The 61,934-nt window shown below is 44.0% G+C and overlaps 2 protein-coding genes, 1 long non-coding RNA gene and 1 pseudogene across 5 annotated transcripts in view; 1 reads left to right on the forward strand and 3 right to left on the reverse strand.

Annotated features, from left to right (window-relative positions):
- The window catches only part of LOC105241421, a 94,305-nt gene extending 78,716 nt beyond the window's left edge, over positions 1-15,589 (reverse strand). The window contains exons 1-3 of one of the 2 annotated variants that reach the window (XR_004625665.1): positions 14,374-15,589; positions 13,512-13,784; positions 7,111-7,193 (exon numbers count right to left, since the gene is read on the reverse strand). This is a non-coding gene — a long non-coding RNA (uncharacterized LOC105241421). The remainder of the gene's footprint in view (positions 1-7,110; positions 7,194-13,511; positions 13,785-14,373) is intronic. The other variant, XR_860473.3, reaches the window with a different exon arrangement.
- Positions 15,590-18,213: 2,624 nt separating this feature from the next.
- LOC100467774 lies at positions 18,214-19,240 on the forward strand (annotated as a pseudogene).
- A 5,691-nt stretch (positions 19,241-24,931) lies between these two features.
- On the reverse strand, positions 24,932-28,780 carry C5H15orf48 (chromosome 5 C15orf48 homolog). The gene is made up of 5 exons (XM_002927899.4): positions 28,665-28,780; positions 28,492-28,553; positions 28,237-28,322; positions 27,035-27,095; positions 24,932-25,325 (listed from the first exon to the last, which is right to left on the reverse strand). The coding sequence occupies exons 2-5, from the start codon at positions 28,525-28,527 to the stop codon at positions 25,257-25,259; spliced, it is 252 nt and encodes an 83-aa protein (XP_002927945.1). The 5' UTR covers positions 28,528-28,553; positions 28,665-28,780; the 3' UTR covers positions 24,932-25,256.
- Positions 28,781-33,987: 5,207 nt separating this feature from the next.
- On the reverse strand, positions 33,988-55,981 carry SPATA5L1 (spermatogenesis associated 5 like 1). 2 transcript variants are annotated; one of them, XM_002927900.4, is made up of 8 exons: positions 54,734-55,976; positions 52,919-53,104; positions 46,015-46,173; positions 42,482-42,691; positions 41,779-41,971; positions 37,312-37,442; positions 35,886-36,011; positions 33,988-34,295 (listed from the first exon to the last, which is right to left on the reverse strand). In XM_002927900.4, exons 1-8 carry the CDS (start codon positions 55,829-55,831, stop codon positions 34,128-34,130), a joined length of 2,271 nt encoding a protein of 756 aa, XP_002927946.3. In that variant the 5' UTR covers positions 55,832-55,976; the 3' UTR covers positions 33,988-34,127. The 2 variants fall into 2 exon arrangements, 1 of the variants encoding a protein (XP_002927946.3); XR_004625667.1 differs by lacking the exon at positions 33,988-34,295 and having other exon boundaries at positions 41,747-41,971; positions 54,734-55,981.
- Positions 55,982-61,934: the final 5,953 nt, after the last annotated feature.

Here is a 61,934-nt window from a genome sequence, read left to right on the forward strand (position 1 = left end):
CTCTTTCCCATAATGTAACTGAAACCCTAGCATAAAACTGCTCCTCTGAAGAAACAGTTCCAGACTGGCCATCTCCCAATAACTAAGAATTGGTTTCTTTATACTTAGGGTATGTATAATTACAGGACAGCTTTTCAAGAATTTCTGGTCATTTTCTGTATCTCTTTAAGATTACAACAGAAATGCGACACCCTTCTGAAACACCCCAATTACACGATTAACTGCAACTTAATTGCTGTTAACAGCGAGCGGTTATCATCACTTACAGAACCTGAGCTTCTCCTGAGCCCTGGTAGCACCGAGCCAGCTCCTGTCGGCTCCAGACTTGCTGGTGACAGCTTGGTCTTTTAACAAGACGCTTTATGTTTAGAAGATGAACGGGAACTATGTTTAGCCTGAAATCGGGGAACAGCTCACGCTACTTGGAAAGTATTGGTGGAGTTTAAATCAATCTTTATTCTCGCTGTTAAAATGTATAATGAAGTATACACAAGTTCACTGGAGTAAGAGGCAGAAGGGATTCTGGTCTCAGCTTTGCTAGGCGTGTCTCACTGGACAAGTGACTCTGTTTGGCTGGGCCTCAGTCTGACTGTCTGAATAATAATAATATTAATAATAATAATAAAACGCTGACTGAATGCTTAGCACTGTATATGCCAGGCACTGCTCTAAAAGCTTTTCGGGTATTCGGGAATCCTACCAACAACCCTATGAGTCATTATTGCCCCAGTTTTACAGATGCGGAGACTGAGACAAGGAGAGCTTAAGAAACTTGCCCAAGGTCAGCCAATAAGTGGCAGAGCTGGGACCCAAATCCAGGCAGGTTGGCTCCAGCATCCATGCTCTTTGCCCTTCTGGCGAGAATGGAGCTGGGACTGGACCTTCTGAATTAGCTACTACAGAATTTCGTGAGCTCTCGGAGCGTCCGCAGTGGCCGCTCTGGACCGCAGTGGGAGCCTGCCTGCATGCTCAGCGGTGTGGGTGGGATGACAGTGAAGAGGACCACAGCCGGGATGTGCCTGCTTCATCAATAATTGTGCAGCTCGATGGACAGGTTACCTTAACTCCGACCTCACCTCCCCCAGAACTGCCTGAGGCTTACTAACATTTTTTGCAAATGAAGACCCCTGGGGGCTATGCCCTTACTGCCTCTCCTCTCATGTATGTCATCGGTGAGGAGTTAAGGAGAGGCGGCACAGTGCAACGGCAAGAAGGTTTGGGTGCAGCCTGTGGGTGTTCAAATTCAGCTCTGTGAACTTAATCGCTGGGTGATCTTAGCAAGCATCTAGATCTCCCAGCTGTACAAGGTAACACCCTGGATGTCACAGGCTTGCTAACTTAGGGGTGAACTGTTCTGATGTCCATAAAATGTCTAGCATGATGCTTGCTTTTCAACAGATTGTCATCTCCTTCCCCCGCTCCCTGCTCCGTGAGAACTTGCAAGTGTCCCTACTGGACACAGCTCTTTAGTATAATTAAGGTAGACTCACACCAGGGATTCATCTAAGGATGGAAAGCAACTAACTGTTATCTGAGATTTTATGTCAGGTCATTTCATACCCATCAGCCTCTTCTCACTGGGGTGGAAGTGACCCCGAGTTTACATTCAGGTTCCATCAGAATGAACTTGGGTAAATTACTTGACCTCTTTGGGCTCCGTTTTTTCATCGTTAAATTGGGGGGGGGTCTTACCGTTAGCTGGTCTCAGGACTGTTGTGAGAACTACAAGAGGTAATGCACATGCTGGGTGCTCGCTGAACCGTGACTGCAGCTGCCATTCTTTCTATTTTGGTTTCCTGAGCTTGCCTGGCCTCCCTAGAAGCTTTCCTGACACCCTACAAACAACTTCCAAGTCATAACTTCATTACACAATTGAGACGCAGCACCCGCTTCCCAAGTGAGTCGGTCATAGCCACCCCAGCGCAGACCACGCCCTCAGTTCAAGGACATCTTACTGCGCCACGCTTCCTTCCACCAAAATCCTGGGCCCGGGGCTGCTTCTGGGCAAAGCCTCCACAGGCAGAAACTGTGAGTCATGAGCAGAAGGACCTAAAAATTCTTAGGAAGATTCTTGGTTCAGTACACCCACACCCACTAAATCAGGACCTAAAAATAGTTTTTCCCTAGCGGGAAACATCAGCAGAGATGTGTCTATATGCTGTCGTGGTGCCAGAGTGAAGGCTCAGATTCTGGGGAGTTCCCATGAGCTGATCGCTCCCTGTAGGGCTCCCACCATGTGCCTAGGACAGGCACAATTAGTCCTAGCACAGCACGGGCCTCCCTCTCCCTTCCCAATGCAGCCAACGTCCCCCACTACCTGAAACACCAAATTCACCTACTGGCCCCCTATTTGCCAAACACACCATCATCCCTGTACTTGCTTCTGATTTTCACAGGCTCCATCAGCAGGAGAGGGAGAGGCTTCATCCTTCACCCTAACCCCACACCCCTTGTGGGGCCATCCCAACAGCCTAAACAGACTTGAACTACTCTACTCTACAATCACACTGGGTTCTTCCTCTCACTCCTCAGTGGACTCCATACACCCATAACCCAGCCAAACGGAGCCCACTAGACTGTAAGCACCTCAAGGGCAGGGTCCACTCCACCCTGCCCCGTCCCATCCTGTGTGTCCAGCACAATGAGTGACTCAAAGGGGTTCTCAGATTTTCACTGACCAAATGATGAATGAATAAATTCTGATATTAGAGAAGGAGTGAAAGTCTCTCCTGGTACAGAATCACGGGAATAATAGATACCTTCTAGAACTGTGCTGCCCAATGTGTTAGCCACTAGCTACATTTGGCCATTTAAATTTTAATTATTATTAATTAAAATTAAATAACACTGTCAAGTTACACCTGCCATATGCTACAGCCATTGCTTTCCTAGATATATACCTAAGAAAAATGAAAGCATATGTCCACACACAGACTTGTATAATGATGTACATAGTAACTTTATTTGCATTGGCTCAAAACTGGAGGAAAGAAGCAAATGTTCATCTACAGATGAATGGATAAAAAAAATTGTAGTCTATCCATACAAGAGAATACTACTGAGTGATAAAGAGGAATGAACTCTTAATACGCAGGACATGGATGACTCGTTGAATAATTATGCTGAGCAAGTAAAGTAGACAGAAAAGAAATATTGTATAATTCCACTTACATAAAATTCAAATGAATCTATACTGACTGAAAGCAGGTCAGCGGTTGCCTGGCGACGGACAGAACAGTGCAGGGCAGGGCAGGGGCACCTGGGTGGCTCAGTTGTTAAGCACCTGCTTCCATTCAGGTCATGATCCCAGGGTCCTAGGATTAAGTCCCGCATCAGGCTCCCTGCTCAGTGGGGAGTCTGCTTCTCCCTCTGCCCCTCTCCCTGACTTGCGCTCTCTCTCTCTCTGGCAAATAAATAAATAAACATAACCTTTTTAAAAAAAAGAACAGCAAAGGGCAAGAGGGAAGGATTTCAAAGGCACGTGAGGAGACCCCGGGCTCAGAGATATGCTATCTCAACTGTGGTGATTGTCTCCCAGGTATGGGGGTCAAATCCATACCAAATATTATTAAACTGTACTTTTTAAATATGTGCAGGGTATTGCTTGTCAACTATATCTCAATTAAAATTGAGCGTTAAAAAAATTCAATGAAACTAAAAATTCAGTTCCTAAGTCAGTTTAGCCACATTTGAAGCACTCGATAGCTTTATGTGGCTTGTGGCACCACACTGGACAGCAAAGATATAGAACATTTCCATCATTGCAGAAAGTATCTGATTTGCAAGGACCTCAGAGGCTATCTGCGCACCCCGCCCGGAGCATAGATCGGCTGCAAAATTCCTGGGCGGCCCCTAGGGCCTCACCTGTACCCTGGGCTCACCACGCCCCAGCGTGCTTGGCCCCTGGGCAGAGCTCAGCAAGCTCTTGGTTCCCAGCCTCCTGGCCTTCCACCTCCCCTCCCCTGGATTCCTTCCCTTTCACCCCTTTACCCTGAGTAGATATCTCAAATTCTCTCCCCGGCTAAACGGCAAGGTAAACATCCCTTGATCTGTCCCTGCCTCTGGCTACTGCCTACTTCCCTCCNTCCCTCCCTCCCTCGCATGCAAGCCTATGGAGTCTGTCTGCTTCTCCTTCTCACCCAAGTTTATTCGACTTTGGATTTTACTGCCTCCTCTTGACCAAATCTCTCCCCCGCCCTGGTACTCTTCTAAGTCACAACGCCACTGTACATATTTCAGCCTTTGAAGTTCCTAGGTTTCAAACTTTCTCTAATTTTAATACATAAGCCGTCAAAAGGTTCAAAATGCAAAGCCATACAGAAAGCACCACGGCAACCATCTCACTCTTTGGCTCTCACCAGTCTCACTGCCCATCCACCAATAAGAAACCACCTATCTCAGCTGCTTGGGTGTCTCCTTCCAGAACTACCCCCAACCTCCACAAACATCCCACGTCCCTCTCCCCCCCAGGGCTCCACTCATCCAGGAACTGCTCTCTGACCTTTCCTGCCTGTGACAGTGCTTCCTCTGGATTTCTTCAGCTGACTGCTCACTGGACCTGCAAGGGTTTTTCTTAAGGCTTTATTTTTGCCAGAGCAGTTTTACGTTCTCAGCAAAACGGAGTGGAAGGTACAGATTTCCCACCCCCAACACACACAACCAGTATCAACATCCCGAGTCACAGTGGTGACAATTTGTTACAGTTAATGAGCTTACACTGACACATCGTTGTCATCCCAAGTCTGTGGCTTACATGAGGCTTCGCTCTTTACGTTAAACCTTCTACCGGTTCGGACTAATTTATAGTGACATGTATCCTCCGTTATCGTCTCATCTAGAGTAGGGTCGCTGCCACAAAAGTCCTCTGGGCTCCACATCTTCATCCTGCCCTCCTCGACCACGGATCCTTTTACTAACTGTCTCCCTAGTTCAGCCTTTTCCAGAACATCACACCATTGGAGTCATACAGTGTGTTGACTTCTCAGATTAGTTTCTTTCATTGAGTCATGTGTATTCAAGTTTCCTCTATGTCTTTTCATGGCCTGCGAGCTCATTTCTTTTAGCACCGAATACATTCCATGGTCTTGAGGCACCACAGTTTCTTTATCCACTCGCCTACTGACAGACCAACCCTGTTTTAAAAATCTACTGTTGGAAGGCCTGAGGAAACATGCCCTTCGGGGCGATGCTGGGTTGCTATAAGTTGTTCTGGAGGACATTCTGGCAAAGTTTATGAAACAAGACATTGAAATAGCTGTACCCTTTGACCAAATTATTCCATTTGTAGACATTTTCCCCACCGAAAGAATTCAAAAGAAAAAAAGTCAAAACAGAATGTTTGCCTAAGGCCAGAATTCTCTTGGGAAAAGGACTGGGAGTGGGGTGGGGGGCAGATCCCCTAGAGGGTAGAATCGGAATAGCCTGGGGATTGTTTCACAGCCAACACCTATGTCTGTCCTGTCCTGAGTTTCTGGTGTCTCCTTTCCACACTCTTGCCTCAACCGAGGTTCCTGGTTAAGCACCCCACCTTACACTTCCACTTTATAATTTTTACTTTTTAACTTCATAACTGAAGTGTTAAATATATTTTCAAGTGCTCAAATCAAAGATAATTTATCACTAAGTCCACACACTCCTATAAGCACACAGGTGAAGAAACCTAACATTACCAAACCCAGAAGGCCTTCTGAAGCTGGGTCCCAATCCCTGCTCCACCCTCCATGCCTGAGGTCACCATTATCCTGACATCTACGGTAAAGCTAGTATCATACAGTACGCATTATTTTATGTCTCACTTCCTTTGAAGCCCAGTTTTTTGTTTGTTTTTGTTGTTGTTGTTTTGTTGTTAGGGATTCCATTGCATTAAAATATCACAATTTATTTATCCAGGCTATTTTTCATGGACATTTGGGGTTTCCAGTTTTTGGCTACTACCAATAATGCTGTTACAAGCAGTCCTGCACACCTCTTCCCGTCCATGTGCACGCGTTTGTGTTGGCTGTATACCAAGGAGTTGGGTTGCTGTGTTCTAGGGTATGTCAATGTTCAACCTTTTTTAGATAACGTTGAACAATTTTTCAAAGTTGTGTCCATTTGCATTTTCTCCAGCAGTGTGTGAGAGTAGCTGTTGCCCCACGTTTTCGCCCAATTCAGCATTGTTAGCCTTTCCGTTTTAACTATTATGGAGGGATGTGGTGGTAGTTCATGGTGGTTTTAATTTGCATCTCCCTGGTGCAAACTGAGGTGAATTTCCCCCCCTAGTGGGTAAAATCTGAATTACTTGGGAGATTTTTCTTTTTTTTTTTTAAACATATTCAGTCTTCCACTATACTTGGGCCTTTCTCCACCTCTCTCCTCCCCCAAGAGACTAAGATATAAGAAGTTGACCATCTTTCATAAATCTATTGTCCATTGGATATCCTCTTTCATGAAGTACCCCCTTAAAAGTCTCTTGCTCGATTTTCTCTTTTTAAGATACACATGTATGTATGTATGTATTTACTTGAGAGAGAGACAGATACAGAGAGAGTGAGATAGAAAGTGCGAGCAGGGGGAGGAGCAGAGGGAGAGGGACAAGCAGACTCCAAGCTGAGCACAGAGGCTGTCTCGGGGCTTGATCCCAGAACCCCAAGATTACTACTCGAGCTGAAACCAAGAGTCAGATGCTTACACAACTGAGCCACCCAGGCACCCCTCTTGCTCATTTTTCTATTGTATTCTTTATATTAATTTTTAAGAGTTCTTTATGGACTCTGATGCAAATCCTTTGTTAGTTACACCTGTTGTTGCATGCATCTTTTCCACCTTTTAACTTTCAAGTCAACTCATTTTCACCTATGTGAGCAGACGGCTCAATGCAAGTTCCATTTTGTCCTACTCATAAGTGACCAGTAGATGGCAACCTAGTCCCACATCTGAGCCTCCCATGGACTATGCCTGCTTTTCAGCTAAATCTCCCAAGATATTCTACAAGTAAGCAACATTAAAGGGTGAGAAATCAAACTTTAAACCATTATGCAGCTACATGGAATACAGATAGGACTGGGTTTCTTGAAGGGAACAACACATTAATCTTTTTTGCTCAGAATAAAGGAATAAAAATGTCTTTACCAGAAGGCAGAAAAGCAGGGATGAGGCTGTCCTCAGGCAGGGGAGCACCAAGCCAAATCCTGGAAATACCCTCTGAAAGTAACCTGCAGGCAGAAAAAAAAAAAGAATAAGTACCATGCATGGCATTCGGATACTGTCTCACTCTTTACAGAAGACATGTACCCACTAGCACAGGGTCTGGGAGGACAGCAGGACTGGGATTGGTGGAGAGGTGGAGAGATTTCTCCACCTCCTCTCCCTTATTCCTTTTTTTTTTTTTTTCATTAGTTATACCTTATGATTGCTGAAAACTGCTGTGATGGGTCTCAGAAACCTGGTGGGAAATGAGCCCACTCGCTGTGATGGAAACGGCGTTTGTAGAGTGAAACTGTTTGAACCATGAGGCCTCGAAGGTGATGAGGGGCCGGCCCACTCTGCCTCACTCAGAGTGGATGCTCCCCCTCGAGCTGCCCACACTCCGTCCGTCTTGGAGAGACCTTCCATCTTCCTTCTCCTCCCCAACCCCCCTCCCAGTGAATGAATGAATGAATGAATGAATGAATGAGTGAATGACAAGGTCCCAGCCTTCCTGAGCTTAAAAAGCAGAGCGTATAAACCCCACGCTCAAAGGAAGGCCCCAGCGAGAATGCAGAAGCCCTACTAGTAAGAAGAGCAGCTCCTCCGAGAGGGAGCTAGGAGGGAGCCTGGTGATGAGCTGTGATTTTGGACATGGGGAAGGCACCTTTAGCCAAATGAAAGACATCAACCAGGGACTGAGACATATTTGGGATGTGGTAGGTAACCCCTTTCCTTCAGCCTCCACAATGGTCACTGACAGGAACAAGGAGCATCAGGCTAGAGAGTCGCCTCATTTCCTGGGGTAGCCAAGACTGCTGCATGTCATCACCCCTGATGTCACCAAGACCTAGGGCAAAGACTGACACCTTCAGAATGTGTCCAATGATCTCACCAGTGCTTTTCATTCTCGCTGTTGCGAAGTGAGCCCAGGTTGAGTTAGCAGCCCTGAAGCTGTCTTCTGTCCAACAGCCAGTCAGACCCAGCACTACCCACCTTGCATTGCAGCCCATAATAAACACACAAAAGGAGGCTCTATTCTCTTTTGTTTTCTTCATTGCTCAGAAAGCAGGCTTGCCCCATCATCCCCAATGTGGAAGTCCCAGCCTTCACGAGATTTCACATCTTCAAAAACAGAGGGCATTGCGTCACTCAACCTTCCTGGCTCTGGGCTGCCTGGGTTGGAGTCCCGAGACCAGGCTCTGGGTAAGCACAGGGCCCAGGGGTCCAGGACCAGGAAAGCACACGTCTGCAGGTGGGAAGGGTGCTGAGGCTCTGCTCCCTCTGGGTCTTACTATAAACAGGGTTGCTGAGACTCACTGCCCATCACCTGCCACCCAGACTGACGGTGCCCAAGGGAGAGGATGCCGGAGGAGATCCACAGTGGTGGAAATGTCATCCCCTAAAATTTGGCGTTTGGAGTCTCCCCCTTTCCTCCTGGCCCAGGTAGCACTTAGTGGTTTGCTGGGGCCAGTCTGTACTGCCTCCCAGAGCTAAGGAATTTGGCAAACCAGTTGTTAAACAGCCATTATTTTAAAAATTAAATTATAAAAACTTACAAGAAAATAAGTTATACTTTTTAAAAAGCAATAAATACTCAAAATTCCTCATTTCCTACTTAATTATAGGTTGTAATTATACACGCTCTTGAGACTAGCTCCACCTATCGTGTCTGCGTGGCGGGAGTATTACAGGAAAGTGTGATACTGTGTGCTCTATACTGCACGTCTCGTCCCAATTCTGCATTCAGCCATGTCATGTTAGTAGCCTGAAATTGGTCACAGCGGGAATAGTTACACCACAGAAATCAATAAATGCCACCCATCAGGGCTTTTTGCCCCAAGTGCCTGTTAGACATTTGCTGGCACCCCACCGTACCCCCCCAACAGCTTGTGGAAGCTGGTGTGCAATGGGGGACAGCCAGCTGGCTGGGTGTCCCCCGCTGCTGCCAGCCTGGGACCGGACTGTCCTCTCAGCCAGACCTGAAGGGAAAGAAGTGGAAGGGAACCCACAAACATCCTTGACTCTCCCCAGGGCACCGCAGGGAGGGGCCTGGCTCCCTTGGGTGGTGCCCCTGGACTATCTCCGGAACTCGGGAGGGTGAGGAGGTCATGAGGGTGATAAGCAGAAAAGAAAGATGATGGAGTTGAGGAGAGAGTCCAGCACGGCCCACCGGAGTAGAACCCTGGGGAGCTGCGGTTTCAGGGAAGGCTCTCCGGAGCTGGTGGCTCTCCCTGGCAGTAACAGTGGGTAATAATAATGAGGAGGGTGGTGGGGACAAGAGGAAGTCACAGGACCCCTCCCCCCCCCCCCCCGCAGTGCTGAGGGAGGAGCTGCTGGTGCTTCTCCAGCCCTCACTCATCCCTCAAGTCCCCTCCTTAAAAGTCCTTTTCTCTGGGGCATCTTGGCCCTCCTTTCCACATCTAGCCACACTCTTGTTCTTTCCAGAACCTGCCATGGCTGGAGACACCTGATTTCTTTCTTTTCTTTTTTAAGTAGGCTCCACACCCAGTGTGGAGCTCAGTGCGGGGCTTGAACTCATGACCCTGAGATCAAGATCTGAGCTGCGATCAAGTAGGTGCTTAACCGCCTGAGGCATCCAGGCGCCCCCCCAACCCCCCAACCAATTTCTGTCACGAACCGGATGTCCCACAGATAACCAAACTTATCGCCTAGTCCTCCAAACCTGCTGCTCCCCACAGGCTCCCATCTCAGGGAGAGGCAGCACTGAACGTCAGCTGCCAAACCTAGAAGGCCTTCCTTGCTCAGCAGTCCTCACCGCCCAGGGAGCACCCCCCCTTCATGCCCCCCACATCCCTCTTCCTTCCCCAGCCTGCCTCCCAGGCCTCCAAACACTGCTCCCCAAACTTAAATGTCTTTTTCTTGCATGTGCCCCATGTTTTAAGAGATACCCATCACACTGCATTTATTAAATAGTAATAGCACCCACCGTTAGAGTTGTACGTACAATTTCCAATCAGAATTTCATCCATTAAACACCCACCGAGGAGTGCTGTGTGCTGGGCACTGTGCCAGGCACGAGGGATGCAAAGGTGACTAGAGCCTGCTCCTGGCCCCCCAGGGCTCACGGCCTACTTAGCGGAGAGTCACATAAAGACATCATAAATCGTAACAATGCCTGGAGGTAAGGATGGTGATGGCGTGTGCGCGCAGTCTTACGGGACTTCCGTGGTAAACCTCTGCCAGTCTGGGCACCCCGCCGACCACCTCAGTCTCCCTCACTCCTAATGTCCACGTGCTCCCAGCCTCCCTGACCTCTCAAGGCTGTGCAGTCCCCTCACCTCCACAGCCGTAGCTGGATTCAGGGCATCAGCCTCTGCCACTTGGACTCTGTCTCCAGCCATTCTCCAGGCAAAGCCAAAAAGGGATTCCTAGAGCACAACGCCGCTGACCAAGGACTGAGTCGTTCCCCTATTTAAAACCTTCAGTGGCTCCCTATTGCCAAGATAACATCCAAACTCATTAGCACAGCTTCACAGCCCTTTCTGACTTGATCTCACATTAACATGAGAATTATTTCCCATTTACTTGTTACCATAATACCGGTTTCCTTGACCACTTGGTCTGTGCTAGGCGTTGTTCGGGATGTGGGAATTCTGCAGAGAATCTAACACGCACCACTCCCTCTCCTGGAGCTTGTGGTCTCGCAGGGGTACAGATAGTAAACAGAGACGTATACGGATAATTGCGTGCTGTCGTTGTGAGTGCAGGAAAAGGAACGTTTCCATGTCAGCTGTCTGCTCCCGCCACAATTGCGTCTCTGCCTTCTGCCTACGCATTTTCTTTTCCTGAAATGCCTCTCTCCTTCAGTTGGTCAAATCCCTCTAGCTGTCCAGGTCTCAGCTCAGGGTACCCTCCCCTCTGAGAGTCTTCCCCGAAACTTCCAGCTGGTTGCATGAGATCCTGCTCTCACTCCCATGAGAGTGCAGAGCCCAGAGTGAGATCAGGACTCAGCGCTGTCAGCTCTCAGTAAGTGCTTGCTGTGCAAATGCCCACCTGGTCTTTTAATCCCTCCATGCCTAAAACGGTGTTTGCATTTTTAAAATTATGAAGTTTATCTTACTATTATGTTTTCAGAAAAATGGTGGAGCTTCATGCTAATAAAGGCATAAGGAAATATTTCTCAAAACAAGGATGCGTGTGAACCTGAGGACTTCTCCGCGACTATGACTAAGCAGGAGGCAGGGCTGGTCCCCCGGAGGCCCAGTGAGGTGTGGCAGCCGAGGGGAGGGGAAGCGACCCGCTGCCCAGCCCCGCTTTCCTCAGGCTCTCGGCCCAGGGTCCTGGCTGACCTTCCACTATCCCCCACCTCCCTAACCCCCTGGAGCCTGGTATCTGCCCCTGGGCTTAACCCCCTGAGCTACGCTTTCCTGGGGGACGGAGAGGCAGCTGGGAAGGGAGGCGAACCCCTACGGGGGCTGGAGCAGTTGGACCCCAGCTGCATTCTAGCACTTTACCCTGGGCTCCCGTCTGCTGGGCCTGGCCGGGAACTCCGCTCCCCCGCGTGCAGCCCAGGTCTGGGCGCTGAGGCCAGTCTCCCAGTAGCAGAGGTGAGCCTTGGCTCTCACCCACTCTCAAAAGCCTCCCGCCCGCTCTGGGGGAGGCTTCGTTCTGTCTGAGAGTTCCCACCTGCAGCTGTTTATCCCCCAAATCCCAAGCTGCTCCCCGAGCTCCCTCTTGCCACAGAGTCAGAGCTGGAAGATCACCTGGCCCGCGCCCTGCATTTCACAGCTGGCGAAACTCAAGGGCGTCAAATGTCCGAGGTCCCAGAGCCGGTAAGGGCAGAGTCGTGCTTGCAAACAAACGGCAAGGGCAGCGTCCGGACTCCCAGCCAGCCCAGGGCCCCTTCCACGAGGCCGCCCCGGCTTTTCCAGCTGGTCTGAAACCAAAAGTTTGCCTCCACCAAATAGAAAGGCTCAGGAATCATGGCCACCCCACCTACACCCTCCTGCACACCCACTTCCTTCATCTGACCTTCCGACCCAGAAGCGGGGGCAAAGCTTAGCCCCACCCGGCAGGCCTCTCCCAGGCCGGGACAGAAGGAGGGGCTGCAGGGACAGCCAGCCTCAGGACTCACCGGAGGAAGGAGTGGCTGCCGGGCAGCTTTAAAGAAGGAAACCAAGCACAGGTGTGCTCTGTTTACCTCCCCGGCTCCCAACATGGCTGCGCCCTCCCTGCCTGACAGGGTAAAGCTCGGTCCTCTGCGCCCAGCCCTCTAGCCTCTGCCATTCGGGCTGCAACCTGCTTGTCCAGCCTCACCTCCCACCACTCCCGACCCCAAGCTCTCTCCTCTCATAGCACAATGTCCTCAGTCTACACCACACCCTCCAGGCCTCTCTGACTTTGTTCCCCCTGCCTGTAATGCCCTTCCCCGCCTCTCCACAGAGCAAGCTCCTTCTCATTAGACCCAGCTCAAAGGTCATGTCCCATCCTCCATGCAGACATGTCCCCTCTCCCCCTGCTCCCCCCCAGGGTGCTGGGAGGGCATCCGTGCCACCTTTATAGCATAATGAAGAAAACACAAGCTCATGAATCTGTGTTCTCACTAGACTCTCAGCTCCTCAGTGACAGCACTTGTGTCTTTATCTTCAAATTCTTAGAGCCTGGCACATAGTAGACACTCAAAAAAAAAAAAGGCATAAATGGCTAAACAAAATCTGTGTATGGACCCTGGATTTATTCCAGAGCTAAATTAGGAAGCAAGTGTCAATGTTACACAAGAATCCCCTTCCAGCTCATTGATTCAACCCATATTTATTGAGGACTGTTCTGTGCAAAGCACTGAACAGAGTACTAGAAACTCAAAAGCTGGAGTAGACTCAGGAATTTACAGTTTGGGGGTACAGAGAGGCAGGGAAGAGGACTAGTTGGAAGGAAATGACCGGCCTGACTGACCTGCTGGTGTAAGCAGGTGAGTGCATTTATTCCTTTGTCAGCCTTACGACATAGGCACTTTTATTATTATGCCCACTACACAGATGAGGAGACTGAGGCTTTCACAAGTGGGAAGACTTGTAATGGCATAACTAGTAAGTCATGGGGGCAGGACCTGAGCCCAGGCTGCCCCCAAATGCCACATGCCCAAACATAAAGCTCTGGTATAAGTGTTTTATTCTCTTAATTCATGACCTGCAACATCGTCTGCCTGCGGCAAGCACCTGGAGAGCTTTGAAGAGCACAGGTGCCCACCCTGGTCCCACCGAGAGGTTCTGATGTAATTGGTGTGGGGTGCAGCCTGGGCACCGGGGGTTCTGATGTGCAGCCAGCACTGGGAACTCCTGCTGAAATGAGGGAGTCCAGCGCCCAGTGTGTAAGGGGAGACCCACCTGCAACCGAAATGCTCCTGGTTGGGTCAGGGTCCTGTTCGTCCAGACACGGAGCTTTCTTGTCCCCGTGGGAGGGGCCCCAGACGATGTAGGCGGGCCTGGCACTTCCTCCCTGGCCTTCACTCCGTGTATCACCAGTTCTGACCTTCCTGTAGCACTGGAGTTGCCAAAGACAACTTACTGGGGAAATTCCGTGGTTTCCATGCGGGGGCGGGGGGGCATGAGTTCTCCAGGCTGGCCGCCACCCAGCTTTCAGTATGAAGGAGCCAAGATCTGTGGGTCACACCGAAGATAGCTGATGTGAGCGCCCTGGTGATGGCTGGTGGGCTGCAGGCCAGAGGGATGGAAACACACCCCCACACATCCCGGTAGAATGGGGAGAAGGCTCCTGGGCCCACCGTCCGACAACTCAGACTCAGCAGCCACTGGAGCCCCTGCACTTGGAGGCTCCGAGGCACCGTGAGGATCCCCAGAGGTAGCGGAGCCAGGCCTTGCGGCTGCAGGCAACAAGCTGGGTTTTTTCCCTTCTCAAGCCCAGGCGGTGACTCAGGGAACAAATACCAAAAGCAGACAGTGACCTCGGCATCCTTGCCCAATGGGGAGCATGACCTTGCCCCAGAACCCTCTTAGGGGCCCAGGGCCCGGTGGGATGGAAATTGGCAGCATGGCATAGGCATATGGAGTCTACAGGACACTGCCCTCATTTGCCGGGGGCCCTGAGCCCCTTGTTCCTCACAGGGGTGCTGGCAGCACGATCTCATCCGATCTGTACCACAGCACTTGGGGGGCAGCTCTTCGATGCAGCGAGCTTGGGGCTTCCCGAATTCACACAGACCCTTGGACAGCAGTGCTGGGCTCCTACCTGGAGGGTCCAGGGACAACAGACTCAGACCATCTCCGAGATCTCTCCTGATGCCGGACTTCCTGCCTCTCTAGTTCCAAGACATGATTCACTTCTGCCCGACCGTGAGAAGCCATCTCTGAGAGTCTGGTCTTCTAATCTCGGGGGCTAGGATGTGCCTCATGGCTTCACCCCACCACGGCCATAGGGGAAACAGCTTTGTTTACAGGAGAACAAAAGAGGAAGGCACGAGAGCAGCCACAGCACAAGATGGGTCTCACCCCCAGCCTGCCCTTACTCTTATGGGTAGAGATCCTGTTTTCTTCACCCTTGTATAGGCCCTCCCCGTGTTACCTAGCGCAGGACAGGGCATGCGGCAGGTGCTTCTCAAATGTTTTCAGAATGATGAAGCCCAGTGACGAATCTTTTTGCAAAGACTCATGCCATAATTGACCTTTGGCATACTTAATCTTGGGCATTTTAAGTATTCATTTACTGAATGAATATATATGACGAGCGCCTGCTGTGTGCCAGGCACACGCCAGCTGCTAGTGAGTCCACGGCAAGCGAAACACCCAGCTCCTCATGGAAGGAGGGGGGGAAGAAATTAATTTCCCAAATCCACATACAATGACACTGCGATAGGGTTTCTGAAGAAAAGGGCCACAGGACTATGGCAGTGCAGGGAGGAGGACCCGCGCAGGAATCAGACAAGGTTTGAGGAAGAGGTTTGCCCATTAATCCACCAACGATTACGGACCATGTTCCAGAGTTTGCTTAGCAAGATTCCAGGCACACCTTGCCTGGTTGAGTGACTCCCCCCACCCCAGTCCTGAAGAACAAGAGGAAAACCCGAGTCTTCTCACTGCCCCATCCTTACTCAATGCCACCTCAGGCTCTATGTTTTCCGGTCAAGAGGAAAGAGGATTTTTGTTTTTTTATGCAAAGCAGCTTAAACTGAAACTGACCTCACCAAGGAGGAAATGAGCCAACTTTCCAGGAACCTCGGGACACACCCAGATTGCCCAGCAGTGCGGGGCAGTGCAGCCCAGACATCTCCCAGGCCCCTTCTCCAGCCGCAGGACCTGGAGGGGACGCCCTCCTCAGTGCCAGCTCCTCTAGAGCCAAAGGTCCACAGGGGATGCCCCCAGACGGAGACTTGGGCAGGGGCAGCACAGGGCGAGGGCCAGGCCTGGAGAAGTGACCCTGGGACTAGCCAGCTGAGGCTTAGAGACCAAACTGTCAACCATCTGGAGATGGCTGATGCCTGTTCCCTCGGAGGCTTTGCGTCTGAGCCACCCTCACGGCTTTTCAGGGCTCTTGGCTCGTGCTGATGGCCCTATTGGCGCTGGACAGGGGCTGTCTCGTCAGCGTGGCTTCTTTCTGGCTTTCTGCTCAGCTCGCTTTCTCTCTCCTGACTGGCTTCTCTCCATGTCTACTCCCTCAGTAACGTGGAGTGCCAGTGGCCCTACGATGGCTTCTCAGTCTTGACTTTTCTCCCCAGGTTGTGTGCCTCTGACTGTTAACTCCTGTCTGCCTCTTCCTTTAAGCTCCGGGGAGGGTCTGACCAGCCTCCTAACCCTTTGCAAGCCTGGCCTTCTGGGGTCTTTGAGAAGGGGGCTGGGAATACCACGGGCCCTCAAATAATCTAATCTCACCCCCTCTCATTCTCTCTCCTTCCTGCCGATCAAATTGGTTTTCCTTTTGGATGTACAGATAGCTACTACGTCCTCACAAATCCTTCCTGACTCCATGGCTTAGAACCTAAGCTCTGTGCTGTTTCTCAAGCTTTGTCCCGCCAAAGAAACACCCTTTCTCTCCTAGCATGTCGCACACATACGCACCCTGGCTTGCGGGCTGTGGTCTCAGCTATGGATTTTTTTAAAGATGTATTCATTCATTCATTCATCCATTCATTCATTCATTTATGGGGGAGGGGCAGAGGGAGAGGAACAGAGATCTCAAGCAGACTCTTCGCTGTGCTGCAGAGCCCAATGCAGGGCTCCTTCTCACACCCCTGAGATCATGACCTGAGCCAAAACTCAGAGTCAGAGGCGTGGCCAGCTACGACACCCAGGCACCCCTCGGCTATGGGTTTTGAGGTCTGATCTTCATGGAAACTTCTTTGTTCTAGACCAGAACTTCTCAAACTTTAGCTGTGTGTAATAACCTGAAGGATTCTGTGTTAAAACACAGAATCCTGGGCCTTCCCTACCCCAGAGATTCAGACTGAGTCAGCCTGGGGCACAGTCCCAGGTGATGCCGTTGCTGCCAGTGGGACCGACTGCCCTGGGAGTAGGTGGGCGCTCCCACCTGCAGCCCCCCCCCCCGAGGCAAGCAATGCTCCCCGCTCACAACTGGAGGGGAGCAGAGCAATGAGGAAATGATGCAGCCATGTAATAGCACGGTGAAAACGTTTCTGAATATTAACCTGCCGCACGGGCCCACTCCTGAGATGAATCCCCCTTTGCAAAACAAGGTTCCGAGAAGTTAGGAAGCTTGTCCCAGTCACCCAGCTCTTGACTGGAAGAACCTGGAGTCAGAACCTGTCTGTTTGCTCCTGGCCCACTGTGTCAGCCAGGCAGCCGCATTAACATGCGATTCGATTGTCCCTGGAGGAACCGCTACCATCGGTCCTGATAAGGGTGGTCAGTGGTGTCATCTCTGCAGAGAAATGAGGACGTTCTCAAGGGCACAAGCATCTACCCACACGCCTGGTAAATGCACTGCTCCTCGGGTTAAGTGGCAGACCAGTGTGACCGAGCAGGCGGCCAGCGCAGCCCTGCTGGGAGAGGCGTTCCCACCTGGGTCTTCCAGGCCTGGCTTGACCTGCTCTCCTGAGAGCAAGAGTTCCACATGGCTCAGCCCCGGGCAGAATTCCCCACGAGTTACCAAATGTTACAAGGAGCAAAGAGCCTCAACACCACACTCAAAGTGTGGCACCCGGACCAGCACCACCAGCCTCACCCAGGAACGTGTTAGACACCCAGGTGCTTGGGTCCCACCCTGGATACACCAGAGCAGAAATTCTGGGCTTAGGGCCCAGAAATCCACATTTAACACGCCTTCCAGGAGATTCTGATATACAGCTGAGAACCACTGTTCTACTGAGAGAATGAAGCAGATTGCTAGTGCAGGACTGGATCCGGTGACACAGCGGGTTCCGGGCTCTCGGGCGGAGCTCACACACACCCGCGGCAGTGCAGTTGGGGAAGCATATGCCAGCCCAGCTGTGAAGTCAACCTAACTTCTGCTTTGCTTGGTTACAGCCTTGCCCTGGAGAGGATTTACTGCCAGCATAGTCTTGTTGCTATGGTAACTCTTGTACCCGGCCTGGGCCCTTCCTCTGTGGGGGGTAATATTTGTGTCGCTTAGACACTAGGTAAACCCGGCGTCCGGACTCTGCTCCCAGGTCTCTGCACGTAGGGAAGCTTATTTGTTGTCACTGCAGGGGCAGACTGAACTAGAAGCCCTGGTCCAAGGGACCTTGTTAGTGTGTTTCTTACAATCTTCAGCAATGTCCAATTTCCTGTTTCCAGAAAAAAAAAACAAATCAAATGTAATTTATAGGCTAAGGGATTACCTCATATGGTGGGGAAAAAAATATGTCAACCTGCCTTATTTCTTGAGGTAAGATCACAAGTTAATGTGGAGTGGATTTTTTTTTTGAAGGGGGAGGCAATAATTCATATACCATAAAATTCACCCTTTTTGAGTGTACAGTTTGGTGGGGGTTTTTCAAAGATTTATTTATTTATATTATATATATATAGAGAGAGAGAGAGAGAGAGAAAGATGGAGGACAGAGCATGCGGATAGAGGGGAGAGAGAAAGAATCTTGAGCAGACTCCCTGCTGAACACAGAGCCCGATCCCATAAACCTGAGATCATGACCTGAGCCAAAATCAAGCGTCAGATGCTTTACCCACTGAGCCCTTCAGGTGCCCCAGTTTCGTGGGTTTTAATTTAAAAAGTGCCACAAAAGGGTGGACTGGCGGGGTAACAAGATGGCAGCGGAGATGGTGGAACTCCAAGCTGCTGAACTAAAGCAGAATGTCTTGCCCATGGTTTGGAGACCAAGGGAATAGGACAAGATCTCATCAATATGCTCCCGGCATACCTGGAAGAGCACGCTGAAGAGGAGGCAGGTGAAGACGCAGTGGGGTGAAACAGGGGAAGAAGAGCCTGTCAAAGAGGATGAACCCCGAGACGGCTGCCGATGTGGCAGCAGAGAAGAAAGTGGTAAAAATTACTTCTGAGATACCACAGGCAGAGAGACTGCAGGAGAGAGCTGATGGTTCCATGTACCCGTGAGCTTGGGGAGTAGAAGATTGCCCAGGCACGAGATTCGGGATTTCTTCAGTTCAATTCAAAGGCCTGTCATCTGACGTGAAGACTATGGCTAACCCGGATCAGCTAAAGAGAAGAGCTCAAAGATTTGGTTGGCATCATCTCCAGAAAGCCTGAAGATGATGAGAAGCGGAAAAAGAGGAAGGAGCGATTTGGGATTGTCACAAGCTCAGCTCGAACAGGGACCGCAGAGGATACAGACGAAGAGGGCAGAGCGCTGTGGGATCGCCTGAGGAAAAGCGCTGCATGCTTTCTGTTCCCCAGGGGTTCCCATCTCTCTGGCTTGTCTTGGTCACGTATGTACCTAAATGTACAGTCACGCGCCTACGTCCTGCCTCGCAACGAGAGAGCGTGGCCCCGGCGACATCCAGGAACTCCAGCAGCAGTTTGACTCATTGCTGTTCCAACCACTTGAAGGCGGTTGGTCTTGCGTTGTTGCTTTTTTAAATACTATTTTGCTTGTTAATAAAAAAACAAATAGAAAATAAAATAATAAATCATACAAATAAATAAATAAATAAATAAATAAATAAATAAAAAGTGCCGCGAGAGAACTTTCTGGGGTGATAGAAATCTTCAGTAGCTTGTTCTACATGATGCCTTCATGGACGTGTACAATGATCAAACCTCTTCTAACTGAACCATTAAGACCTATTCATTTTATTATATCCAAACTATACCTTAATTAAAAAAATAATTGTAAAAGTATATGGGGCCGGGACACCTGGGTGGCTCAGTCAATTAAATGTCTGCCTTCAGCTCAGGTCATGATCCCAGCGTCCTGGAATTGACCCCACGTCTGGCTCTCTGCTCAGCAGGGAGCCTGCTTCTCCCTCTGCCTGCTGCTCCCCCTGCTTGTGCGCGCGCTCTCTCTCTCTGACCAATAAATAAAATCTTAAAAAAAAAAAAATAAATGGTGCCACTTCAAAAAAATCTGAAACACTTAAAATCTGAGAAATGCTCAGTGGTGGACTCAATGAACTTGTCTCCAAATAAGTAGCAAACAACAGGCCCCGTTTGCCTTGTGGTACAGACCCATTTCTCCATTTATGTTGATAAGGAAAATTCAGATAAGCAAAGGTATTAGAAAATAAGTCAGGCTAACTTTCCCGAGGCAATATAGCCTTAACAAACACCGAGGAATAGTATCAACTTCACAATTACAACTATGGAAGGGAAAATCACACACATCTACTTGATGTAAATACAAAAAAGTGGAGTTTAATTTTTTAAACAGCATGCCCACTCTCTAAATAAGCAGTACTTTATTATATATGTTTTGTAAGTCATGCCAAGGGAGTGAGAAAGCTGGTTTTAGCAACTTTCTGCAAGTCTGCAAGAGTTTTAAAATTGGGGGTTTTCCTTAATTTTATTCTAATTCTTATTTTAAAGCTAAGTCGTATGCACACGGGCAAATGATGGAATAAAACGCCATCGAAACCAAGCACAAAATTTGGTTTCTAGAGAAAAATGGCATAATTACCTGAGACAACTTTCTAAGCATGGGGAAAAGACATTATAAGGGCCGATGACCTTGGGGGCGCCTGGGTGGCACAGCGGTTAAGCCTCTGCCTTCAGCTCAGGGCGTGATCCCGGCGTTATGGGATCGAGCCCCACATCAGGCTCCTCTGCTATGAGCCTGCTTCTTCCTCTCCCACTCCCCCTGCTTGTGTTCCCTCTCTCGCTGGCTGTCTCTACCTATGTCAAGCAAATAAATAAAATCCTTAAAAACAAGGGCCGATGACCAGAAAAACGAATTTGATTTCTATAGCTCTCTTGGGTACATGCACTTAGCATCCCCTGCCTTCTTTTTCAAACCACATATCATCACTTTGAGTGTGAAAATATAGGTAATGTACTTGCGTGAATATAGTGATTACTAAAATACACACATTTGTCTCTAAGGATGTGTCTTTATATTGTATAAATATAAATATTTTTGTTCTTATGTGTTTTCTGGATGTGAGTTCATCTATGTGGGCATAGATGTAGGGGTTTTTATCTCTAGCTAGGTATTTGTGTAGGAGAGAGCCCAGGTGAGATGTATTTATCTATGGGCGTGTTTGTGCTCTCACCAAGGTTTGTAACTGGGGCGTTGTGCACCCAAGGTGGCCAGTCACTGGAGGGAGGGATGTGTGAAATGCAAACAGGCCATGTTCCCACCTACAGGAGAATATAATTTTAAATACATTAAGACCCTTCTACTTTACAGAGATAATAATTAAACAAAAAGAAGAAGAAGAAGAAGGGGGGGAGAAGGAGAAGAAGAGGAGGAGGAAGAAGGGGGAACACTTTTTTTTTTAATGATTTTTTATTATATTATGTTAGTCACCATACAGTACATCCCCGGCTGGGGGGAACACTTTTTGAACAACTAGTGCTGTCCCTGTGAAATACCAGGCTTGGTACTTTACTGTCTCACGTAATTTTCACAACTACCCTAAGCGGGTAAAAACCTACCCAGCTCTTTATCGTTGAGGAGTCTGAGGCTCGTCCAAAGCAACATAAGTGAAGAGGCAGAGCAGTCTGATTTCAGAGCCTGGAATTTTACTCTCTACCAGAAAGTCTCAACTGAACTGTGAGGCAAGCTTCTCAAGGGGGAAAAATGATGAACGAGTATTTCACTAGACCTCACGCCAGTTTTCGGTCATATGGAATGTGATTTTAAATTTATTCAGGGGGCGCCTGGGTAGCACAGTCATTAGGTGTCTGCCTTCGGCTCAGGGCGTGATCCCGGCGTTCCGGGATCGAGTCCCACATCGGGCTCCTCCGCTGGGAGCCTGCTTCTTCCTCTCCCACTCCCCTGCTGTGTTCCCTCTCTTGCTGGCTGTCTCTCTGCCACATAAATAAATAAAATCTTTTAAAAAAATGAATTTATTCAGAACGCTTTCTTCACACCTTATTTTCACATAGATGTTTGCTTAAGGCTGAAGGCCATAAAATTGAAAGGACTCTGGGCTTTAGTTTCATTACAAACTGGAAAAATCTAACCTGGAAGAGTGCTCCTCCTCTCCGGGCTCCAGGATGCACCTCCTGGGTCCCCCTGCCGCCAACCACTTCTCTCAGTCCCCATCAGGACCAGATCCTCCCTCTCTGCCCCTCCTGCTTCCTGGGGACGGTCCTCTCTGCGCAGCTTCACCTGGCTTTGACGCCATCAGCACTCGGCAGGCTGCCTGGTCCACGCCCTTGCTCTCACCATCCCCTGGGCTGTCTCCAGCTCACACCCGCTCGCAGTTCTCCAGAAGTAATCGACCTAGATCAGCTCACGGGACTTCCAAATGCAACAATTTCAAAGTTTAACTCATTTTCTTCCTCATCTGCCCCTCCCTGCAACATGCCACTTTCTTCCTCCTATATTCTCCACCTTGGAACCACAACCCACCCACCTACCCTGGGGAGAAACCGGGCCATCATTTTGGACATCCTCCATCTATTCAATAAGCCTTGACGTCTTCTCACCAGTGGCTCTCAAATGCATCCTCCTTTTTTCTATTCCCTCTGCCATTGCCTTGGTTAGTTAAGGTCCTCACCACCTGTTCCCTGGACCAGCACCCACAGCAGCTGCTCTCTGGGCTCCAGCCAAGAAGTCGCGCCAGTGTGCATGCCCTGCCCTATTCGCTGTAGCCAACACTCCGTCAGTAAACTGTATTCCCTCCTGCCACAACTTTAAACCCTTTCTCGTTCCTTTGTGCCTGCAGGCTAACAGCATAAAAGGGCCTACACATTCCATCTATCCCACTCTACACTCCAATACTAAATTCCACATATTAAACAACTTCAAGTTTCCAGAAGACATGCTATTTTAGCCTTCTACGCCCTGGCAAATACGCATTTCTACCTCATTTGAACCGCTAACTTCCGATGATTGGTTTTTCAAGAATCCACCTTCTTTGGGTGGCTTTCTTTCGTACCTCGTGCTTATTTCTCTCCTGTATCTATTGTCCCTGTATCGCTCTGATTTGCTCATAGGTGCGTCTGCCTTTCCTACGTCAGATTCTTGAGGCCAGCACAATGCCTACCACATAGTGAACGCTCAATAATTGTGCAATTTCTTAACTATTTAAATTTATATGAAATTATTATCATATCTCAAATTTAAAAAATTCAAAGGCCACATCCAAGAGAATCTTATCCAGATCAAACCCTGTTGGGATAGCCGTCCTACACAAGCTCCTTTGGAGTCATGCTTATGACCACTATTTGTCAAGTGCTCAGCATAACCACCTAACAACCAAATGCAGCAAGTGAATCTTGGATAGGATTCTGGACATAAAAATGCAGCTGTAAAGGACATTACAGTTACAGAAAATGGAAATGGATTGTATGGTATTGAATTCATGTTAATCTTTTCAGGAATGGTAACGGTATTACAGTCAGCTAGAATGTCCTTTCCCTGGGCATAACAAACTTTATGAGGTCTGTACTTATTTTTTAGGAGTTCATTTTCTTTTTATTTATTTATTTATTTTTGAGAGAGAGAGAGAGAGCACGTGCATGCACACACGAGGGGCGGGCAGGGGGCAAAGGGAGAGGGAGAGAGGGAATCTCAAGCAGGCTCCAAGGAGCCTGACACGGGGCTCGATCTAATGACTTGAGCCCAAATCAAGAGTTGTCTGCTTAACTGACTGAGCCACCCAGGCACCCCTCAAAGAGTTCATTTTAGGGGCGCCTGGGTGGCACAGCGGTTAAGCTTCTGCCTTCGGCTCAGGGCGTGATCCCGGCGTTATGGGATCGAGCCCCACATCAGGCTCTTCCTCTATGAGCCTGCTTCTTCCTCTCCCACTCCCCCTGCTTGTGTTCCCTCTCTCGCTGGCTGTCTCTCCGTCAAATAAATAAATAAAATCTTAAAAAAAAAAAAACAAAACCTAAGCAAATAAAACTGTGCTTCCAACTGGTACGTGGACTACCTTGAGATCAACCATTGGAGCTTTTCATCTGGGGAAACTTGAGGTGGTAAGGAATCACCGAGGTTGGAGGAATGGTCTGAGAGGCTTAAAGTCTCTAGCAAGAGCTGGTTATTTTTTATTGCCGGGAAGGGGAGAGGATAGCCCTTCTCTTAGATTTCTATTGTATTCAGAAAGAAAAATTTTAAAGGTATTTATCATTATTTAAAAGAGTTGATGAACTTAGATATATACCCAAGAGAACTGAAAATGTATGGCTCCACAAAACCGTGGACGTGGCAGTTCACAGCAATATTACTTATGTAACAGCCAAAAAGTGGAAACAGTCCAAATGTCCATCAACTGATGGGTGAACAAAATATGGTACAGCCATACAGTGGAAAATCAGTCATAAAAAGGAATAAAATACGCATATGTGGCACAACATGGATGAATCTTGAAAACATTATGCTAATCAAAGGAGCTAGACACAAAGGTTACATAATGTATGATTTCATTTATATTAAATGTCCAGAACAGGCAAATCCATAAAGACTAAGTTTATCAGTGTTTGTCTGTGGCTGGGAGCAGAGGGGTCAGGAATGGGGGAATGACTGCCAATGGGTACAGGGTTCTCTTTGAGGGGATGAAAATATTCTGAAGTCAGATGGAGGAGATGGTTGTAAAGCTTTGTGTGAATATACTAAAAACCACTAAAGTGTGCACTGTACATTGATGAATACTACGGTATGTGAGTTATATCTCAATTTTAAAAAAAGGTAATGGAAAGCAATTCCTACTCGGTCCCATTTTTAACAAGAGTTAAGGCGGAACCCAAGGGCATGCTGGGTTTGGTTGCACCTTCAGTCTTCAAGTCATCATTGGCCAGACTGAAGTGGCCCCATCCTACAGAGTGCACACAAAGCTCTCCATTCCCCCCTCCCCAGCCCTCACGGGAGCACCTGTTAGCCCTGGCATCTGCAGGGCCCATTTCGGCATGCCCCACATTCCTACTCACCACCATAATCCCAGCACTTCCTTCCAAGACCACCTGTCATGCAAGTCTCATCCCCTATATCTTCTTCATTTTCCTCATTGTGCTCACCGTTTTTTATTCATCTCCCTCCAATATTTGGTTTTATCCATTGCTTTATCTCACCGGCACAAGAACAGTGCACAGCGAACAGCAGGGGGCTCAATAAATTTCCAGTGAATGAGTACATTTGCAAGAAAAGTTTACACAGAAATTTGCACTGTGTATTATTTTAAAAATGAAGCTCCATGCTTCAAAATGTGTTTTTCTCCCATAAAAGAGCTTTCTCCTCCATTTAAAGATGTATCTTTAAGAAATCTCGCACAAGTAGTATTTTATTATAAACAATTTAGTTTACAAATCTTTATACACTTTAAGGAAAACATTCAGGCATCGTAAACATAAAAATTTCAATGTGTACAATTAAATTTACAAGAAAATAAACAAAAACTTATTTTTGAACTATGTGGTTATTGCTACACTACCTTTGTAAGTCCTATCCAGAGCCCCCAAATGTAGTCAAGCCCTAAAAATGTAGCAGAAGCATTTCCACACACTGGTATCCATCATCTAGTTTGTGCAGCAATGTTTCCACTAGATTCATTGAGTATTCTTTGGAAGAAAGAAGCAAGGGCTGGTCACTTGGTGGCCCTTCGGGCTTTCTGCAATTCTTCAATGGGTTTCCACTGCTGGTTGATTGTTAGAAGCTTGGGGGGAAAAAAAAAGAAGAAGGAAAACAAATTTTTTTAGGATCTGTCCTTCATCCTCACATCCCTTTTTGGGATTTGTCCACACTTCCCTTTGGAAAGAGCATCACCATAATATACGTAGTCAAAGAACCATCTCTCTCCATCACTAAAAATATGCACAAAACAGTAATATGGGCTCTAAATAGCCTTTGGGTTCCTGAGTGTTATAGGATCAGAAAGAAAGGTCACATATATTTGCCCACTTTCACATACGGGCTCTAGATTTCTAAGTTTCCCACAGCTTTATGTGAACAGTAAGTTCAAAAAGTGTGTCTGCTCCCGATAAATGCATGTGTAATGGTCCAGCACAGGAGCCTGGCACATAGTAGGCTCTTAACCAAACTTTCTCATTGTAATTACTCAACAACGGTACAGACGATCTAAGTTATACAATAAGGGGAAAGGGGCAGAGCTGTGGACAGTCTTTGACTTCCAAAAAACTCAAATTCAGAGACTCTCATTTATCCTCACAAGTTTTCTATTACCCCAGGATCTAGGACATGTAGGTAGGGGATTTTTGCTGTGTTGTTTTTTTTTTTTAATTTAAAAACTGAATTCCAGTATCATTAACATACAATGTTATATTAGTTTCAGGTGTACAACAATTCTTTACATTACTCAGTGCTCATGGCAAGTTCACTCCTTAATCCCCATCACCTATTTCCCCCATCCCCCACCCAGCTCCCTCTGGTAACCACCAGTTTGTCCTCCAAAGTTAAGAGTCTGTTTCTTGGTTTGCCTCTTTTTTCCCCTTTCCTCATTTGTTTTGTTTCTTAAATTCCACATATGAGTGAAATCATATGGTATTTGTCTTGCTCTGACTTATTTTGCTTAGAGATGCAGGTAGTTTTAAAGATTCTAAGTGCCCTTCATTAGGTCAAACTCTGTTATTTGAAAGGTTTAAAAAAAAAAAAATTTCCTGACAGACCTAAGTAGTGTTAGTTCCAACAGACTCAATGTTACTTACTTCCAAAATATTTCAAATGTTAAAAAACCTTGCTATTGTGACCATTAGCTGATTTTGCTTAAAGAAAAGGCCACTCCTGTTTCCCGTTTCCTGGAGCTCCTGTTATTTATCACAACAGACCTTATATTAATTTTAGATAAATAATGGCTACAATAAGATGATGTATTACAATAATGATGAAAGTTAATACTGAGAAGGTACTCTGGGCCAGCCACTATACTAAAGGGTTTTATGTATTTTACTTTTTTTAATCCTCTTAACTCTGAGGTACAGCCCAATTATTGAGCCCATTTTAGAGATCCTGAGAGCCTCAGAAAGGCCAAGTTGTCCAAAATCGCCCCTGAATAATGGAACAAGGATTTGAACTAGGATTTCCAGAACTCCATAGCGTTCCCTTTACCACTACACTAAATGGCACTCTAAATGTGAAACGTAGTAAATCCGTTTTGCTGACAACGGTGCTAAAGCTCAGGCTAAATGTAAATCACTTTACAACAAAATACTTATTTCAGAGAGAGCAGGGGCTGGGGGAGAAGCAGAGGGACAGAAACTCGAGGGGACTCTGTGCTGAGCACAGAGCCCAACATGGGGGTTCAATCCCACAACCCTGAGCTCATGATCTGAGCAAAATCCAAAGTCGGACGCTTGACCAACTGAGCCACCCAGGTGCCCCGTATACCACCTTTTAATGTAGCAATACCTTTCTAGGAACATTAGGGTCCACAGTTTCCCAAGGTTCTGGATTTCTTTTCCGATCAATGCTAAAAATGAAAGAAAGCTGATTAAACACTAAAGTAAGTGAATTTAAACCAACTCTGACATTGGGTCTATAAACATGCTGGGACAGATCCAGACTGAAAAACAGGCATTCATCTGTTAGTCCACTGAAACTGATGGAAGGTTAGCGCGTCAGGGAGCCTCGGGGTTTGGCTCAAACTTTGAAGACCAATTCCTCCGCAGGGTAGAAGGTCTGTGTTCCCTCTGTTGGGCTGGATGGGAGAATGCTTCCATAAGCGGAAGAGTAATGGGCGTGGAAGTGCCAGGATAAGAACAAGCAAAAAATGTTCTTGCCCTGGTTTCTGGGCAGGCAGAAGCACTGGGCTTGAACTCTGCAGGTGGTGAACCACACCTCACGAGTCCCCTCTGTCAGAGCCTGGCTTTACCCCCCTTGCCAGCCCTGCCCTCGGCCAAGATCAGTTCCAAGCTTTTCTCTTCCTCATATTCCAGGATACCTAGTATTTTATCTTTTTATATCCAGAGCTGAGATTAGATTCACTGTAGACAACTGAATCTATAAACTACCACGTTAGGAAAGATCTTTGTAATACATGGAAATTTAAAAATTTCATTAAAAGAATGATTAAACTTTGATGACATATATCCCAAAAGACCATTTAAGAACTTTAAAATTCAAAGCTTAAGTTAAAAAAATCACACTTTACTTTGCCGCAGAAATGGAAGAGGGCCAATGGATGAAAGGATATTCAGATACAAGGGACAAACTAATTTTATTAGTACCATAATTTTTTTTAAAGATTTTATTTATTTATTTATTTATTTGACAGAGACAGACAGCAAGAGAGAGAACACAAGCAGGGGGAGTGGGAGAGGAGGAAGCAGGCTCCTAGCGGAGGAGCCGATGTGGGACTTGACCCCAGAACGCTGGGATCACACACTGAGCCGAAGGCAGACGCTTAACGACTGACTGCGCCACCCAGGAGCCCCTATTAGTACCATAATTTAACAGTCTCCTGGTACCGGGAAGCTTTCTAGTCTCCACTCCAAGTGCACGATTAGACATTCTTATCCTGGGGGTAAAACTAGGAAACTGACACCATGCATTTCATTACTAAGGTCAACCTAACAGTGCTAAACATGTTTTTACAAATGATGCCTACTTACATCACATCAGTTTTCTGAAGGGAATATACAGCAAAAGACGAAGCTCCAGCCGCTGCTGTGGTCATGATCAGCACCAAAGGAATAAGCTAACAGAGAACACGGTGAGGTAAATATTCCGATGTTTCAATGTGAAACATGTGAAATATAACAGAATAGCTAGCTATCATTTTATACTTTCTTCAAAATCCGCACCATCTTTTCATCTTTAAAAAGTAGTATTTTAAGTCAAGAATTTCAATGGGCTTAAAAACTTACTTCCTTCTTTTTCCTCAGGAGTTGGAAAATGTTCATGATGACTTCAGTGTAGAATGCCAAATCTAGAATTAAAAAAAAAAAAAAAAACAAACCCAAGATATTGAGCAAAAAACTTCGGCCACTAGGACCCAACCTAAGGCCAACCGGCCAACGTACTCCCCAAGGCAGCTCACCTGGGAGGCGGGGCGACACGCGCGGACGATGCGAACGCCCAGAACCGAACTGGGTCTAGGCGTCCGCGCTTATATACTGACCACAAAAGATGGGCAGGGCCAAGGCATTCCGGTCACGCGGACCGGGCTGGGGGCGTGCGGGGCCTGACTCGCTTTCCCCGCTCCGCGCCCGGCTCCTGGGCGCCCTCTGCAGGACGTCCTGCCCGCTGACGCGACGCAGCCGAACGCGGGCACTGGCGCCCCCTGCCGCCCGGTGTGGTCCTTACCTGCCGCCCGGCGTGGTCCTTACCTGCCGACGGCGAGAGCTGAAGCTCGGCATTGGCGCTCGGGACCGGGACCAGGCCCCAGCGCCAGCAAGGGGCTTGGCCTTGAAAGCAAGCGGAGCTCTGATGGCCAAGGCCTGGATGAAAACCAACCCCTCTAAAAGGCGGTCCGGAAAATGAGCCGCAGAACCGGGGGCGGCCCGGGGGCGGGGCGGCGGGGGGAAGGAAACGGTGGGGCTCCCAGGTGCAGGCAGGTCAATTAAAATTAATCCAATCACATTAAAAGCTCCAAGAGCAGCACACATATGGAGATAATTAAAATTAAATTACAAAATTCATTTCAGAAGAACTCCCATGCTGTCCTGATTTGTTCTATGAAAAATTTTTAATTTCCATTTCCCCCCTCCCATTTCCTTAAATGGAAAAAATCAGGAGGTGAGGGAGAAGAAACAGAATCAGCTTTGGAAAGTTTTCCGTCTCGGAGACGACAGTCTTTGCCGTTGTCTTGAGATCTCCTTTTAAAGCGCCCTAAACTAGCAGCCTTGCCTTGCACAGCAGGCGGCCAAGGCACGGAAATCCTGCTAACCCTTCCATTAAGCTAGGGCCATATGCCAGACTCTGTGCCGGAATCTTCCCGGAGTTTCTGCAAGGTGAGTGTGTTATTTAGGCTCAGAGACGCTCTAGTCACATAGCCGGAAGTGTAGGAGATGTAATCAGAACCCAGGTCGGTCTGGCTCCCGACAACACTGTTCTTGCTGCACCGCGCTCCTTAGCTACTGCAATTAAGCCAAGAGCACTAGCTCGGTTCTTCTAAAATAGTTATTTAAAAACAATTATTTTAAAACTGTTTGAAGTTCAAGCTATGAGTTACCGTTGAAACGAAAACATTTGGGCGCCTGGGTGGTTCAGTCCGTTGAGCGTCTGCCTTCGGCTCAGGTCGTGAGCCGAGTCCTGGGATCAAGCCCTACACTGGGCTCCTTGCTTAGAGGGGAGCTTGCTTCTCCGTCTGCCTGCAGCTCCCCCTGCTTGTACTCTGTCTCTCTGACAAATAGATAAAAAATGTTAAAAACAACAAAAAAAAAGGTTAATATCTTCAGTCCTCTGGAAAGGAACAGGCCCAAATCTGTTTCAACCCTATTTTAGTTCTAGGCATGGGTTTTGCAGTGAAACAGACCTGAGCTCAGAGCCTACCCAGCCACACTTTATCAGCTGAATGAGTTGGAGGAAACTACTTAACCTTATGAGACTCAGTTTATAATTCTGTAAAATGGGGACAAACCTAACATAGGCTGGAAAAAATGTTAGAATGTATGTAAAGTGCCTGGTATTCGGCCTTGCTTGTAGTAGGCATCCAATAAATAGTGATTATTATTTGCAAAGATTTGTTTTGTTTTATATAAGGCAGATCGTAAATGTAGCTTCACACTCACTTATTCTGATAAGGGTTCTTACTCTAACCTCGGAGCTGTAACGAGGCATTTTCTGCTTGGTTAGGTTCATTAATCAGTACATCGAAGAAAACTCCACATTAATTCTCTGTGGTTTGTATTGTATAGAATCAAAGGAGCCTTAAAAGGCTCCTTGTGTAGTATTTCTTTTTTTTTTTTTTTTATTCCTTTATTCAACAGAGATAGAGACAGCCAGCGAGAGAAGGAACACAAGCAGGGGGAGTGGGAGAGGAAGAAGCAGGCCCACAGTGGAGGAGCCCGATGTGGGGCTCAATCCCGCAACGCCGGGATCACGCCCTGAGCCGAAGGCAGGCGCTTTAACCGCCATGCCACCCAGGCGCCCCTTGTGTAGTATTTCTAAAACTACTTTTGTCACAAGTTTCTTTAAAAAGCCTCATTTTTTAATAAAGATAAGTGTTTCCAGGAAGGAAAGAGGAAGAAAGGAAGGGAGAGCAAAGGGGAAGGAGGAAGGAAGAAAGAAATTTTACAGGAATCTATCATGTCCCCCAGATTAAAATTACAGGGTGTAGCCCTTGCCCACTGATAACTTGAAACTCAGAGCCCTGTTTTGCCAATGCCCTTTCTTTTCAAAATGCAGTACAGTTTTATAGTAGTCTAGGAATTAACCTGTAGACAGGGGCTCTGTAAATTTAAAAGATTGATAAGGTATGAGTCCCTTACTTCAAGATTCGTACAATTTAGTGCCTGTAAATAACCCCAGGCATGATCTGACACCAAAGACAGGTGATTAATTCCAACTAAGGGGGTCTGAGAAAACTTGTGAAAGGTAAGAGTATTTATTTGGGGGCAATTAGGGAAACCAAATGCAGACCACACATGAGAGAACATTAAAGAAGTGTTGTTCACTTTGTTGGGGTGATAATGGTATTATATTTATGGGAAAAAATACCCTCCCTTTTAGAGATTGTATATGGGAATATTTAAGGGGGAAATTTTTTTTTTAAGTAAGCTGTAGGCCCAACATGGGACTTGAACTCATAACCCCGAGATCAACAGTTGCATGTTTTTCCAGCTGAGCCAACCAGGTGCCCCTTAAGGGAGAAATATGATGACTGAGATTTACTTTAAAATACTTCTGCTAAAAAACAAATGAAGCAAAATATTAATGATTATTCAGTCTATGAGATAAGTATGTGGGAATTGTTAGAGTACTGTATGCTTGAAAATGTTCAGAATAAAATATTTTAAAAATTCACAAATTACATATACAGATATAATGTGCCCATATAACCTTTAAGATCTGCTTATTTCTACTTGTAGCAATGAGAATTAGACCCAGACAGCCACACTTTCCTTTCTTTAAATTAATGCCCGGGTTCACTGACCTTGTGGGAGATGCAAGGTCAATATGTAGTTTGTTTTTTCCCAGGATTATTTGCAGGCACAGCTCCCACCCTTCAAACTCCGGCAACTTTTTAAAGAACCCACTCAGGACACTCACCAGCATCACTCTCCAAGTCTGCTCCAAAGCCTATAATCCACTGGGAGAGCCTCCCCATCCCACTCGAATTTCCAGTAACCTCGAGAACCTTCTCTAGCTGCTGCCAGCCAGGCTTGCAGGGGCATTGAGGTATGGTGTTTGGCTCCCACTCTAAGAATTTCAACTTAGATTTTAATGAGCCCAGCTCAATCTTCATAAGAAACATATTCTTTACTATTTTTTGGGCAACCCTCTCAAATCTCCCTCTTTTGGAGCTTTGTACTATTACTCAATAAACTGTGCTCCCCACCACTAAAAAAATCAATCAATCAATCAATTAATTAAATTAAAAGACTATTTTTTGTTGAAATTCTTTCTGCCCAGCCTTCAATGACTACCTAGTTACCAGGTTTAGCAAAAACTGGCTTTGCTAAATTTGGGGATGTCTGGGGGTGCACTCTATTGCTTATGGCTGCTAATGTGGCCCAGAAAGGAGTTTGAACACAGTTAATAGGGAAAGCTGTTCGCACTTCCCAGGTGCTTAGAAGCTGAAGTGCTCTTTTGTCACTGATTAAGAACACTGGTTTTGCCAAGTTGCCCAGAGCCATCTCCAAATCACATTAAAACTGAGCCAAAGAAATCCTTGATCTGACTACATTATTTATTTATATTATTTTTAGTTTTTCAATGAGAGGAGACACATGGTTTTTGTTCTTAGGGGGCTTCCAAAGTGTTGTTGAGAAGTTATCATTACAATTTAAAAAGACATTTTCAGCTTCTTAAAGTGCGGGTACTAAATTTCCAGTCTAAGCACTAGAAACTTTTTCTAGGGAAAAACAAGGAGTCCACAGCTAGAGTCTGAGTTAAGGGGTTCAGGCCAGTGTGCTGCAAGACTAGGGACAGTGAGGGGCGCCTGGGTGGCTCAGTCGTTGGGCATCTGCCTTTGGCTCAGAGTGTGATCCCAGGGTTCTGGGATCACACCCCGCATTGGGCTCCCTTCTCTGCTGGGAGCCTGCTTCTTCCTTTCCCACTCCCCCTGTTTGTGTACCCTCTCACAATGGCTATCTCTCTGTCAGGTAAATAAATAAAATCTTAAAAAAAAAAAAAAAGAGAGACTAGGGATGGTGAAGCCTCAATGGCCACCTTGTCCTATAAAATCAATAACTGATAGAGAACATGAAAGAAAATTGTCAGAATTCTAATCAGATTTCTAGGTGTTTTCCCTACTTCTCAAAAGGGGTCAGTTTATTAGAGTAATTTTAATTGAATTATATTTTATCCCTATAAATAAGACAGGTCTTTTTTTTTTTTTAAGATTTTATTTATTTACTTGACAGAGAGAGCGAGCGATTGAGAATGAGCAGGGGGAGCGGCAGGCAGAGGGAGAGGGAGAAGCAGGCTCCCCATTGAGAAGGGAGCCTGATGTGGGGCTTGATCCCAGGACCCTGAGATCATGACCTGAGCTGAGGGCAGACGCTTAACCAACTGAGCCACCCAGGCACCCTAAAAATAAAATCTTAAGGGAAAATGAAAAAGAAATATACACTGAAATACATAAAATCTATTTTTAAATAGTTCTGAAAAATACTGTGTGTGTATATGTATGTGTGTGTATGTATATAAAAAAGGAGAAAGCAAATATGGCAAAATATTAAAAATTGGTGAATCTGGTTTAAGAGCACATAAGAGTTCTTTGTACTATTCTTGCAAGTTTTCTGTAAGTATGAAATTATTTCAAAATACAGTTAAAAAAAGCAATCAACCAAAAACAAACAAAAGGAACCACCATCTCCACTATAAAAATCAACACACAGGAGTATCTGGCTGGCTCAGTTGGTAGGATATGCACTTTTGATTTTGTGGATATAAATTTGAGCCCCATGTTGGGTACAGAGATTACTTATAATTAAATCTTAAAAACAAAAATCAGGGGCACCTGGGTGGCTCAGTTGGTTAAGCGTCTGCCTTCGGCTCAGGTCGTGATCCTGGGGTCCTGGGATCGAGTTCTGCATCGGGCTCCTTGCTCAGCAGGGAGCCTGCTTCTCCCTCTGCCTGCTGCTCCCCCACTTGTGCACTCTCTGACAAATAGATAAAATCTTATAAAAAAAAAAAAGCCAACATACATAATACTTTCTTCCCAAATTATGATATCTTAATATACTTTTTAGAAATAAGATGAGCTTGAGTTTATCAGGTACAAAGTCTTTTATTTACAGGAAATGACACACACAAACTCTAAAAGTGCGAAGCTACAAACCACAGGGCAAGTCTGTAGTTAAATTAATCCTTGGTCAGGGATATAACATAATTTTTAAATATCCTCTAAGTTAGAAAATCCTTGTTTCTGAAATAAGTTTTCATATAAAGTCAAGTCCTCGTGACTTAAGGATGGCTTTACAGTCTTCAGTGATTTTAGAAAGTGCTCTTGTTTCACTGTGGTTGCTTCTAATCCATTTTCTTGCAGAGCCAGCAAGGCAGCCTATAACAGACAAACAATAGGAAATAATGTACTTTATTATTTTTTTTAACAATTTATGGTAACACTTTATTTTTTTTAACTTTTTAAAAAGATTTCTTTTATTTGAGAGAGAGAGAGAACACAAACAGGGAGGAGGGGCAGAGGGAGAGGGAGAAGCAGGCTCCCGTGCTGAGCGAGGAGCCCAACTTGGGACTCAATCCCAGGACCCCGGGACCATGACCTGAGCCCAAGGCAGCCACTTAACTGAGTAAGCCACCCAGGTGCCCCACAATTTATGGTAATACTTCAAAATCTGAGGGTAAAAACCTCAGCCCCACTTCTTAGAATTCTAATATTCATGACAATTTAAAAAGTTAAATAAGGTGATTAAAAGTTGTCTTAACAGACCATAATTTCTTCTATATTAAACTCTAGCCTTAAATGGGAAGAAAGAATAAGCAAGTTGCAGCAAAATATATACACTGTGAGCCCATTTATATATTTAAAGACAACAGACTATCTTCCTGGCCTCACAGCACTGATCATAAAGGAAAAGATCAAACACATACTCTATGACCCAGCAATTCCTTTGTAGGTACATACATATGTAAAACAGATGTATCTACACATATGTACTAACAGACATGTACAAGATTGTTCATAGCAGCATAATTTATAACAAAAAAGTAGTAACCCAAACGTTCAAGAAAATGGAGGAATAAATGCAGTATATTCATCAACTAGAATATTATGAAGCGATGGAAATGTACAAACTATCACTATATGCAAAACCACAGATGAATTTCACAAACATAATCTTGAGTTAAAGAAGCAAACATAAAAGTATATATGGCCCAAAAGCAGACAAAACTAATCTCCAGTGCTGGAAGTCAGGAGTCTGGTTCTCTTTTGGGAGGGAGACTGGGAAAGCCTCAAGAGAGGCTTCTGGGGCACTGATAATGTTCTTTCTCTTGTTACACAAGTGTGTTCATTTTATGTGAATTCAATGAACTATATCCTTATGATCTGTGCATTTTTCTGAATAGTACATTTAATAAAAGTTTATGGAAAGGGAAATACCTACAAGAACTTCTCTTGCTCTCAAAATTAAGTCTAAATCCCTTACAGTGGCTTCCAAGGACCTGTGTGATCTGGCCACTGTCCAGCTCTTCAGTGTCAAGTTATCTCCCCTTCCAGTCGTCTGCACATTTTGTTCCCTCTGCCTCAACACCAACCCTCCCCACACCCCCTTGAGCCTCGTCAGCTCTCTCATCATCCTTCCAATTTCACTTTATACATGCCCTCTCTCAGAAAGCCTTCTCTGATGCCCCCGGGTCTGGGTCAGTGCCCTTCCCAGGCGCTCCCACAACACCCTAAACCACATATTTTCAACTGCCAATGCAGTATTACAATTCACCTCTCTGCAACCTGCCACAAACCTGTTAAGCTCTGGAAGGGAAGGGAAGGGAAGGGAAGAGGCCATATCTGTCTGTTTCACCTTACACAGTGCTTGGCACATGGGAGTCTTTTAGTAAATGGTTCCAAGTGAATGAAGATCTGAATACATGAAGAAATGATTTCAACCATATGTTCTTTCACTAATTAACTTACTTCTTTGCAAAGGTTTCCAAGATCGGCACCAGAGAAAAAACAGGTTTCTGCTGCTAGGTTTTCTAAGGAAACATCAGGCCCCATTGGCATGTTTTTTGTACAGACTTTCAAAATAGAAAGCCTGCCCTGGAAAAAAAAATTTAAAACAATATGTTTATAATCTTTTAACATTTATGTTTGATACAAAGCTATATTAAAACATTTTAAGTGAGTGTTTCCTGTTATACTACAGAGGAAGTGTATATATGTATTTAATAATCAGGGGACCCTTGGGTGGCTCAGTCATTTAAGCATCTGCCTTCAGCCCAGATCATGATCCTAGGGTCCTGGGATCGAGTCCTGTATCAGGCTCCCTGCTCATCAGGGAACCTGCTTCTCCTTCTCCCTCTGCCTGCTGCTGCTCCTGCTTGTGCTCTGTCAAATGAATAAATAAAATCTTTAAAAAAAAGTTTATATTTATTTAATAATTAAACAATAAGAGTCACTTCTGAAGAGGCAAGGAAGAGTAACTCATCAATGGCTCATATGATAATGATAAAAATAATGACACGATAAACTTTTAATACTTTTACAATAATTCTTTTTTTTTAAGATTGTATTTATTTATTTGAAAGAGAGAGAGAGAGAGCGCATGAGTGGGGAGGAGGGGGAAAAGCTGGCTCCCCACTAAGCAGGGAGCCTAACGTGAGGCTCGATCCCAGGACCTGGGATCATGACCTGAGCCGAAGGCAGATGCTTAACCGACTGAGCCACCCAGGTGCCCCTATAATAATTCTTAAAATAGCCAACTGTAGGTATTTTTCTTTAAGAGGCATGATGAGTCCCTGTTTTGGGTACAAAAAGTGTTATGAAACATGGTTTAAGAAGCAAAAACATGAATTATCTAGACACAATTTAAAAATAGACATTTAAAATTTTTTTTTTTAGGAAGGAAGGAAAAAATTTATTCTTTGTCTTTAACTATTCCCTCCCAGTGGCTGTGGATGTTAAGGGCAAAGATTTACTGGTTCTTTGACAATGGATACATTGTGTAATCTCTCTAATCTCAGACTTTCCCACTATAAAATAAGGATACTGTTGCAAATTATCTCCAAAACGCTTTTAAGACTTTAGGATTCCTCCTTTCTAGTCGTAAAATAATGTTGATTAGACTTAACAAGCTCAGTATTTTGAGGATGTCACAACAGTGAAATAAGGTAACTACTTTACTTTAAGGCTTATGTTTCTCTGGAAAAAGAGTATCCAGCAAAAGCAATCAAAATTATGATTTTATGAAGGGCCACCAGGCAAGAAAGATTGCAGAACGCAGTGTAAGACATACTATGTGCATGCGTATCCAGTTTGGGATCCAATTCTGCTAGGCTCCTTAAAGCTCAAACACTGATGTGTTAAGAATCCACACATAGACTAAACATACAATGATTACCTTTTCATCTGGGGGTGGAATATAAATAATCTTATCTAATCTTCCAGGTCGTAACAAGGCATCATCTAACACATCAGGTCTATTTGTTGCAGCAACAATCATGACACTTCTATTAAAAACTTCCTGGAACTCTGAGGGAAAACACACAACACAAAGTAATGTCAGTAAGCTGTTATTAAATTTTAAAGAAATTATAAATCAGGTCTATTTATTTTTAAATAAATAAGCATATCCTTTTCTTGGAACTGGAATGCTTATGCCTCCTATTCAGACCACCTTTGTGATATCAACATATGCCAAAACAAATTATTAATCAAAGGTACTACTTTGCCTGTGGTGAAGGGACTGGCCAATCCTGAGGGACATCTCTCCATATGAGAACCAATGGAGAGAACAGCAAAGAACACCTACTGAATGCACCTGAGCCCCAAAGAATGATTAGAACCTAAGTGGATGACTTGAAAAGACAGAGCACGTGACTAACAGGTGCAGATGTATGGTTATGAATCACTCTGGCTCTCATGTCCTGCAAGAGAGAGATTTACCTTTGCTTTTTTAAATTTTTCTTTCTAGAGGCAGAAATATGACAACATAAGCTACAGATGTGTAAATATTAGATAAAGACAAGAAATATATAAAAGCAGCCAGGGCAAAGCCTTACACACGCTAAGTATTCAAAATTGTTTGCTGAACTTCCAACAAACAAAAGTCCAGGACCTTTTAGGTGAATTCTACCAAACATTTAAAGAAGAGTCAATACCTATCTCAAACTATTCCAAGAAACAGAAGAGGAAGGAAAGGTTCCAAATTCATTCTACGAGGCTAGCATATCCTGATACCAAAACCAGATAAAGATACCACAAAAAAAGAGAACTAAAGGCCAGTATCTCTGATGAACATAGATACAAAAATCCTCAAGAAAATACTAGCAAACTGAATCCAACAATACATTGAAATAATCATTCACCATGATCAAATGGGATTTATTCTTGGGATGCAAGGGTGGTCAACCAACATGATACGTCAATAAGAGAAAGGACAAGAACCATATAATCATTTCAACAGATGCAGAAAAAGCATTTGACAACATCCTTTCATGATAAAAACCCTCAACAGAGTAGGTTCAGAGGCAACACACCTCAACATAATAGAGGCCATATAAAAAAAAAAAAAAATCCCACAGCTAACATCATACTCAATGGTAAAAAAAACCAACTGAGAGCTTTTTCCCTAAGGTCAGGAACAAAACAAGGATGTCCACTCTCACCACTGTTATTCACCATAGTACTAGAAGTCCTAGCCTCAGCAATCAGACAACATAAAGAAATAAAAGGCGACCGAATCGGCAAGGAAGATGTCAAACTTTCACTATTTGCAGATGAGATGATACTCTCTATAGAAAACCCAAAAGACTCCACCAAAAAACTACCAGAACTGATAAATGAATTCAGTAAGGTCACAGGATACAAAAACAATGTACAGAAATCTGTGGCATTTCTATACATTAATAATAAAGCAACAGAAAGAGAAATTAATAGTCCCATTTACAATTATACCAAAAATAATAAAATATCTAGGAATAAACTTAACCAAGGAGGTGAAAGACCTGTACTGTGAAAACTACAAAACACAGATGAAAGAAACTGAAGATGACCCAAACAAACGGACAGTCCATGCTCATGGATTTGAAGAAAAATATTGTTAAAATGTCCGTGCTACCCAAAGATTTAATGCAATCCATATAAAAATACCAATAGCATTTTTCACAGAACTAGAATAAACAATTCTAAAATTTGTAGGAAAGCACAAAAGACCCTGAATAGCCAAAGCAACCTTGAAAAAGAAAAACAAAGCTGGAGGCATCACAATTCCAGATTTTAAGTTATATTACAAAGCTACAGTCATCAAAAACAGTGTGGTACTGGCAGAAAAGTAGACACATAGATCAACAGAACAGAAAAGAAAGCCCAGAAATAAGCCCACAATTATACAGCCAATGAATCTTTGACAGAGGAGGCAAGAATATGCAATGAGAAAAGATAGTCTCTTCAACAAACGGTGTTGGGAAAACTGGACAGCAACATGCAAAAGAATGAAACTGGACCACTTTCTTTTCTTCTTCTTCTTTTTTTTTAAGATCTATTTATTTATTTGAGAGAGAGAGAGAGAAAGAGAGAGTGTGTGTGACTGGGGAGAGAGAGAGAGGGAGGGGGAGAAGGAAAGAATCTTAAGCAGACTGCCCGCAGAGCTCAGAGCCTGACACAGGGCTTGATCTCACGACCTGGAGACCATGACCTGAGCCAAAATCAAGAGTTGGACACCTAACCGAATGAGCCACCCAGGTACCCTGAAACTAGACCACTTTCTTAAACCAAACACAAAAGTAAACTCAAAATCAATTAAAGACCTAAATGTGAGACCTGAAACCATAAAAATCCTTGAAGAGAGCACAGGCAGTAATTTCTCTGACATTACCCATAACAACATCTTTCTTGTCCCCTGATGCAAGGGAAACAAAAGCAAAAACAAACTATTGGGAGACGATATCAAAATAAAAACCTTCTGCACCACAAAGGATATAATCAATAAAACTAAAAGACAACCTACTGAATGGGAGAAGATATTTACAAATGACATATCCAATAAAGGATTAGTATCCAAAATATATAAAGAACTGATATAACTCAACACGCACACAAATAATCCAATTTAAAAATGGGCAAAAGACATGAACAGACATCTCTCCAAAGACATACAGATGGCCAACAGATACATGTAAAGAAGCTCAGTATCACTCATCATTAGGGAAATGCAAATCAAAACCACAATGAGATATCACCTCACACCTGTCACAATGGCTAAAATCAAAACCACAAAGAACAAGTGTTGGCAAGGCTGTAGAGAGAAAGGAACCCTTGTGCACTGCTGGTGGGAATGCAAACTGGTGCAGCCACCTTGTAGAACAGTATGGAAGTTCCTCAAAAAATTAAAAACAGAACTACTCTGGGGCGCCTGGGTGGCAGAGCGGTTAAGCGTCTGCCTTCGGCTCAGGGCGTGATCCCGGCGTTATGGGATCGAGCCCCACATCAGGCTCTTCCACTATGAGCCTGCTTCTTCCTCTCCCACTCCCCCTGCTTGTGTTCCCTCTCGCTGGCTGTCTCTATCTCTGTCGAATAAATAAAAAAAAATTTTAAAAAAAAAAAAAAAAAAAAAAAAGAACTACTCTATGATCCAGTAATCACACTACTGGGTATTTACCAAAGACTAAGAAAACACTAATTTGAAGGGATATATGCATCCCTAAGTTTACTGCAGCATTATTTACAATAGCCAAATTACGGAAGCAGCCAAGTGTCTCTCAACAGATGAATGGGTAAAGAAAATGTAATGCGTACACACACACACACACACACTCGTTAACTACGCTAGAACTAAAAAAAATTTTTTAATTGAACTGAATAATCATAGTAGTTCCCCAGTTATGTGATCTCTCAAAGTAGTGAGTTCCCTGTATCTGCAAGTATTTTAGCAGAGGCTGAGTGAACACCTGTCAGATACTGTAGAAGGCATTTCTGCATTATGAGAAAACTTGATTAGAAAATCTCCTGGGGGGCGCCTGGGTGGCTCAGTCGTTAGGCGTCTGCCTTTGGCTCAGGGCGTGATCCCAGCATTCTGGGATCGAGCCCCACATCAGGCTCCTCTGCTAGGAGCCTGCTTCTTCCTCTCCTACTCCCCCTGCTTGTGTTCCCTCTCTTGCTGGCTGTCTGTCTCTCTGTCAAATAAATAAATAAAAATCTTTAAAAAAAAAAAAAAATCTCCTGGGTCCCTTCAAATTCTAGTGTCACATGTTCCTAAGGAGCTCTAAGACTCTCCTTCTATGGAATTATTTTTCAAATGGGAAACAAGTAAAAACAAGGAAGGAATAAAAGAAAAATTATCCATTGGTAACTTAAGGATATCAAACTCTATGTAGGAAGAGATTCAGAAAGGGAGGAAGGGACTTCCAAAGTCATTTTAATTTCATTATAACCAAGGAAACCCATTCCTCAAGAAAACTGGAAGTTTTGAATTACTGCGATCATTGGTTATAACAATGTTTTGTTTCATACAAAAATTTTTAGGAAGGGATGAACACTGGTTCTTTAGGGTATAAAAATAAGAATAAGCTCCCTTTTCTATTAGCAATATGTAAAGTTATATTTCTAAGTCTTAAAAGTAAAACTGACATTCATATATATTTGAGATAACTTATTATAAAATTTACCTCCTTCCTAGGCAAATCACAATTGTTAGCAGGTGTGTAGAAATCCAAACAGAGTCAAACTGCAATTATATAATTCTTTCTACGAGATGAGTCCAGCATAGGAAAAGCTAGTGCATATGCACTGTATTTAATGCTCGCCTGGGTTTGTGGTATATTCTGGCTAATAAATACCTCTTTGCTTTTTTTCAGCTCCTTGTATTTACCCTGTTGATCTGATTTACTTCCTCTTCTCTCTGTAGTCTTCAGTCCTACACCATCTAGTTCATTCAGAAGAACAGAAAGAACATGTTCTTGAACACTACATTCTGTTTTGCTGATGGATCGAGAGCCCAAGATTGAATCAATCTCATCCAAAAACACAATTGCTGGAGTATTTGCTCTTGCTTGTCGAAACACCTTTGGTTAGGAAAATAAAATTATCAAAAAGCCACACACTATTTAATATTCCAGTGAATGTATGCTTTCTGCACTACTTCGAATTTTTAAAATATATTAAAAAAAAGATGTTAAATGTCTAAGAATTGGGGTATAAATAAATAGAACAAAAAACAATACAGTATTACATACAGGTTAGAAATCATATTTTCAAAAAGCATTTAATGTATGGAGTTGTAAAAGTGATAATGATTAAAAAATCATGATAAAGATACAAACTACCCTCAATTTTAAAAGAAAAACAAAAAAAATAAAGCAAGTTCACCAAAATGTTAATAGGAGATAGATTACAAAGGATTTCTTGTCTAACACTGTCGTATATTTTCTAAATTTTCTATAAACAAATACATATAATTTTTCTAATTAAAAAAAGGGCCAGTAATATTTTTAATAACTAAGGTTTATCCTTAAAGCATGCCATGAAAATTCAAAAGGACACTTAACTACATGGGGGAAAATAAACAAACAAACCTGAGACAAGACTTTTTCTGAGTCTCCAACAAAAGGAGAAAAGAGATCAGCACCGCTCACAGAAACAAAAGAGCAATGACAGCTTGTGGCCAGCGCCCTCACCAGTGTGGTTTTAGCACATCCAGGGGGACCATACAGGAGAACTCCCTTTGGTAGTGTCAGCCCCATCCGGACAAATTCCCGAGGGAATTTTAGAGGCCACTCAATACTCTGTAAGTACACAAAAAGGGATGTATACAATAAGAGACAGTTAGTATAATGATAAAACATCCAATAATTCAGTAAATTCATTTGTTCACTCAACAATTCTTAGGTATCTGTTATGAGCTGGAAATGCAGACCATTCTCCATGCAGCAACCAGTGATCTTATAACCTAAGTCAGGTCACATCATTTCTTGCTTAAAACCCTTCAATGACTTCCCATCAGAATTAAAATAAAATCCAAATCCTTCCTGCCAGTGATTACAAGGCTTTACATAGCCTACTTCCCAAATACCCCAGTCTGTTCCCATCTCAGGGCCTTTATTTGCTATTCTCTCTTTGTGAACATTCCTTTAAGATCTCTGTGTGGCCATCCCTCATCATTCAGTCTCAGCTCAAATGTCATTTCCTTGGAGAGGTCTTCCCTAACCACTCTAGTTAAAGCAGACCCCTCCCTCCACCTCCCACAGCCAGTCTACACCACTGCCCATCTTTTACTTTGGGAGCACTTACTCATTCACTATCTGAAATTATTATTTTTCCATGTTGGGTTTGTCATTCTGCTCCTGCTAGAATGTAAATAAAGTGGGGCGCCTGGGTGGCACAGCGGTTGAGCGTCTGCCTTCGGCTCAGGGCGTGATCCTGGCATTGTGGGATCGAGCCCCACCGTCAGGCTCCTCTGCTATGAGCCTGCTTCTTCCTCTCCCACTCCCCCTGCTTGTGTTCCCTCTCTCACTGGCTGTCTCTATCTCTGTCAAATAAATAAATAAAAATAAAATCTTAAAAAAAAAAAAAGAATGTAAATAAAGTTCACCTCTAAATAGCCACACCTAGAATGATACCTTCAAAAAGTCGGCACTCCACAATTGTTAACTAAACAGTAAACAAGTCCCCTTTATCTCTGAGCTAGGTGATTTTATTATTGTCATGATTTTACAGATGCAGAAGCTCAGGCTTACAAAAGTAACCTGCCCAGATCTTATTTCTAGTGAGGCAGTGGAGCTCAGGCTGCCGCCAGGCAGTGTCCATCAAGAAGTGCAAACTCTGAACTACTGATGTCTTGCCTTTCTACAAAAAAGGATAAGATCCTGTACCAAGGGAACTCAGAGTTTAGTTGGCAAGACGGACTTGTAAACTAACAATGAGGCCAGCAAAGGGCATTCCCCAGAGAAGGAACAGTACACACAGAGACACACGAAACTCTAATTCATCTCACCAGTAAGCAGGAACAGAGGGGAGAGTAGGGGAAGCAAGGAGCAATAGAGTTGTGCTGCACCTTGAAAGTTTAAGTCAACACTGAGGAAGCGGTATGGAGAATAGACTGGAAAGAAATAAAACCAGAAGAGGGAGACCAGTTAGAAGTCTCTTGTAGGGGCACCTGGGTGGCACAGTGGTTAAGCGTCTGCCTTCGGCTCAGGGCATGATCCCGGCGTAATGGGATCGAGCCCCNTCAGGATCTTCCGCTATGAGCCTGCTTCTTCCTCTCCCACTCCCCCTGCTTGTGTTCCCTCTCTCGCTGGCTGTCTCTATCTCTGTCGAATAAATAAATAAAATCTTTAAAAAAAAAAAAGAAGTCTCTTGTAACGACTCAGACTATAAAAATAATAAAGCCGGATGTGTCACAGGCAGTGGCAATGGTGTTGAAGGGATGGACATGAAACATGAAGTGTAACTCTTTTATGCAGGGACTATGTTCTCCATCCACAGGGGAAGTTACACCTATGTATGACATGACCCATGCATTTAGAAGACGGGTTTTTTTCCTTTCTTTCTTTTTTCTTTTTTTTGGGAAGATTTTATTTATTTATTTTGGAGAGAGAGACAAAGTGCCTGAGCAGGGAGGGGAAGGAGCAGAGAGAGAGGAAGAGGGAGGAAAAGTCTAAAGCAGACTGTGCACTGAGCACAGAACCCAACATGGGTCTCAATCCCACAGGCCTGAGATCATGACCTGAGCTGAAACGAAGCGTCAGACGCTCAACCAACTGAACCACCCAATCGCCCCTAGAAGATGGGTTTCTGACTTAGGACGTGGGTGGCTGGCTGTGCTCACAGAGGTAGGGAAACCAGGTATGGAGGTGGGACTCATTAGCTGAGTTTTGGACATGCTAAGTTTGAGTTCCCTGTAGATCGCCTGGTAGGCAAGAAGCTAAGCAATTCTGATGATCGAAAGAACTATCTGCATTGGATATAAAGATTTTCAAGTTAATAGTTTTCAGGGGACAGCTGAAGCCTGGATAGAAGATCATGTACTCACAAAATCCAACAAGAGGCCTCCAAGGTACCTGAAGCACTAACATTTAAGGTATGGGAAAGGGGTGTTCAGAAAGGCAGGAAAGCTTAACATCTCAAAGCTAAAGAGTGTCTGTAACAGGAAGGTGTGGCTAATCTCTTATGTACTTCGTGAAGATTACATGAGACGATGCATGTAAAAAATTAGGGAATATCATAAATGCACTGATTCATGGACACAAGGATTCTACGATTCAATGCAAAAATAGCTTCTAGAAATAAATAAATAAATAAATAAATAAATAAATAAATAAATAAATAAATAAATAAATAAATGTAGGTATGTATGTATGTATGTGATACTTCTAAATCAGTCTTTTGTATGGGCAGTTACAGAAACCTAGTTCCTTATGGCAGGATCACCTGAAGGTAAATTAACAAAATTAATTGCGAAACTGAAATGCAAGTGAGAGCATCCGGAGAGTCGTGTCCCTCAGCATCCACAGTGAGAACCAGTACCCACCCAGGCCATACTGTGTACTATAATTTTGTGCTTTTACTAGTCCCAGGGCAAACTCCGGCCTACAAACTAAAAATCTGTATTTTACCACCCACAAACTAAGAATCATTTTTACATTTTTAAATGCTTGGGAAAAAAGTCAAAAGAATATTTTGTGATGTGTGAAAATTACGTGGTTTCAGTATCCATAAATAAAGTTCCACCAAAACACAAGTACTGATTGATTACGTATTATCTATGGCTGCTTCCATGCCATGAAGACAGAGATGAGTGGTTGCAATACAGACTGGATGGCCCACAAAGCCTAAATATTTACTCTCTGGCCCTCTACAGAAAAGTCTGCTGACCCCATTCTATGAGATAAAGCCTTTAAAGCAAAAACAAACAAAACAAGGGTGAGGTATTTGATGCCTATAGAAGGCCAGTCAAACCAGGCCTGAAAAGGGCCCCTTGGATTGTGATGTTAGGATGGCATGACTGATGGCAGCAAGAAAGTCTCAGCGAGTGCAATTTGTCTTCACCACAAAAGTGGCACAGTTAAACCCTACCATTCCACTGGCATCAGCGAACTCTCTAGTTCACCTGTTTTAACTTCAGCTTGACATCTTCAAGGCCACCAATCTGCTCCCAGCCAACAGGCTTGATGTCCATCAGTCCAACAATACTTCGAAATGATGAGGGTTGAATCTTTTTAAAAGCTTCGAGGAAGTCGGCTTCATCAACAGCCGGGTTGTCCTTGTTCTGAAGAAGTATGCCCCAAAAAGCAAAATCAGACCAAAAATTACACGGGCCTTTTTTTGTGGTACAGGAGCACAATTATTTTTTTAAAAAACTCTTCTTTTGAATTTATAAATCTATTTTATCATAAAAAATCTCACACACAAGACAAAAGAATTAAATGTCTCCTTCCCCAGCTCTCCCCACTATTCATCTCTAGAGGATGTCAACCATTTCCTGTGTATCCAGCAGTGTTTCATGACAGTCTGGATACATACACCCAGATACATAAGTGGGACCCTACTGTACAAATTAACCTGTACTTTTCTTCACTTACACTAGAAATCTTCTCATATTAATATAGTTCAACCTCACTCTTTCTGACAACTGCAAAAGACACTAGAGTATGAGTGTACCATAGTTTAAATGCATCCTTCTATTGAACATTACGTTGTTTCCAGTCTTTTATCAAAAACAAAGGTACAGCTGAAAATGTTTGTGCACATGTTCAAGTATTTTATATACTATTTCCTCCAAGTAGAAGGCACATTCACGATTGTGACAGGTACTACCACACTGCCCTCAAAGCTGCACTGCTAATATAAAGCTCTTCTTCCCATACCTCTCCAGCACTGGGCATTACCAGACGTAAATTTCTGCCAGTGTGACAGAGGAAATGGTACTCACTATTGTGTGAATTTCTTCAATCAAGAGTGAGGTAGAATATGGAATTAGAAAATCAGCTTTTTTATAATCACATATAATAAAGGCTGTTTGGGGCAAGAATCACCCATGGTTTAATAAGGGAAGAGGAAGTGGGACAAGGAACATGATCTCAAAGGGTATCTTCACAGATTTCTTATTATTTGCAAAGGGAAAAATAGCAGCTACACAGTGGAGAAACTGAACAAAACTCTGTTTGATCACACCAATCAATCACTGATTAGGGACATCACCACTGAGGGGCAGGCAGACATCCTGTGACTTTGCATGTGATACCTTAAGAAGGACATACCATCACTTACGGAGTATTCCAAACCGGCATGTGTAACCTGAATCTGACTATGAAAAAATAGTAGACAAACCCATATTGAGACATTTTATAAAATCACTGACCTGTATCCTTAAAAACTGTCAATGTAAAGTAACTCATTAAAAAGAAAGCTGGGGAGCCTGGGTGGTGTAGTCGGTTAAGCTTCCAACTCTTGGTTTCGGTTCAGGTCATGATCTCAGGGTTGTGAGATCAAGCCCTGTGTTGGGCTCTATGCTGGGCATGGAGCCTGCTTAGGATTCTCTCTCCCCTTCTGCACCCCGCCCGCATGCTTTCTCTCCCTCTTAAAAAAAGAAAAAGCAAAGGGAGAATTGTGGATTAAAAGAAACTAAAAACTAGGGGCACCTGGGTGGCACAGCGGTTAAGCGTCTGCCTTTGGCTCAGGGCATGATCCCGGTGTTCTGGGATCGAGCCCCACATCAGGCTCCTCCGCTGGGGCCCTGCTTCTTCCTCTCCCACTCCCCCTGCTTGTGTTCCCTCTCTCGCTAGCTATCTCTATCTCTGTCGAATGAATAAATAAATAAAATCTTAAAAAAAAAAAAACAAAAAACTAAAAACTAAACACAATGTTATCCCTGAACTAGATCTTGAAATGGAGGGAAAAAAATGCTAAAAAGATCGAGACAACTACCAAAATCAGAGTATGGACTGTAGATCTGATAATGTTTTGTATCCATGTTAAATTTCCTGAATATAATGATTACACATAACCATACTGTGGTCTTATATGGGGACATATTTTTTCTTAGGAAATGGATAATGAATGGGTTATGGTGTATGCAACCCATCTTCAACTGATTCAGAAAAAATATGCAATATGTGTATACATATACATTTAGAGACAGAGAAAAGACACAGAGAGACTGATAAAGCTAATTTGGCAAAATGTTAAAAACTGGTGAATTTGGATGGAGGGTTTAGCAAGATTTCTCTATTTTGCAACTTTCCCTAAACTTTTTAATTATTTCAGAATAAAGAGTTAAAAAAAACTGAAAAAGATTAATTTTTTAAAGATTTATTGTTTGCTTCAGCAGTACATATACTAAGATTTATTTATTTATTTTAGAGAGACGGTGAGAAAGAGAGCATGTGGGAGAGGCAGAGGGAGAGGGAGAGAGAATCTCAAGTAGACTCTGCACTGACCACACCCAAGGAAGGGCTCATCTCACAACCCTGAGATTAGGACCTGAGCTAATAAGAGTCCGACGGGCAACCGACTCCGCTACCCAGGCGCCCCAGAAAGAGATTAATTTTTAAAGAAAGTAAAGGATTTTTCATGTTTACTGGCTATTTGTAATCCTTTTACTGTCTACTTCTTCTTCTTATTTTATTACCCATTTTCTCTTGGATTGTTGGTCTTTCCTTATTGATTTATGAGAATTCTTTCTATATCAAGGTAATTGGTCCTTTTGTCATAGGCCAAAAGTATTTCTCCCAGTCTGCCTCTTGTCCTTTGTTTACTTATTGTTTTGCCATCCCCAAATGGTCAAATTAATAGATCATTTCCTTTCTGACCATTAGGTTTTATGTTATGCTTAGAAAGGCCATGTTTGGGGAGCCTGGGTAGTTGGTTAAGCATAGAACTCTTGTGGCTCAGGTCCTGAAATCAGGGTTGTGAGATCCAGCTCTGTCTTGGGCTCCAAGCTCAGTATGGTGTCTGCTTAAGACTCTCTCTCCCTCTGCCACCCCCCCAACACCACTGCACATTGTCTCTCTCTCTCTCTAAAATAAATAAATCTTAAAAAAAAAGTCATCTTCAGTTTAAGTTTATATTTTAGAGAATCTTTCTTGTAATTCCTTTGATCATTCTAGTGAAGATTTTTTGTTAGAAACTGCTTATATTTATAATATCTGTATTATATTTAAGATTTGCCCTCCTATTAAATTCTGAACGTTGTCAGAAAATTCCCATTTTCTTTTCTTTTCTTTTCTTTTTTTTAAGATTTTATATATTTCAGAGACAGAGAGAGAGCACATGAACGGGGGTGAGGGGCAGAGGGAGAGGGAGAAGCAGACTCCCCACTGAGCAGGGAGCCGAATGTGGGACTCGATCCCGGGATTCCAGGATCATGACCTGAGGTGAAGGCAGATGCTTAACCGACTGAGCCACCCAGGTGCCCCCCAAAATTCCCAGTTTTGACAACGAACTACTTTATCTCATTTATATAAAATTATATATGTGCATATATATGTATAGAGCTATTTTGAACAACATTCCTAAAAATTATAATTTCTGGGAGGTAGATTTTGGGCAATTTTTACTTTTTTTTTTTAAATATTTTATTTATTTGACACAGAGAGACACAGCGAGAGGGGGAACACAAGCAGGGGGAGTGGGAGAGAGAGAAGCAGGCTTCCCACTGAGCAGGGAGCCCAACACAGAGCCCGATCCCAGGACCCCGGGATCATGACCTGAGCTGAAGGCAGACACTTAGAAACTGAGTCACCCAGGCGCCCCAATTTTTACTTTCTTTACAATGTTTTTATCTGATTTAATTTCTCACGAAGAACAATATTAAATAATTTTTTATAATAGCACTTTTTTTTTTTTTTTTTACTACTAGCAGTATTAGATGTTGGGTACCTGAACACTAATTAATTTTTAAGTAACACCAACTAAGATCACTTATACGTACATTATTTCACTTTACTGTCATAACCCTTCCAGGCAGATAAAATTCTTTTCCCTCTGTGTATATATGTGTATGTATTAAACTATATTTCTAATCCTTTAATAAGAGACTTCACAAAAAGCTGAACAAATTTTAACACATCCCTTGTTTGCCCTGGTAGCGGCCCCAGCCCCTCAGCTGCCTGAAGGGCAAAGAAGAAAAAGACGAAGCCAGTACCTTCCAAGGTGCCTGTCCCTTCTTCCTTTTTGCCTTTCTTCCTTCCACTTCCCCTGGTTGTTTATGAACTCAGTCATCACTTGTGGTCACTATGCCTGGACAGGCCCCTCCTGAAGTAGCAGCTGGCTGGTCCACCTAAGCCAGGGGGCTTAAGGTCAAACCTGGAACCTCAAAGCAGAGGGAATACTAAATGTAAATCTCCCTTCCCAGCCCCTGGTACTCTCCTCCTCCCTTCCTAAGGCATAGAGTCTCACACCTCTACCCATGAAAAGTGTCATTCAGTGTTCAAGCAGCTTTGGTTCTCAACTCAGAAGAAAACTTACAAGTTCACCTAACTCCTTCCCCACCTTCAGTGTACGTGTAAAAATAAATGGAAATGAGGAAGGATGTAAATTATATAGGTAAAAAGGTTTTTAAAAGTTTGGATGATAAATCATCCTCTTATAATTTAAACAAACTCAAATTAGTTTTTAAAAATTACAAGATCAAAGAAAGGACAATGTTAATGTTATAATAGTTACAACAGAGATTGCAAACTTCATCTCAGAATCCTCAAGGTACTGAAATTAATTTTTTTCTGAAAGGGTTTAGAGATTAAGGATTACAATTACTTATTACATACAAAGTGAAGAGATTTTCCAATGTGTTTTCAATGGTGTTGAAAACTATTTTCAATAGTGTTGAAAACTATTATATTTAAGCTAACATCCTAAATATTTTTAAGAAAGGTAGTCATGAATCAAAGATTTCAATCTCAAAGACAAATTTAAAGATTTTATTTACTTATTTGAGAGATAGAGACAGAGATAGCGAGAAAGAGTATGAGTGGGGAGGAGAGGGAAGACCAGACTCCCCGCTGAGCAAGGAGACGGATGCGGGGCTCGATCTCAGGACCCTGGGATCATGACCTGACCCAAAGGCAGACACTTAACTGACTGAGCCACGTAGGCACCCCTCAAAGACAAACTTAAATAAAAATTCCAGCCCAATCTTCTTCTGGTTAGAAAAGGTTATCTTCTCCACAAAATATTTATTTATTAATAAGAAAGGAAAAAACAGATGCAATGAGAACAGAGTATTTCTGGGGTGCCTGGGTGGCGCAGTCGTTAAGCGTCTGCCTTCGGCTCAGGGCGTGATCCCAGGGTTCTGGGATCGAGCCCCACATCAGGCTCCTCCCCTGGGAGCCTGCTTCTTCCTCTCCCACTCCCCCTGCTTGTGTTCCCTCTCTCGCTAGTTGTCTCTGAAATAAATAAATAAAATCTTAAAAAAAAAAAAAAAAAGACTCAATGTTCTAAAAAAAAACCAAAAAACAGTATTTCTGTGATCCTCCTGTCCCAAATGCAAAAGCTGAATCAAATCATGAGGAAACATCAGTCAAACCAAAACTAAGGAATAGTCTACAGAATAAATGACCAGTAGTCTTAAAAAGTTAGCCATACACCTGGGTGACTCAGCCAGTTAAGCAACCAACTCTTGGTTTCAGCTCAGGTCATGATCTCAAGGTTGTGGGATCCAGCCTCATGTCAGTCTCCACACTCAGCATGGAGTCTGCTTGTCCCTCTCCTTTTGTTCCTCCCCCAGCTCGCACGATCTCTCTCTCAAATAAATAAATAAATAAAATCTTTTTAAAAAATTAAAAATTAAAATTAAAAAGGTAGCCGTAGAAAAGACTAAAGAATGGTTGTAGATAAAGAATACTGGGGCGCCTGGGTGGCTCAGTTAATTAAGTGACTGTCCAACTCTTGGTTTCAGCTCAGGTCATGATCTCAGGGTCCTGGGATTGAGCCTTGCGTCAGACTCCAGGGAATCTGCTTGAGATTCTCTCTCCTTCTCCCTCTGCCCCTCCTGTTCATGCTGTCTCTCTCTCTCTAAAATAAATAAAATATTTTTAAAAAGAAGAACAATAAGGGGCGCCTGGGTAGCGCAGTCGTTAAGCGTCTGCCTTTGGCTCAGGGCGTGATCCCAGCATTCCGGGATCGAGTTCCACATCAGGCTCCTCCGCTGGGAGCCTGCTTCTTCCTCACCCACTCCCCTGCTGTGTTCCCTCTCTCGCTGGCTGTCTCTCTGTCACATAAATAAATAAAATCTTTAAAAAAAAAAAAAAAAGAAGAACAATAAGAAATCATGATAACTAAATGCAATGTGTAATCTTGGATTATTACTTTTTTACTTTTAAAATTTCTGCTATAAAGGAAATTAGTGGGACAGACAGTGAAATCTGGATAAGGTCTATAGATATTGGGTAAAAGCATCGTGTCTGTTAATTTCCTTGATAATTGTCCTGTGGTTGAAGTCTTTGTTTTAGAAAATATACACTTAAGATTTTAAGACTAAAGGGCCATCATGGCTGCAATATATTCTCAAATGTTTCACAAAAAAAATATATATGTAAGAAGAGAACTATATCTATATGTAGATATATATAAAAACACAGATGAAGAGAGAGAAAGTAAAACTGGTAAAAAGCTACATTCGGAGAATCTGGGTAAAGTAAATACAGAAATTCTTTGTAGTATTTTTGCAACTTTTCTCTAAGTCTGAAATTGCTTCAAAATAAAGAAAAATTAAAAAGAAATATGTCTGACTGTTCTGGAGCCACACTGCCTTTTTCCTGGCTGCTCTGGGCTTTGGCACTAGGGAGTTACTATGGGAATGAGGGAACATGCCCTGGTAGACCTGGGAGCCCTCTGTCCCCACTTCAGTCATGTGCTAGTCCCAGGGAGATGAGATGTAAAAATATTTGTAAGTAATAGCTGTGGAAGGTATCAAAAGTTCCAAGAAAAAGTACTTACCACTTGTTTAATCCCTAAATTCGTTTGTTATGAGAATGAAAAGATCAATATACAGGGTCATACATCAATACTCCTACCTTCTCACTATGAAGGAGAGCATGCAGGGCAGCCTCCCTGCAAAGTGCAGTCAGGTCTGCACCAACATAGCCAACTGTCATTTCTGCAAGGAGGCTCAAATCGACTTGGCTGGAGATGGGCATCTTTGAGGTAATCACTTGGAGTATTGCCTTTCTTTGTTTAAGCGTGGGTGTCCCAATGACAACCTATATGCAAAGCAAATAAAGAAAAATTAAAGTTTCCACAGTTCAAAATATTATGTAGTATTTTTATCCTCTCAAATGTATATAACTTAGTGAACAAATCTGGAAGCAGAACTATGTACTCTTAAACATACCATAGATTCTGAATATATTAAAATCCTAATCTTCCAGAGGAGTAACAATGGCTAGATAGTTGCACAAGGAAAATTACATACAGATCTTCCTCAACTTAAGATGGGGTTACATCCCAATAAATCCATAAATTGGAATTATAGTAAGTGGATAATGCATTTAATATACCTAAGCTACTAAATATCACAGCTTAGCCTAGCCAACTTAAATGTGCTCAGAGCATTTACATTAACCTGTTTGGGCAAAATCATCTAGCACAAAGTCTACTTTATAATAAAGTTTTGAATATTTCATAAAATTTATTGAATACTGTATTGAAACTGAAAAACAGAATGTTTGCATGGGTATAAAATGGTGGTCAATGTTGACTGTTTGCCCTCATGATCTTGTGGCTGTCCAGCACCATAAGTGGGCAACTCACTGCATATCACTGGCCTGGCAAATGATCAAAATTAAAAATTCAGAATGCTTTCTACTGAATGCGTATAGCTTTCAGACCATCGTAAAGTTGAAAAACCATTAATTTGAACCATTGTAAATTGGGCAAGTTCTGTAAGCCAGGGATGCAACAGTAAACCAGATAGTCTAGGTCCCTGCTCTTAAGGATTTTAGTCAAGAGACAAGTACTAGGTGGTGCAAAAAAGAAATCTGCTCAAGTTCTGCACAGATTAAGCTAAAAGTGTGCAATTATCATCTATCTCTTTAGAAATCGCTATTCAAACTATTTAATCAGGAATCAATTTGGGGGGCGGCTGGGTGGCTCAGTCCTTAAGCATCTGCCTTCCGCTTAAAGTGTGATCCCAGAGTCCTGGGATCAAGACCCACATCAGGCTCTTCTGCTGGGAGTGTGCTTCTTCCTCTCCCACTCCCCCTGCTTGTGTTCCCTCTCTCATTGGCTGTCTCTCTGTCAAATAAATAAATAAAATCTTTAAAAAAAGAAAAAAAAGAATCAATTTGGGACTAAAGCTTATAAAATAGAGGCCAGCTTTGAATACTCAATCTTCCTGGCAACTCGGAGCAATTGTGGTTATTTCTCACTCGTGGGACAGGATGCTGGTGTCCTGACAAGGAATGAATAAACCCAGAAGAGTTAATGCCTGGTTTGATTTAGTTCTTTCCTGCCTTCTCCCTTTTTATTTCAACAAACTTATTTCTTGAGGTTATCCTACTTTAAATAAATTTATTCCAAATCCACAAGAGTTTAATATGCTTACAGCTGACCTAGTTCCCTTAAAAACATTGCCAATTGTACTCATCTTCACGACCTGCACAACAAAATTATTCCCTAAAGGCCACCTTGCTTCTCGGAACAATTCGACTCTGGGGTAAAACAGGTCCCGTCTCACGTATCACGAGAGCAGAGAACGTTTTCTGCATTACAAAAAGCCCCACTCCAGCCTGACTGCCAAACCTAAGCGGCAAAGCCCTCAGGGCAGCCAACCGAAGCCTGAAGAGGCCTTGGTTCCAAGGACAAGGGAATGACAGCCCAGTCTCAGTTACCTCTCGGTCAAATCTCCCCGGTCGGCGCAGCGCTGGGTCTAGGGCGTCCGGCCGGTTGGTGGACGCCACAACCACCACCTCGCGGTCCCCACTGATGCCGTCCAGCAGCGTCAACACCTGGGCCACCACGCGGCTCTCGGGGGCTCGGTGTGGGCCGCCCCGCCGGGGACACAGGGCGTCCACCTCGTCCAGGAAGAGGAGGGTGGGTCTGCGGCTGGCCAGCTCCCGCGCGCGCTGGAAGACCTGCCTCACGTTCTCCTCGGTCTCCCCGGGCCGCGCGCCCTGGAGTGCGGGGGCGCTCACTGCCAGCAGCTCCGCGCCGGCTTCCCGGACCACCGCCCGCACCAGCTGAGTCTTGCCCACTCCGGGGGGACCCACCAGGAGCACCCCGCGAGGCACTGCTAGCCCCAGGGCCGCCAAGGTGCGAGGGTAGCGGAGAGGAAGGCTGAGGAGCTCCCGCAGCGAGTCGGCCGCCTCCGAAAGGCCCCCCAAGGGCACCTCCGGCGGCGGCGGCTTCGCTTCCGACGGAGGCACCCCGCTAAGACAGATGCGGGTTCGAGGGGTGACCAGGCCGGCCGGATCCGGGTTAGGCGCCCCGCTAACGACGTGTAGCGCGGCCACGGGGCCGGGGGCCCCCGGTGGAGCGGCCACCACGTGGCCCCGGGAGACCCGTCGGTTCCTCAGAAGCTCCTGGGCCGCCTCCAGCACCGCGGCTGGATTCATGGCACCGGGTGCGCCTACTCCCTCCCGCAACACCGGCCACACGGTGAGGAGCCGCAGGGACGGGCAAGGCACTAGGCGGAGGCTGCTTAAGCTGAGACTCCCCCGGAACCCTGAAGCCCCCACAGCCGTCCCGGGACTCGCACACTGCGGATCCAGTTGCACAAAGCCATCTGCTCCGTCCCGCCGCAGCCAGGCAGTGCAGAGACAGGAGCCGCCGTCAGGCAGAGAGATCTTCACCGCCGAGCCCAAGTGTGCGCCCAAGGTGCGGAAGGCGGCTGGGCCCAGGCGACAGCGCTGGGTCCCGCGGTCCCTAGGGTCTAAGGGTAGCACCTTTAAGAGCGGCTCTTGGGGAAAGGAACCTGACTCCGGAGCCATTGCACACAGAAAAGCCCGAACCGAGGAAAGCCGGGCAGGAACTCCACCAGGGCCGGAAAAACGGGTACACCGCGCTCCTCGGCCGGAAGCAGGTGACGCGCATGCGCCAGAGATGACTGGTGCTAGTCCAGGAGTGGAGGCTGAAAGGGCCAATCCGGAAGTTAGGTGATGCTCTGGCGGTTGGTGGGGTGTCGGATTTGATGAAACCCAGCGGCCCATTCCAGAGCTGTATGGAAAGGGCCTTAGTTACGGGTGTCTGGGAGTCCTCATAAACTAGCTTCAAGAGGTTATTAAGCGTATACATAGGTCCCCCTGGCTCTCAGACTCGAGCATCACCACCAGCGCTTTGTGAACCTCCGCTGTCTCTATGGGCACAATATGTTGGAGTGTTGTGGTGCTAATACCTAAGGTGACTTAGAATAGCTGAGAAATACAGCCTTGGCGTCTCTGATGGATCTGGGTTCTAACGCGTTCAGAAGGTCCAGGCATGCCTTTCCCATAGCAAAGCACCAGCATTGCCAAGAAAAAAGCACAGTGTAGCGTTTTCAATCCCTGGGAGAGAGAAAAGAAGGAAAACCAGGCAATCTGACGTTTGGTGGACCACCAATATGTTCTGCTCAGATTCTTTATTCCTGTAGGGGCCAAGGGCAGGCGGGCCCAACTGTACAACAATGGCATAGTGATTAAATTGAAGCTACCTGGGGAACAACTGGTTCAAGGGCACTCAGACTCTGCCCCGTCCCCAGAAAGCAAGAAAGAAACGTCCCATGTGAAAGGTACCCTCTCTGTACTAAGAAGTAAGAAGACATCCTTGTCACCAGAGATAGGAACTTTAAAGCTGAGGAAGCTGTAGGAACAAACCTTGTGACTTTTTTTTTTTTTTAACTAATCTACTACCTCAGCCCGAATTCCACTTTGGATTCCTTACTAATTTAAGCTCCCAAACATCTATTTTATTTTATCCTGTCAATTCCTCACTAATCTATTGTCTTTTTGTCTACAAAGCATAAAAACTGCCTGTCTTGGTCATTTCTTTGGTCTCAATTTCATTATTGGTCCTCTGAGCACATAATAATAAGACTTTGGGTTTTTCCCCCTATTAATTTGTCTTGTGTAAATTTAATTCTTACTCCAGCTGAGAGCCCTTGAAGGACAGAGAGAGGCTGTTTCCTTCCCTACCACTTCTCTATATGTTCTTTGACAACTTAATCATAACCTCTTCTATTCATGTGATAAGTGCTTATTGCCTATTTGGTGCACAGCAGGACGAAGACCTGTATTAGAGTCGATGCCTGTCTACAGTATTGAGAATACTGCCTGCTATTCTCTTTCCACCTTTCTTCTCCCTTCCCCACAGGGGATTACCCTTTTCAACTTAGAAAAATTTGTGAATTTATTTTAATTCCAGTATAGTTAGCATACAGTGTTATATTGGTTTCAGATGTACAATATAGTGATTCAACAATTCTGTATATTCCTCAGTGCGCACCAAGATAAATGTACTCTTAGTCCCCCCTTACCTATTTCACCTATCCCCTCACCCACCTCCCCTCTGGTGACCATCTGTTTGTTCTCTGTAGTTAAGAGTTTGTATTTTGGGTTTGTCTCTTTTCCCCCCCTTTGTTCATTTGTTTCTTAAATCCCACATATGAGTGAAATCATAAGGTATCTGTCTTTCTCTGACTGGTTTATTTTGCTTAGCATTATACTGTCTAGCTCCATCCATGTTGTTGCAAATGTCAGGATTTTATTCTTTTTTGTGGCTGAATAATATTCCATTGTATATATACACCACATCTTCGTTATCTATTCATCTATCGATGGACACTTGGGCTGCTTCCATAATTTGGCTATTGTAAATAATGCTGCATTGTTTACAATAATGTATATATCCTTTCAAATTAGTGTTTTCATATTCTTTGGGTAAATACCCAGTAGTTTGATTACTGAATCTTAGGGTAGTTTTATTTTTAATTTTTTGAGGAACCTCCATACTGCTTTACACAGTGGCTGAACCAGTTTGCATTCCCACCAACAGTGCATGAGGGTTCCTTTTTCTCCACATCCTTGCTAACGCTTGTTTCTTGTGTTTTTGATTTTAGCCATTCTGTCAGGTGTAAGGTGGTATCTCATTGTGGTTTTGATTTGCATTTCCCTGATGATGAGTGATACTGAGCATCTTTTCATGTGTCCATCTGTATGTCTTCTTTGGAGAAATGTCTGTTCATGTCTTCTGCCCATTTTTAAATTGGATTATTTGGGTTTTTTTGTGTGTGTTGAGTTGTGTAAGTTCTTTATATATTTTGGATACTAACCCTTTATTGGATATGTTACTTGCAAATATTTTCTCCCATTCAGTTGGTTGTCTTTGATTGATTGTTTCCTTTGCTGTGCAGAAACTTTTTATTTTGATGTAGTCCAAATAGTTTATTTTCGCTTTTATTTCCCTTGCCTCAGAAGACATATCTAGGAAGATGCTGTTATGGCTGATGTCAGAGAAATTACAAGGATTTTTATGGTTTTGGGTCTCACATGTAAGTCCTTAATCCATTTTGAGTTTATTTTTGTGTATGGTTTAAGAAAGTGGTCCAGTTTTCCCAACACCATTTGTTGAAGAGACCTTTTCCCATTGAATATTCTTGCTTCCTTTGTCTTTGATTAATTAACCATATAATTGTGAATTTGTTTCTGGGCTTTCTATTCTGTTCTGTTGATCTATGTGTCTATTTGTGTGCCAGTCCCATACTGTTTTGATTACAACAGCTTTGTAATGTTACTTGAAGTCTGGAATTGTGATACCTCCAGCTTTGTTTTTCTCTTTAAAGGTTGCTTTGGCTACTCAGGGTCTTTTGTGGTTCCACACAAATTTTAGGATTGTTTGTTCTAGTTCTGTGAAAAAAATTGCGGCTGGTATTTTGATAGCAATTGCATTAAATCTGTAGGTTGCTTTGAGTAGTATAGACGTTTTAACAATATTTGTTCTAGAGGATTACTCTTCCTCTGTATCAGCTGGAATATATTTCCTGTCCTTTTAAATTCTGCTCAGCAAAAAGGGTTCCAGACCTTCAAAATCAAGAAAATATGCCTTGTTTTTATCTTAACGCACATCTCTGTACCTCTGTTTTTCCCACTTCACTGCAACCCAAATTTATGTGATTACAAAATTGAGATTGCAGACAGAGTGCTTAAATCACTGGGGGCTGGTGGATTTCTTTCTGCTTATGCAGATAATCTATTGTGAACTCTTTACCAATGTCTTCTCAATAAAAAATATTGTGAGATCTGGGATCTTAAGACCAATACCAGTTCCTCTTACTCCAACCTTGGGGCACACACTATGACTGACCTGTGGATTCCACGTTCACTGCATCTGGTTTCTACTGTATGTTTCCAGCTCCAGTGCTGGAACATCTTAAAAGAAACCAGGAAATAGCCTAGTAAGGGGAGGTTTTGACCTGGGTAAGTCACCCATTACATACCATTTTCTTCTTTCTCTCAATCTTATTGCCTTCTTTTTTTTTTAAGTAATTTTATTTATTTTTGAGAGAGAGAGAAGAAGCATGAGCAGGGGGAGCGGCAGGCAGAGAGAGAAACAGGCTCCCCGCTGAGCAGGGAGCCCCATGTGGGACTGGATCCCAGGTCCCTGGGATCATGACCCAAGCCCAAGGCAGAACTCAACCGACTGAGCCACCCAGGTACCCCTCTTACTGCCTTCTGTTCTCTTTGGAGAAAAAAAGACTCCAAACTCAGACTTTTCAAGCGAAGTTTTATATTTTCTGAAATAAAAAGCCACTATTTTTACTAACCCCTGAAGGTGTGAATAAAATGCCCATCGAGTTATTCTATCGCACTGCCTATACATCACAGATGTTCTTTTATTCTGGTCCCAAGAAGTTTTGAGGATCAAAAAAAAGGGGGTAGCAGAAAGAAGACCTAATGAGGACATGAGAACTGTCTTAAATATGTGAAGGGTTGTCATATAAAAGAGTTGGTAGATTTATGTATATCTACAGTGCAGAACTAGCCACTAAGGGAAAGATTAATGGAATAAACATAAGAGTCTCTCCTTGTATTTTGAGTGTGGTTATGTGGAAGAGGTAGGAGACTTTTTATAAGATATAGCTAAGGGGCATAACCAAATCCAACATAAATCAAATTAAATCAATCTTAGAGTTTTCTGCATTTGATGTGAAGGAAACTACATGATGCTTTGGGCTCCCTGACCTTGTAGGACCCATATACCCAGGAAATATTTTTTTCACCCTCTCTCTAAAAGGTTTGGTTCTTACCTTAGCTTGCAAACAAAAGCAACCAGGAATTCTGTTTCTGGGCCTTTGGCCCTTATCCACACACTCTCAGCAGAACTATAACTAGATTTTCCAGTCAGCCTGTGAAATCCACTGCGTCCCATTAGGTCAAACCATTCGCAACACTATTATTTCAACTATCTTAATGCCCACATTTATTCTACCAATGATAAATGACAATAGTCTTTTAATGATCAATGATGTAGTCTTCTCCTTGTGGAAAACCATTTTAACAGTTGTGTGGTTCTTTTATTTATTTGTTTTTAAAGATTTATTTATTTATTTTACGGGGAGGTGGTGGTGGCAGGGGCAGAGGGAGAGGATCTCAAGCCGACTCCACACTGAGCATGGAGTCCGACGCGGGGCTTAATCCCATGACCCTGAGATCATGACCTGAGCCGAAAACAAGAGTCAGCCGCTCAACCAACTGAGCCACCCAGGCTCCCCTTATTTGTTTTTAATATGACCCCAAATTTGGTAATTCTATGAACTGGAGTACTAATTAAAGTGACAAAAGGTTAGGCCACTAGAGGGAGTCCAAAACCAAATAAGCCGGAAGGCTACAGGATTGTTGATACTGAAGTATTCTCATCTGTAGCTTCTATTAGATTTCCCAAGATTCACACCAGGTGTGTGAAATGGTCTGTTGTCTATACAGTTGCTTATTTTCACATAATTTCTACATGCCTCAGGCCATATAGAACTCACTTTCCAATTTAAAATTTAATTGCTGTATTAAATATCAAAATGACACTCTCCCCAATCCAAATTTACTGGTGCATCAAAATCCAAACAAAATGAATTTATCTTCCGATAGCAATTCTAGCACTGAGCTGTTTCAAATGGGCTTGCTAAACCAAATCTTTTGTGAGATTTTCCTGAAGAGACGCATTTAACAAATAGTTCCTTTTCATTTTAGTTACTACATTCAAGGTTACAGTCGCTCTAATATTAACTATAAACATTCTTCATTAACCATAAATCTAAAATTCAAAAGAAATAGTTGGAACCGTTTATTTTTTGGAATAATGATTGTACATTATTTTTGTGTCTTCAGCATCAATAATGTTACATATTAAATTATATTTCAGGATGTGAAACATACCATAATGGTAAAAAATTTAAAGAAAATGTTTAAGTTAGTAGTATGAGTCATGAATGCTAATCTTTCTTATGTTTCCATTCTCATGTTATGAACGTGTTATGTTCAACCCTGATATATGTGAACATTAGTAATGATTATGAGTTGTAATAGATAAGTGTAGAGAATCATTTAACCACACTTGAAAAGGCACGATTTGCAAATGCTTTCATCTCAACATGTTCATGCAGATATATCAAGTGACTTATTTCCACAGATACTTAATATGCCAAACAGTTTCTTATTTTATTTTATTTTTTTTAAAGATTTTATTTATTTATTTGACAGAGAGAAAGAGCACAAGCAGGGAGAGCAGCAGGTAGAGGGAGAAGCAGGCTCCCTGCTGAGCAAGGAACCCAGTGCAGGACTGGATCCCAGGACACTGGGATCATGACCTGAGCTGAAGGCAGACACTTAACCGACTGAGCCACCAAGACACCCCCAGTTTCTTATTTTAAAGCATATAATGAAAATCCTCTAAAATAGGACACCGTTAAATTGTTCTTTTTTTTTTTTTTTAAGATTTTATTTATCTAGGGGCGCCTGGGTGGCACAGCGGTTAAGCGTCTGCCTTCGGCTCAGGGCGCGATCTCAGCGTTCTGGGATCGAGCCCCACATCAGGCTCCTCCGCTATGAGCCTTGCTTCTTCCTCTCC

The sequence above is a fragment of the Ailuropoda melanoleuca genome, chromosome 5 (genome assembly GCF_002007445.2).
Source record: "Ailuropoda melanoleuca isolate Jingjing chromosome 5, ASM200744v2, whole genome shotgun sequence".
Classification (NCBI taxonomy): Eukaryota; Metazoa; Chordata; class Mammalia; order Carnivora; family Ursidae; genus Ailuropoda; species Ailuropoda melanoleuca.

What these genes read in the sequence shown, in the direction of transcription:
- C5H15orf48 (XM_002927899.4), bottom strand. Translation starts at nt 28,527, where the DNA reads ATGAACATTTTCCAACTCCTGAGGAAAAAGAAGGAA. An exon ending in TCCTGAGGAAAAAGAAGGAA is followed by an intron (nt 28,323 to 28,491) that starts GTAAGTTTTTAA and finishes GTTCTCTGTTAG; the next exon opens with CTTATTCCTTTGGTGCTGAT. An exon ending in CTTCAGAAAACTGATGTGAT is followed by an intron (nt 27,096 to 28,236) that starts GTAAGTAGGCAT and finishes TTTCATTTTTAG; the next exon opens with CATTGATCGGAAAAGAAATC.
- SPATA5L1 (XM_002927900.4), bottom strand. Translation starts at nt 55,831, where the DNA reads ATGGCTCCGGAGTCAGGTTCCTTTCCCCAAGAGCCGCTCTTAAAGGTG. An exon ending in TCAAGCTGAAGTTAAAACAG is followed by an intron (nt 42,692 to 46,014) that starts GTGAACTAGAGA and finishes GTGTACTTACAG; the next exon opens with AGTATTGAGTGGCCTCTAAA. An exon ending in AAGTAAATCAGATCAACAGG is followed by an intron (nt 37,443 to 41,778) that starts GTAAATACAAGG and finishes GTTTTCCCTCAG; the next exon opens with AGTTCCAGGAAGTTTTTAAT.